Source organism: Serinus canaria, chromosome 2 (genome assembly GCF_022539315.1).
Source record: "Serinus canaria isolate serCan28SL12 chromosome 2, serCan2020, whole genome shotgun sequence".
Classification (NCBI taxonomy): Eukaryota; Metazoa; Chordata; class Aves; order Passeriformes; family Fringillidae; genus Serinus; species Serinus canaria.
The window spans coordinates 84,102,396-84,174,484 of NC_066315.1; the positions used below are offsets into that span (position 1 = coordinate 84,102,396).

Genomic DNA, 72,089 nt, shown 5'->3' on the forward strand with positions numbered 1-72,089 from the left:
CATGCCAGCTTTCCACTTATCTGTCCTCTACTTTATGCTCTGTTTTAAAAATATATCAGTTGAAGATGCTCAAAGGTATGGTTTTCCAGTCCAGTACTGCAGAGCAAAAGGGGATATCACAGTTTAAATACACACAGAAATTTGAGAGAATTCTGATCCTTGTGGAGTTTTTGTGCCAATCCAGAAGGGCTTCAGGAGAAGAAAAAGAAGGTAAGTATATTAATTCTGGTTTATTTTTATTGAGTTTATATCCAGTAAATGATACCAGTATGCTTTTTCATTGGTTTCTATGAATTTGGTAGTAGAGAAGAGTTCATGCATTTGGGAGCATAAGATATGCATTGACAGAAGTACAGAAGAGTATGTGACAGCATGGTTACAATGTTAAACACCATGATTTACAGTATTGATTGACTGTGCCGTGACTCACCACGGCTGTGCTGGCTGCTCAGTGTGCTGCTGCCAACACCACACTATCCTACTGTACTGAGACATTAGGAAAAGAAAGGCAAGCACACATATATTAGGAATACGGATATGGATTTTACAGAAAGGGTGAGCTACTAGGTCAGATTTTGCCATTGGCTATTCACCTGTAACAACCACAGTGAGTGAAGAAACTGCACAGTTGAGGCTGTTGAATCTCATAAGAATCACAGTTTGGCCTGCTTATCTGAAAATAGCATTTTATATTGCTGCTACACTTTCAGCCTGCACATTTCCACCTATAAAAAAATATGCCTGAGTACCAAAAGTTGATTTCTTAAATCCTCATCTGAGCTGGTAAATGTGGATCCTGTTTTACATAACTGTGTGTAAAGGAAATGCAGTCCTTACTTATTTCAATAAGACATTAGGATACTTACTGAAAAAAAAAAAAAAAAAAGCTGTGACAAACAAGAGGAAGAATTATGGATATGTTCTTAGATGTAGTCATACAATCCTTCTACAAGGCTGAAGTTCCTCCTGGTTTGCCCAGGTTTGGTTGGATGACAACTTCATGTCCTCAAAATCATAAGACACAGCATATCCACACTGGTGGGCAGACTCTGCTATGCAGCATAAAAAAGAGTCAGGACAGACTGGGCATAACTCACAATGCAGGCTCCTTTGCAATGCTACAGATTCCCACTGGAGAAAACAAAATGAAGGAGTATGGCAGGTGTGTATAAGTTCCCTACATTTCAGACACTGATGGAGGAAAACTGAAGGAGCACCTAGGAGAGACTGGAATACTAAAATTCCTGTGCTTTAGTTAATAAACATATATTTACATTTGTTTATTCATTATTTAAATATATGTTTAATAACATATATTTACATTTGTTTGGTCTCCAAATTCTGTTTGAGTAAGATTAGTAAAAAAAGATTGCAATCAAAAATCTTAATGGTTGGTTGAACTTCAATTTCACCTAGTGAGAGTCAAGATAAGTTGTAGCATGAAACTGGTTTATTGATTCTGTAATGGACAAAGATCATATTGTCCATGCTGTAAGAATCATTAAAAAAACATTTCTGATGGTGTGGCTCTCCAAAGTAATAAAGAATTGCCTCCAGACTTTCAAGAGAACAAATTGTCTCACAACTTGTCATGATTCCTGCCTTCCTGTTTTATCAAACAACTCAGGGTGGGGTGGAAAAGTGATACAGCTGTAAAACAAGTCACTTGTGCAGTTTTTTGCAGCTTTCTTTCAATAACAAACTTCAAACACCTTAATTACATTAAAAAGTTCATACTACTTCCATATATGTCCATATGTTGTGTGCATTTTTGCAGAACAATGAAAATAACCAAGTCTTATCCATGGTACATTCAGAGCAACCACAGTATTTATCACAGTGTCTTCTCTGAGCCTTCAACGGAACAATTCTTGCTGAAGAAGTTGCTTGGCTGATTTTGAATAACCAGCAAGAAGAAGCTGTTTAAGACTCAAGTAAAAGAAATAAGGACAGGTATGTACTCTAGTCTGGTGAAAAAATGAGAAGGAAAAACTGAAAATATTAAGTAACTTCTTGAGTTCTGAAATCTCAAGATTATTTTTGCTTTACTTTAATGGGAAAGAGTTCTGCTTGAGTGTGTGACTGCAAAATCAGGTTTTTTAGTCCTCCCGCCAGTGAAGGAATTTAGCATGACAATAAATATTCAGAAGTGTAGAGGCAAGATGTCAAAACTTAGCACACATTTCTGAGTAGAACTTTTGTGCATTTCTAAAGACACAAAAGTTCTACTCAGAACAAGCAGTCATGATTTTTGTACACAAAGGTGGCAGGTTGGAGTATATGATCTATATTGTAGAGACATCATAGTCACAGGGTTTTTAAAATAATAATTAAACTCTTAAAGTAAATTGAATAAATTAGATGACAGAATGAAAAGTATCAGCACTAGGTTATTTTGGAAGGGAACCAAACACTTGTTGGTATAAAATAAAATTAAAAAAAAAAATTTGAAAACGTATATATCTTTTGTTTGGACTTTGCGATGAAACCATCCCAAATGTTTTTGCTGGCCACTTAATGCCACTCTGAACCTAGACTTTCAGAAGTAAACAGAATTCTGATATCTGCCTCTTGCATAATCTCCTTCACAGTCCTTTGTGTCTGAGGTTGAACGTTTTCAGTCTTTGTCTTATTCTCACAATGGGAAGAGCTTTGTGGAACAGCTTTTCAAGTAACATTTCAAAGAACAGAGCTCTAATGATTTCATTAACATAATGTCTGTTTACAGATTTAACTGTAACTGAGCCAGGGCATTGTCACTGCAGTGAGATTTAACAAAATTCATTAAACCTGTTCATTTCCTTAAAGTTTAAAATTTAATGTATGAAATGTGCAGGACAATAATTTACTTGCAAATATTACCATTTTCATATGCAAACATTTTCAGAAGGACTGAATAAATTATTTTTTTTAGAAAAACTCTCTTTACAGATAATTGGTCAGTATTGCACATTCTTCATATTAACATATGAAAATCTAATGAAAATGGGGAAGATGATTGGCAAAATTACCTTTATTTTCTCTATCAAGTCTTTAGAGTAAATAGCTAAGAGTTATGCCATCTTCAGTTTTATTAACAAGTACATTTTAGTAATTTATTTATTTATTTTAAAAATATTAACTGGGATGATTAAATAAAAAAATTACTGAAGAAAAATCTATCACATTTTAAAAAGGGCATCACATCTTTCTGACTCAAATTGGATTTCATTCGGGGTAGAAATCATACCAAATCTGCCAAAGAAACCCATTTATATTACTGCATTTGTTCTAACTAGACAGTAGATAAGAAATTCAATTGAAGGATTTAAATTGCTTCAGATGCTCTTTGCATTATAATTACTTACATAGGTGACTGGTAGAAGCATCAATCTAATTCTATGCTTCATTTTTACCCCTATACATTTCTTAATTGTACTTGTTTCTAGTAATTATTCCTCCACAAATACATCAAGATTTTTAGAAAAGCACTAAAAACCAACTTGAAGACATGAGACGGTTGAGTAGCATGGTAGTTCAAGCTCCATGTTGCTTTCTTTCTGTAAAATCAGAATACACTACCTGGAATCTGAATTACCATGGCACAATTACCAGTCTTCTCAATTTCAATATTTTTAATGATTTTTAAAGCCTTCTTTTGAGTATCACAATGGTTGGTTTTTTTTTTTTTTGGTTGGTTATGAGTGAAATTTTGAGAAGTATTCTCTGAATTTTACATTGTTCCAATGGATCAGTGGACCCACCCACAGCTGCCAGCATCCTGCAGCAGCTGCTGTGTGTCAGCCTCCTTCAGCTGCTGGCTGTAATGCACTACCTCTTGCTGTGCAATATCCTTGCTGAGCAGGTCAGGAACATGCTAAAAGGGTCTTGTGTCCTTTTAATGATAGCCCACACTGCAGCAGTTCAATGGCTTTTGCTATCCTCTTACTACACCCTCTCCTCATCCATAAATGTCCTCTCTAACTCTTTCCCTTCTGCAGTCATTTGGGACTCCTTTTCCCACAAAATCCTGATCATGCAGATTTTGGGGAAAAAAAAAAAAAAAAAAAATAATCTCGACAGAAATTTCCTTTGAATCAATCTCATTGAATCAATCAAGTTTGAATAGGTTCCTGAAAAAAATCTCATTTTCCCCCTTTTTCATGAATTCTTTCTGAACTCACCTTACAATTACCTGTCACAATATAGTATTGCTTTTCTCTTTAGAGCTCAGAATCAATTTTTTCCCCCATTCATACATGGGGTAGATCTATGTTTAAACTAGCTAAAGAACTTTTCAAGATTTCAACTGGGCTTTTTTTGAAATGTATCAATTTGGCCCCCACGTTTCCTACATCTTTTCATCACACCTTTACAGGTTCGTTTTTTATGTCCCTTCATATTCAAGCTATTGGCAATAGTCATAGTGGTTTTTTGCAGGGTAGGATGGCTTTATGGGGCTAATACTGTTCAATCTGTGAAAAGAGAATCTCAGCAACTAAAGAAGAAAATAGAAAAAAAATCAGTTTCTCACAGTGTAACATCTCATTGCAAACTACTCCTACCATTTATACAGTAGGAAAATCCATTTCTGAAATCCCAGATAGAATCTTGACATCCTCTTTACTCTAAACGTCACAAATCCTAGTGGCTTACATAGATAAATGTCCTTCTTCTAAGGATTGTGGTCCTCCAACTATTGCCTCCATGAGTATTCGGGAAGTCTTGCATGCTATAGCCAAGGAAAGCAGTTCTGCCATGTCTTTGAGCTGGCCACTGATGCTCAAAGTCCTCAGGGCTGAAATCCCTCAGGCATGCTTTGTCCAAACTTGGGTTTTGTTTCCTGGAGCTTTGTCTTTGCATATTGAGCTGCAACAGAAATTTCTCCAATGACCAGGTGGATATGTCTAATTTTATTTTCTTACTTTTCTATTATATAACCATATTTTTTTAATATATACAGTAGTAACAAACTGGGTATTACTATTCTGGGTAAACTAGATTATTCAAAACTGCAGCATAATGATGCAATGTAGAGAAACACAGACCTAGTACCACAGCAGAGCTGTTGAAGTGGAGGACAAGGGATAGAGTGCAGGAAAGAACAGGAATGGGATGGTAAGAGAGAGGTTGGTATTGAAGACTCCAGAGTTAGAAACTGCTCACCCAAGGGCAGGCAAAGAAATGCATCCATGGGAGCTGGGTAAAACAAATCTAAAGGTAACAAAAAGAAAAGCAAACAAGTACTGAACATGTCTAACCCACACTGTACACAGGAAATTTCAGTGTGGCATAGACTTGCAGACCAAGGAAGGCAAGGGTGTAAAGCATGTTACCAATTAGCCCCATGTAGACCCTATAGTGAGGAAAAGGACACCATTGTCATTGATTTAACTTTTTCTCTGAGGAATAAAATATTGTACATTATCACTGTCTTCCTGGTAAACAGTTTGGGATGCTGTCAGATCCTTTTAAATAAATTCCCCTTCCACCTCCAGTCAGACTGAAGTTGCTTATCTCAGGATTCAGATGGTTTTAGATGGATAAGTATTAGAGCAGAGAAATGAAATAGGTACTAGAAAAAGTGCATATAAATTTTTGAATTGCGTCATACTTATTTATTTTTGTTAAACCTTTTTCTGTGATAATTTATTTTCTTTCTCTTTTGTTTTTCATAAACTAATTAAATTTGCACTAATATTTATTTCATTAGGTTTTTAAGATTTCATTGACACTAGAGAAAAATTCGTAGCTTTGCATGTAAGGTATGTTTCTGTTTTGCCAATGCAATACTTTGAGTGTAATGGGCTATCTGGTTAATGCAGAAATATTCAACCAGAAAACTATATCTGAAGTACCCCCCTTAAGCTTTCTTTGGAAGCAATAAAAAATCAATCCATGATCAATGGAGTCAAAGAGATAATTCATCTTAAAGCAAATATTTAAATTATATTTTGTTTCTAGTGACTATAAAGGGATTTTCAATTTGTAGCTTTGACAGAACATTTACACTGAGGTCTTCTGAGGTTAGAGATGAGTTTCATTGTGTTTAGTACATGAAAGTTAGCACAGTTTTTGTTTTTATATTGTGTCAGAAGCTTTTACTTTAGTGCACATTCAACATAACAAAAAGGGTAGAGCTTTGAAGGAACTAATACCGTGTTGCAGGGATTGAAGCAATCACACTGCTTCAGTATTTTGATCACTAGCAACAAAAAAAATAGCCACAGTGAGTCTTTATCTGCCATATACACCACCATAGTCTTTGGAGATCGTGTACCCACATAAGTAAACCTGGGAAGGTTGCTCTTTTCCATGTTCCTGATACCCTTTTCTCTCAAACTTTCCTGCAATTGTTTAATTTTTACAAGAGCATGTCTCAAAAAGTTAAATCATCAGATGTTGCAATCAGAGTATGATTGTTTGCTGTAATGCTATGGGAATATTTACTAGAAAAATGTCTGCTCTAATGTTAAATGCAAAAGAAGAGGAAAATAGTCACCCAATCTGACATTATTATTCCCCTCTTCCAGCCTCCTTAGCAGCAGAGCTAAGAAGCAGTCTTATAGTTTCCCCATTCATAAACCAGACAAAAATTATCATTCAATTGAGTGTGACACTGCTCATCTCTCACATTTTTACTTCAGTAAGGGAGGCTTCCACACCTCAAAGATAAATAACAAACAGCAATTTCGAAGTTAAAAGTAAAGGTGTACTATACCAAATATTTACAAAAAGATAATTGGTGATTCTACTCAGCTCTCCCTTCAAGAAATAAATTAATCTGGATCCTGTATGTGCTAAAGCAATCAGCATCCTTTCCAAACAGGACCAACAAGAGAACACTGCAATTAGTAAGTGTGGGCACAGCCTTGATTTATAATGAACCATGAAATAAAATACTTTATAAACATGAACAGAAAACACTTTGCATTCTTGCAGTGATTTGATCTTTAAATTTCAATTTTGTGCTTCTGAAAAAGTGGCTCAGATCTTTAACTGAAAAACTTTTCACAGGCAAAAGACTTTTTTGCTTACTTTCACTAGCTTGCTTTAAGTGACCAATAGTTTTCCTTGCTTTTCATTAACAAATGAAAGATTAATATAAAAATATTGGTGAGAAGTGTATTTGGAAACCACTTACAATTTGGAAATACCTAGCCTTATATGTATTTTATTATCAATTTATTGCACCAAGTTACAGAGGGTGTTTTATTTTTACTGGTTAATTAGATTCAAAACCATCTATGGGCAAAAGGAACACACCCAAGAATTATATGGTTAGTCTGATTAAATCTTGAAACAATAACCACAGGATTATTATTACTGTCCTACCCACCTACACTTTTCTGCCCTTCTTACCAAGTCACGTCCATACTTCCCTACACAGCATTTTTACTCAGGATCATAGGTAGCTCCTTTGCACAGAGTAAGTGTTTATTATTACAACCTCTATGTTATATGCCTGTAAATGTGTATTAAATATATGTATATTTTTGTATCTTAACATATATACATCATAGAGTTGTACAAGAGCTTAAGATTTAAGAATCCCCCAGTCACTAGAGAATTGTTTTTAGATATACAAACTAAAACATGGCTCCAGAAAGGTCCAGAGAAGTCCAAATATTGTCCAACAAACAGTGAAGCAAGTGCTGTGTGCTTAATGTGGTCTGGTATTTTCAATGCAACGTCATATTTACTGCCCTTCAAGGTTATGAAGTCCTCTAAACTAAAGATTACTCATGGGGATATAATTTCAAAGAATTTTCTTTCAAAAAATTTAAAAAAAATTAATTTTTCTTGACCTCATATTGAGGTTATATTAGAAAGGAACACCATTTATAGAATTATAAAACAGATTTCCAGTAACAAAAAGAAGACTTATTCATGAAAAAGTAAAGATCAATATTCTAAGCAAAGTCTCATTGATTACAGGCTTATTTGAGACAGGGTGGAAAAGCATGAAGTAGTAGACACAGAACACTGGTACTTTCTGTTGATGGAGAGGATGGGGCAAACTCCTTCTTCATGCCACTAGGCACAAAACAAAACAAAGCAGACTTCATTTAAAGGGAGAAAGTGAAATTTAAATGCAATTATGTTTATATTTATATTTATTATTATATTTATAAATATATTTATTATTATATTTATATTTATATTTATATTTATATTTTATATATATATACATATATATATATATGTAATCACATAAAATTTTCACAATAAAGAATGGAAAACAGAATAAACTGCCTGAGAATGTTGCACAATGCCATTTCTGAATAGAGGAGCAGTCCAGAATAAGCTGGAAAAATAATTAGATACAACACATCACTATACTCCTTGGACATAATTGCTGGAGCTGGCAGTCTTGAGGAATCCTTCTAGTTTTTGTCTCAGATTCAGTAAATAAAATAATTACATGGTTGGTGCCTACCAACATTCAATGCTTCACTGTAAGAAACTACTAAGACTTTGATTAGTACTGTTTCCCAGTCATATTTAATTAATCATATTTCCTATGATGTATTGACCTAAAGTTGTGATGGCTCTTGCTGTTTTTAGAGTCGTGAAGAGTGTAAGTAGTAACAGCACAAAAATGTTTTACTCATTGGGGTTTTTCACTACAGCTCTGCGTAGTCACCATGTGCCCAGGTCTTATTTCACCAGAAGTGCTTTAGTTCTACTAATAGCACTGATTCCAAAGTATATACTCTTGGCACCATGTAAGCAGATCCTGTGATTTTAAGCATATATGGAACTCCAGTGAAATAAAATTCACACTATTTTGCCAGGAATTTTTAAAATTTTATTATTATGAAAACACAGTTTTTCAAAGCTTATTAAGGTGAATTCTAGAGTCTCATCCACATACAAGTATGAAGCAGACATTTATTGGTCAGAAATTTAAATGTCTTGTGTCTTTAGATGAATTCTTGAAAATATGTTTAGTGGAACAATATTTTCCAGAGAACTATTACATTCAAAACATTATTAAGTCACAAATGCATACAAGACTCATTTTTTTCATAGCAAATTAAAATGTATGTACCATACATATGTACACACATGAACATCTGCTTATGCTAAGCAGCAGAAAATGTCAACTCTTCCCTCTGAAGAGTCAATCTAGAAAATCTAAGGCTAAAAATATTAGGCTAAAGCATGTCACATTACATATTAGAGTCATGACAAAATATGCTGAATCATAGTATGTTTCTGAACTGTGAGTAATTGGGGGGGGTATGTACGTTACATTATTAAAAAATCAAATTTGTACTCTAAATATAGTTTCAAGTATTAGTATATAAATCTCTCCTTCTTTCATAATCAATTGCTTTCTTAAGAAGAAGATAAGTGAAGTTCACTGGCAAGAAATGCTTACCCCAGGCAGAGGGTGGGTTGATGGTTAGCTGCTGACACTGTTTGTTGAAGCACTTACTATATTACTTCAGGGTCTGAATGTGATCCTCTCCTTTATGGCAAAGCTAGGTGTGTTAATATACCCTGCAGTGATGTTAAAAGGTTTAAAGTGGTGATGCTCTCAAACCAGCTGTGTCACCACTTTCAAGGCTTTAAAGAACAGTTGCAGCTTGAAAAATGTTTCTAAAACCCCCTGTATTCATACCCAGTAGATCTATTCCCCATATGTACATGATGTATATCTGCTTATTTTACTGAAAAAAACAACGATATTGTAATACTAGCACTGTGAAACCAAGACAGTTCTCAAAGACTGCATGGGATTTCACTCTGTCCATATATTGCCACCAATCCTGAAAGATGAATTCTGGCTGAAGAATATTTATTACTGATGATGATGTAGAAGAGAAGAAGAGCAGAATCCTAGCTTAATTAGGATTCTATAGGCAGTTATAAAAATCAATCTTTTGACTCTCTCTCTCTCACACATACACACACAAACCTTAAACAAATCAAAGTAAACAAAACCTCCCCAAACCAAAAAAAAAACAATCAGGGAATCATTGTGAGACAATGGAGAATATTTATCCCACTAATTTTGCTCTTGAATGTCAGATTTATTCAGAAGAATAAAAGTGGGGAGCTCAAGCTCTCTGTCAGTCAGTGACAGATTTACAGAATTCACAGAATAACTAGGCTGGAAGAGACCTTCAAGATCATCAAGTCCAGCCCATGCCCTAACACCTCATCTAAACCATGGCAGCAAGTGCCACCTCCAGTCCTTTTTTAAACACGCACAGGGATGGTGACTACACCACCTTCCTGGGCAGACCATTCCAGAACTTTATAATTCCTTCTGTACAAAACTTTTTTTCTAATATCCAACCTATATTTCCTTTGGCCCAGCTCAAGGCTGTGTCTCTCATTCTGTCAGTCGCTACCTGGAGAAAGAGACCAACCCTTACCTGACTACAATCACCTTCCAGGAAGTTGCAGAGAGTGATAAGGTCACCCCTGAGTCTCCTTTCCTCCACGCTAAACCCCCCCAGCTCCCTCAGTTGTTCCTCACAGGACTTGTGTTCCAACCCCTCACCAGCCTTGTTGCCCCCTGGACGCACTCAAGCATCTCAACGTCCTTCCTACCACCAAGAGGTAGTTTGTCCAGTCTGTGTCTGAGAAACAGGGAATGTGTGTGTATTGTAAATGTGAATTTCCAGTCAGATATTTATAAGAACCTTAATGGTGGGATGCAAATTCACACCAACATGACCCTCCATCACTTCAACAGTCTTTTTGTGAATACCAATACTGTTATAAATATACACAGGGGAAATTTTTAAAGCATAACCTTCCTTACCAAGAGAACTAACACTTTTTCTGTGTACTTGATGTTAGTTTCTGAAGCTTTTTCTTCAGGCAGTAGCACATATTATTTCAATAACTAATCATCTACTTACCTACCTACCTACCTACCTACCCGTAATTTGCAATTACCTTCTTAGAACTTGTATCAGGCAAATTCCTTCTTAGAACTTGTATCAGAACTCTGCCATAATAGTTTTACTGGAGTAAAGACTGTTTATTACTTTTGCCTGTGTGCTCCTGCATGTTTAACAGCATGGCCAGCTAAAGAGAGATAAAGGATATGGATGCTGTGCATGTCCTATGCAGCTATTTCTGAAAATCTGGGCAACACTGTGCAATGCAAGTCTCAATACATTTTGTGTTGGTTCCTCAAATTTGGGACCTCAGTGCACTGTACACTGGCTCTTTTTTCATTTTGAACTATACCTCTGTACCTTCAAAGAACCTTGATATATTTCATTGTCAGGAACCATGGCAAATCAGTAGCTCACTGTAGCAAAAAACCCCTAAGTTGTATGTATATAGTCTGCTTTGCAACCCTCCTTAATGTGATAAAGTGCATCAAGTTTTTCTTGGATTGATGCAATTCACAGCTGAGACCCAAGGACTTTGTTCCTCCAGCTACTTGACTTCTAACCACTAATTGGGATATGAATGAGATTAGATAAAAAAGCTACATAGGGCAATGACTCTTCTTTTTCTCTTTATAGTCAAAAAAGAGATGAAATTTCTCAGTATAAACTTCTCTCTTAAGAACTTACATGTCAAATTTCAAGCTCAGAAGGAATAAAGCACACAAAAAAGGCTGTATACAACAAACATTAGCAAGAATCCAAGGTGTATCCTTAATCAGCATCAGTTGCTTAATCTCATACTGCTTCCATGAAGATGTAATTCCAGCATCCAGAATTCAGTTTGTTCCCAGTTTAAAGCATATCTGCTGGTCTTTGGAGGGCTTCATGAGATCAGATCTATTTCCCAGACATCAGTTCTCACAGTGACTGCAAGATCCCGGCAATAATGTTTTCTCACTAGAACCAATAAATTTGCTGTGCTGCAGCAAGAGGTTTGTGAATATGGATCACAGAATTTGCACAGGTGCTTGGCTGAGAAATGACCTTTTATTGCTTTCAGCACTAAATACAAAATTCATTTCTTTCAGCTGACACTAAATACAAAATTCATTTCTTTCAGCTGAGCTTTCTTCCATCAATTCTTCACACATGTAAATCTAATAACCCCTACCCCTTAGCTCCAAAAAGAATCAATCTTTCTCTCCCAAAGGATATAAAATAAAAAGGACTGTTCATTTCTGTTTTAAAATATTAGGAAGGTTTTACAGGGATCAGGGCTCAAAAAGCATGAAGATTAAAAGAAAAAAAATACACTGAAGCAAAGGCTAGAATCATCCACAGAATTCAGATGGAACTTTATGTTTTCATAATGAAAACCAGAAAAAAACCATGGTTGACAACTATTCAGTGATTTTTATTTGTTCCTTTTCATTTTTTTCAGTAGTCATCTGACTTTTCTAGTCCCATTTTATAGATACACAATACAATGTGATACATGAGGGAAATTAAGTGGTTTAATATCTGGAAACCTGTTAGCTCACACTTGACCAAAAGTCCAGTAAAATTAAAACAAAACTTATTCCAAAATGCAAAGCCTATTTCTCACTCTCCTAATTGGTTATTTCAGGACAATACAGAATCTTGTGGGTCTGAATATGTGCTAGACACATGAAAAAAGTCAGAAAGAGTGTTCACAGAGTTCAATTTGAAAAAAAAATATTAAAAATGTTTCCATCAAGATGACATAACTGGGAAATTTATCCTAAATTCCGTGTACAAGCTACATCACACTTTTCTCTCTGAGGTCTTTTTCCCTCTTTTGGATTCACTTGCCCAAAGCACCCATTTTTGTATGGCAGCTTTCCTTGGATGAAAAGGCATGATTGTTTTCCTATGGGTGTCCTAATTTCTCTTTCAAAGTACATTCTGAGGCTACAAAACTGCATATCTAGTAAACATAAGGCAATCTATAGAAAGTATAAGGAGAGGGTCTTCCTTTGTTAGTGTATCTGAAACTAATGGAGAGAAACCATCAAAAATTTTTGACAGATGGCTGGTGATACCAGGTGACTCTGGGATTTTACTAACTCCTGCAGCCACTATATAATTTGTCATTGCTAAAATTGACTGTTAGGAGATTGACCCTTAATTTAAAAAAATTATCTTGTCTTTGGATAGAATTTACAGTAAAAAAAAACTGTAAGGTCACATTTTTTCTTAAGTTTTTGAGGATAATAATAATTCAGAGACCAGTTAACTTCATTTTCATGTTAGCTTATTTGCATATTCCCCACCCATTCCATGTTAAAAATACCCCCAGTGCCAGAAAAGAAAAGCAAATGACAGACATGCAGAAAAAGTCACCTCTGCAGTGTTAATTCAGTGTTGTGTTTTATTACTTGGCCAATCCTTGCACATGACCCCAGTTTTCCTCTGTAAAAGAATGGATTACATTCAGGAAAATAATGAGGTGCTCAAATTTTTTCTCTTCTTTTTCTGTAAACTATGGCTTTAGGTCTTGTTTGCACTGCATTATTCAAACTCTCCTTTGAAGCCATTTGTTTAGACTTCTCTGTGGTGCCTATGACTATATTTCATGAATGGCAATGCCTTTAGTTTTACAACTGCCTATGAAGTATGACTGCAATACTATCCTCATTTTACACTGGGTAGCTAAAGCACCAAGATTGAGAACCACTGATTTGGGGAACTCACTGTCTGGGATGACTCTGACTTGATTGTTCTGCCTGCTTACCCTTCTTGGATCTCACCTCCCAAAGGCTGCAGCCTCCACATCAGTCCATCAACACCAGCTGCTTTGCCATTTGGGGAGCTCCTACCACCAAGTATCAAAAGCAGGTCTTACAGAAATGGGAAAGGTCATTAGTCAGCGCTGTAAAAAATGTATTTTAAGCAGCTTGCCTAGCATCAGGCAAAAATTCTGCAGCACTATCAGGGACAGAAATAGAAATCAGCTTTTCAATGACCTCATCAGGAGGTAACCTTTGTAGCCTTTCTTCATGCATGGTACAAGTTCCAGCTTCTGTAAGACAGAGGCAGGGGGCCCTGAGGAAGTAGCCTCCCTCATGCTCCAAGGCATTTCATTCCCAATTTCCAGACTGCCCTCTCTGAGATTGAAGTTGGGTCCTGTGGTATCAAAGAGTGCAGAGATGTGTCATTAGGTGCATAATGGGACCTATGCTGGAACAGACCAAAGGTCACTCAGTTTCATGTCTAACATTGGTTAATAGAGGTTACTTAAAGGAAAACTGTAACAAAACGTTGAAATAAGGACTGACATAACTTTCTACCTTGCAAAAATAAGAAGCTTAAGGTTTCTCTCGCTCATACTCTTTTTTTCCCTTTTATTCAACGCAGAAGTTGCATCCATGCTAGTGTATTTAAGAGCCACCAATGAACATTCATAAAATAGAGCTGCCTAATTAATTTATAAACAGTTTTGTTTCCTGAACAATATATCTTACAACAAAAACATTCATAACTATAAAATGTATTCATCCAAAATAGCCTACAGACCTGTTTAGCACATTGTCCTTGTGGAGCAGAACTGAACATTTGAAACCCTTGGGTTCAGAAGAGAAATTATCCTGAGTCCTGCACATTAAAGGATGAGTGCATTAACCCAAATGTGCAAATCAAGATAGTGATTGCCATGTGTAACCTAAGACAGTGAATGTGTCAGGTAAGATGCTTGAATGTATAGACTGTTCTGGCACTGCGACTGCTGTTACAAGGGGGAGTTTCTCTGATATACACTGTCTACAGGAATAACTCTTGATTGTCTTTTACAGTTCCCAGATAATACAAACACAAGGTCCCAGATAATACAAACACAAAGTGTTCACAAATATTTCAGGGGCATTATAGACTTGAAAGCAGATGATACCAAGAAAGCTTTACTGATATTGTTTAATACACCTGAATGCCCAGTACGAATAGTCCTGCCTACTTCCTCCCCTTGTACAGAAATTTCATGGCCATTTTAATACTAAAGAATGGCTGATATTGTCTCTGAAACAAAACTGGAAGATGTTAAAAATGATTTTATAGTAATATGTATTTTTTCAATCTCCTCTGCAGATACACTAGATACCATTTCACCATATGATGAAATGTAGAGAGCTTTGCCTAAATTTCTTTTATGGAGTCCATGGAGGTTGCTAAAACACCAAACTCCAAATAAATTAGGCATATTCAACTCATATGATTAGAAAGGTTCTGCTACATAACCTTGAAACAATTATATCTTGCCAGTAGATCACAGTAGTAGCCGTACACCAAAACCATACAGGTATCAATTAAATGAATGACAAATCAAGGAAATTATAAATGCCTGACCTTTGTCAGGTAGCCATAAAATGGAAGAGCAATTATACATTACCCCCAAAAGCTTTGTTTTAAAATTTCAGACACGGTTCAGTCCACTGTAATTATCCTGACTTATAAGCAGTAAAATGATTAGTGGGACAACTTAGGGAATCAGAATCTATGAGAGAAATTATGCAGTTTAGGGAGAATTTCTCAAGTTATAATTTACTAAATATTGTTGTAGATTCCTCGTGTCAAGCTGCAATAAAAGGAAGATGTTACTAAATTAATTTATACTGGTTTATTAACTCATAGAGAATAACTAATTGTACTTTTATGCAACGCAAATCCAATATTTTAAGCCAGATACCTGAGGTTAGACATTCAAAGTCTCACAGTAGCAGCTCTTGTGCAGATCTTTAGCCTATGCATGGATTTAAATGGCTGAAAGCAGACAGCAACATTTGAATATTGCTTTGTCACAACACTGCTGTACTGATTCAACAATTAATACAGTCTGTTACTTCATTCTAATTGGCCCCTGTCTATCTGACATACTTGCTAAAAGATTTGTTCTCTGAAAAATGAAAGAATGGATGAAAAATGAAAACTGGGCTGTATGTGGGTTATTATAAACACTGCCCAAGAGTAGACAAGCATAGTGAGTAGTTATTTATTTGAGTGGCACATATTTACTTGAGAGTGCTGGACATTCTTCAATAATGCATATCACCTCAAGCTAGGAAAATGTGCCTAGCTAAAGGCAGGGAGGCAAATGATGCTGTGTAAGCTTTTTCTTCCTTTCTTCAGTCCTTTATTTGCAGTGGGGAGGGGGGCAGAGAGAGGTGGGTAGAAAGAATTTATAAGAAAAGGCTTGGTATGCTACATTTGCTGTCTGGACTTGCTCCTACTGTTTGCCTTTAAAGCGGTCTTACATGGCTGTTGCTCTAAGAATAAATAAATAAAAATAAGTTTTAAAAGGCCACATTTTCAAAGAACTTGTTTTGTGAAAGGCCTTGACAGATTTTTAGAGCTACTATGGAAAAGCAGCAGGAAAAAAAATCACACCTGCACCCCAGATTTAAAGAGAATCCAACCCAAATTATAGTTAATAGCTGAAAAGGTCAGTTTTGTTCTTTTTTCTTTTTTTTTTTTTTTTTGGCATCCATTTTCCTGTTCATTATCCTTCCAAAGTTTTGAAGGAAAAAGTTCCTGGTAAAAATATTTTTTAAATCCTGCAGATAATTGTGTGTCCCAGTGCATTTTTAATAGTAAGACTCTACAAGATACAAACTGAAGCAACTCACTGAAGCTTACAGGCCTGAGGCTATCACTTAAGGTTTTTCATGTTGTTCCTCTGACATATGGCATTCCCAGAAAGGGCAGTACCATGCCAGAAAACCTCAGTTAGACCCTGACATTACAACATCACTCTCAGAGGAACTGGGCACAAAAACTAATGACACAGTGCTACAGCAAGCAGGCCATTTTAGTGAGGGACCACTGACAAGTTAACATCTTCAACTCAAATCTGGTTAAAGGACTTGTAATTCTATTCAGGAGTCCCAATGCAGGGAGGTCAATGCCAGAACAAGGATCAGGGCTGAGCTCCTCTGAATTTATGCCTGACAGGATTTAACCAGCTGGCTAGACTGTAGGGTTTTGTCAAAACATTATAAAACTTAATTTTGACATGTAGATAGTTCACTGGGGGGAAGAAATTCCCATTCTTGGTTGGTTGGTGTTTCCTCATACTTGCTGGGCATTTCAGATCAATTTAGGAAAGAATAACTCTGGGGTGGAGGCTGGCCCTTTATTTTCTTTGTTGTTCAGTGATAGATCAAAAAATCTGTATGATTTCACAAAAGCCTTCACTAGTCCCAGTGTTAAAGTCACCCTGCTCTCTGCTCTCCATCCTTCCTGTGAGCTGCTGGTGGAAGGCATTTCTCTGCAAGCACCATTCTGTGGTTTTCCAGGACAAGGATGGAGCCATCTTTTTTCCTAAAGCAAAGGTAGCTGTTGCTGCTGGGCAACTTTTAACTTCCTTATTGCTCTTCACAGTACCTGCAGAAGTGAGACCGGTGTGTTCCGAAGAAAAGTACATATTTCTTTTTTTTGTGCTTTCACCGTCCTTTACAATTTACTAAATGCTCCCCGGGGGTCAACTTGTGTAGCAGTGCTGTGCATTATGAGGTAACTGCTGTGGCAGTACTTACACCAGCCCTGGAGAGAATTGCACCTGAAACGCTCCCTTTGGTTTTATAGTACAGAGCTGTGCCCTCTGCAATGCCTCCAACTTTACAGTACAAAGAGCTAGAATGACTCACTGTCCTACTTCAGATTCAAGAGAAAGCAGACTTTTGCCTTGCTATTAAGGAAAGAGAAAAAAAAATAAAAAGCTTTTAGGCATCTCCTGTTTCAGCTGTAAAGATGTGGCAGGCAATGTAAATTGAGCATTCTTGGCAGGTAGCTTCTTCCTAATGTTTATGGGTCAGGTTGTCAGACATGAACAGCAGGGTCAGCCAACTTCTTTCCTACAATAAGTGACACACATTTTTTCTTGTAGAGATCTAAGGGATTTTGTGCTCTGGCCACCTTTTCCCTGTTTTGTTTACCAAGCAAAATACTAAATGAACTTTTAAATTATATTTTAAATTAACTTTGACCAGGTGGGTGTGCAAATGCAAAAGACATTTTATTTTTTTCTTCTTTAGGTACTGTGACAATAATTCATATTTTCTTAGCATTACTTTGTAATAGCACAAACCAGACACCACCAAATTTATTTACTGCTTGTGTATGTGATTGAAAACAATTAATTAAAAGTATTCGGTGGGTGGGAGTTTCTGAGGAGCCTGTATAACTGTGTGAAATCAAAGTTCATTTCTTTCCTCCAGCTAGAAACTTTTTCTTCAGCTTCTTCTGAAATTGTAGAATCAGGCTATTAGGAGTGCAAGTCATGCCTAGAATTCATGGTGAAACACCAATGATATGACATCTCTCCTGGCACCAGGAGGCAAAGCTTTTTAAAGTTTAAAGAGGTAACTTTTTCATCCAAAACTCTACCAAAATCTTCCTCAGGAAAAGAATTATTATTTTTTAGTCTAAGAGAGATGTCAGGTAGTATCACTTGATTTCAGCAACAGAAGAATAATTTTCCCAAAGCTTTCCTCTGTTACGAAATCTTAATATCATGAATTTGTGGAAAGATCCAACATTATTCTCAGAAAATATTTTTTCCATAAGGACTTTTTTTTCTTTTTTAAAGATTTCTGTATCTGTCTTCCATCTAATGTTTTTTCATGCCTTTAAGTGAATATATTAGCATAGATAAATGTTAATGCCTTTCTCTTGGACATTTATTTTATGGAAGAATGGACAGGACCATGGAACTCTTATGAGTGCATTGGTTACCGAAGCATATGCGCCTAGTGCCGAAATGGCACCTTGGAATATCCTAACTCGTGTCCAGCTGCACTCTCAAACAGATTTAGAATCACCTGCTCTGTCGTGAAACTGCCAACCTTATGCCAACACCTGGAATACTCGAGGAAACCTGGTAACACCAGTAGACACCTTTGGGATATGCAGCTGCATTGCTCTCCTGTTTCAAAGAAGTGTTAAAGACCCAAGAACTGCCAGAAAAAATGACTGAAGAGTTGTTACTTTCATAACCCTTGTACCTGGAGTGCAATGGCAGAAACAAGGATGAAGCTCAAAACACCTTCTCGTTGTCCTTTTAAAATCCGTCTCACGTAGTCGGAGGAAAGCCCACTGCAACACAAGCTAGCTCCCAGAATTAGAGAATTATCTTGGACAGACATCTTTTCACTCTTCCAAATGCTGTATTAATTAAATTCTCTTGTAATCTTCTGGAGTGGCAGCAAAAAGCTGCTGTTGTGGCAACCCTAGAGCTGTCCCTCATGAACAGGCTGATGCTGAAAAATTCAGTTTAGAATAGCTTCTTCTAATAGCTCAGATACTTGGCTTTAACTGGTATTGCAGTTTTCAGAGTAATTGTAACATTTTATTTGTATGACTACAGAGAAAAATATAAATATTTCAACAGAGGGAAGGAGCCAGTTTCCATTTAGATCAATTAATGTTCTCAGGTTATTTTTCTGAAATTTTAACAAGCCCTTAATAAATACAGTTTTATTTTACTTAAATGGAATATGGAATGGTAGTTTTCTATAGAGGGTAAAAGTGGTCTTTTTTTGTTAAAATGCCTGTATCTGCAGTTTTTTTTAAATTTCAACAGATGCATTAGCTTCAGATTTCTATTTTGTACTTAATGTCTTAATATGATATTAAAATCCCAACTCTGGTTTCTCATTTTGCTGAACTTTACTAGCATAATTATTCTTCAGTCTTCCTTTAATTATATGCCCCACCATGTGTTACTTTTCAACGTCCTAAGTGGTACAACCTTACCTCTAGAAATATTAAACAATGAAAGGCAAGACTCTTTTGTTTGGTTACACAGCATGCTGTGTCTGAATTCAGTCTCCTCTCATAAATCTGCCCTCCCATCTCCTGAATTATATCCTTTACAAGGTTTCAAAGAAGAGCACTTACAGTCATACTTGCTCTAAAATGTTAGGGTTTGTGTGTGTTTTTTTGTATTTCCTGTGTCCTAGACATGCCCCAGTTTTTCAGAAACGTACTTAGAAATTAAAAAAAAAAAAAAAAAAAAGAAATAGAAGAATGAAAGAAAAAAGCCTAAAGAAAGACTCTACTTTTCAGAAGTTTTATTACAGGTAATTTTTTCTTACCCTCTCAAAATGACAAGCTAGGAATCAAGGTGAAAAATAAAGCATTCAAAAAACTACTTATCTGCAAATGGTATTTCTTAGATAGCTAATATTGTGTTTACCTGCAAGAATGGAAATACTTAAGAATAAAACAAACAAACAAAAAAAAATCCAAAAACAAAACCAAAAAAACAGTGATTAAAAAGATAACAAAGGTCTTGATCCAGTTAAATTGAATCATAGAATCACAGAATCAATTAGGTTGGAAAAGAACTCTATGATCATTGAGTTTAACTTAAGGGCTGACACGTTCAACTAAACAATGGTAGTAAGTGACATGTCCAGTCTTTCCTTAAACACCTCCAGTCTACCCAAAGTAGAATGAGAGTTCTACACAAGACTTTTACATCCCCAAAGTTTATTCATTATAATCCAAAACCACAGTACCTTCTGACCACACAAGTGTTACACTTACTGACAGTTTGACTAACCAACCCAGTAATGCTATTTTTAAATAAGAGTGGTTTTTCCTGAGAATAATTTTAAAGAGTTTTATTTTAGAAAACATATTGACAATGTCCAAGTAAGTGAGACAAATGGAATTTTTATATAGTCAACACTCTTCTATATCATCCAGAGAAGTTCTGAACCCTAGGCTACTGAAGTCAAAAAATGTCTCCCATTAGTTAAATCGGCTTTTTTGTCAAACTGAAAATGAGGAGATATTAGGAATGTCACAAAGACAGAAAGCTATTTTAATAGATTAGCCCAAATAAAAGTTTATTTTGCTTTAGTTTGTGGCTTATTTTCTTTCACAATATTCCAAGTCATAATTCTAAAACATAACCTCCCAAAAAACAAACAAAAAAAGAAAACCAACCAACCAAAAAATAAAAGCTCAAATTAAATCTTATTGATAAATCATCCTGGAAAACAAAGTAACCTGTCAATCATTTCCAATCAACAAATCCTAACATTTAATCACAAGCATATTCACACTTCAACATGGATCCACTTCTGTCTTTAAGCTTCTAATTAATAATTGTGTTGTCAAAATGCAGAATCATGAATAGTCCTTAAGGCTTTTCCTGTACAGAAGATGATGAATACTTGTACTTAGCCAATCAAAAGTTCATGCAGTTGTTAAAGAATATTTGTCTTTAAAGTAGATTCATTTAATTATAAAATTATTGTGGTTGGAAAAAGCCTTTAAGAACATCGAGTCCAACCATTAATCCAGTCCAGCCTAGTCTACTAAACCATGCCCCCAAGTAGGTTCAAACATTCAAAACATTCATGGCTTTTTTTCCATTTTAACTATGATTTTGAATGGTAAAGAAGGTGAATATCTAATTAATGGTTATTGGAAAAGGCACTTCTCTCTAGGCTGTTCCATGGGTCTTACTCAGTACAATGGATTTATTGTACCAGGGTGGAGACCATGGGGCAAATCACATCACCCATACAGATACTACATATCAAGGATGTATTTTTCTTTACAGAGTGTAGATGCATGAAAAAACAGTGGAACAAATTCTTCCGATAATGTAGAGAGAGAGAGAGATAGAGAGAGAGAGAGAGAGAGAGAGAGAGAGAGAGAGAGAGAGAGAGAGGAAAAAGAGATTGTTTCTACAGTGGGTATGTCTGGACAGTTTCTTTCTGCTAAAGCTCAGATGAAAATTAGTCTTGGATGGGTTTCTGCTTACCAGCTACCTTTGAAAGAAAAGCTTTCCCATTTTTCAATGATCTCTGGAACTTCCAGTTCCCTTTTGGCTTCTCTGCCCTGCATTGTGAAGGACCTCCCAGTTATCAAATTTACTTGAAAACTATTGTCTCATAGGCAGACAAATGCAGTAAAATAATGCCTGAAGACAAATGCTGACACTTGCTTTTTGCCTCTCCAAAAATGCCTGTCACAGGCTGAAACTGCTATGGTAGCTGTTTCGTGGATCTATATAAAAATTAAAGCAAAGGAAATACCTGCAGTTAAAATGATGAAAGTGAATTTATTTACTGATAAAAATTGAATAATTTGGTATGCAAATTTATGAAACTTTGCCAGTGTTTTTCATTCTTTCCTCTCTGAAGGTTTCCAATGTGTTGAAAAGGCATTATAGTAGGCATTTTGCATTGTCATTGGCCTACCTCAAAGGGATATGCAATATCCATTGTTGACAAAGCAGCCTATTTTATTTTGAAATTCTTATATTTGTTCTCATCACCAGCATAATGAAAGATTACAGTTTTATTAAATCAGAGCTCTCTCCCTTTTCAAGCTAAAGGTACTTCACTACATTAGTTTATGAAGAATGCTATTTTTTGTTTGCTGTTTTCAGAATTTAAAAAAAATGCATAAAGGTATTAGGGAAATAGCTAAAAGGAATGTAATTCCTTAGCTGAAAAGATTTGTACATGCCTCATGTTTTCCTGGACAAATAATCAGGAATAGCAATCTTGTCCTAGCTGATCACAGACAGATAATGATTAAATGGTACTCTTCACAGACCGCCTTGTTATGGAGTTGCACTGACTATCTCAGTTTCCAGTTTCCCAGTTTGTTGGGAAAAGCTGCAGTAATCTCTTCCTATCCTACTTTCTCCTTCCTTAAAGAACGGTCCACAAGGGGGCTAGGCATAGCATAGACTAAAAACACAAAAAAAAATTCCTTAAAAATTTAATGAAGACAGCAATGTCATAATTTAATCTCGATATGGACTGGGATTTTTCTGAAATGCAACATTTATAGTAGATAGAAATTCGTTAGACTGTAATATGGTTACATTTGTATAACTTGGGGATGATAGTAAAGCTTAACTAACACTTGAAAATAACAACGTAGCAAAAATGAACACAGAGCAGCAATGTTCATAAAGACTTATTTGACTAAGATTTTGTTCCAAAACCAAGCAATCAGATAACAGATACTATGAAACAATAGAAGTATTTTCAAGTCCTAAATAAGGAGCCTGTCTTACAAGAAAACAGTTTTTCCCTAAGGCTACTCTCTACCTTCATGATTTATTGTAAACCTTCAAAATTGGAAGAAAACAATAATAACAAACAAACAAAAACAACAAAAAAACAAATCAAAACAAAACCACCAAAAAAAAAACCAAAAGAAAACCAAATAACCCACCCAAAACAACAAAGCCACCAAAAAACCAATAACCCAAATACAACATCTACTCTGCTTTCTTTGCTGCTTTTTCAGTGTGCACCTGTACCCAACATGCCCGTGCTAGTGAAGACAGAAAAAAGGGAAACTGACAACGTGAAAAATATAAATCCCCAAGGATTTATCCATTTGCTACTCCTTTAAGGAAGCTAAATATGCAATTTGAGCCCTAAGACAACACTTTTTCCTTCATCAAACTGACAGGTTGTCCTAGGGTGACTTTATGATGGTTGTAAGTTTGCAATTTTCCAACAAATTAAAAAAATTGTAAATCTGTAAATTTCCTCCCAAATTTGCTCTAAACCAGGACACAGGTCTTAAGGAATCAAGCAAAATTTGTAGCCAACTCTATACACAAAAGAAAATAGACAGAATGTTGTTTGCTTTAGCAATGTTCTAAGAAGGAAATGAATTTTTCTATCTGGCCAGCACGATAGTTCTCTCCAGCTCTTCCCATTGTTTTGGACATGGTGACCACATCCCTCACCAACAGCTCTCTAAATAGAATGGACAAAACAGCCCAGTTACTGTCCTGCTCTTCAATGTGCCTTCCTTTCAAGAAACACCCCCAACTTCTGTCTTGTTTGGGATACACCCTCAGGGATACGAAGAGCTAAAAAAGGAGGAAATCAAACTGAAACATCAGTGAAGGTTGAATTCAGAAAAAATGCAGTTAATACACATAATTCAGGGACTATAAAACCCTACCCTAACATTTCTACATCTATTTTTTTTTTTTGTTTGGTTTGCCAAAAAAGTTCTAATCATATGATTCTAAACAACTTAGGAACTCCAGGTATCATTCTTAAGTCAAAATGCATGCATCAAATCACAAAGATACTTTTTACATTATTTTGGGTAATATACTGCCAGGATCCAACCTGGCAAAAAAAAAAAAAAGTTGTAAAAAAATAGGAGGTTCATAAGAAGAGTAATACAGCATCAAGGTTTTATGTATAAATGCTTAGTTTCACATGTTTTCTGAAAACTCAGGGTACAGACTATGCTTAAAACAGCTTTTTTTGGTTTGGTTTTTTTTTGTTTGTTTGTTTTTTTTTTGTTTGTTTTTTTTTTTTTTTTTTTTTTTTTTTTTTTGTTTTTGTTTTTTTGGTTTTTTTTTTCTTTTTTGCTTTTCTCTTATAAAAGCTAAGAAAAACCAGAAAAAAACATTTGGATTGATGCCTGAAGTCTCATTTTAAGGTTCTGTGAGCTTTTCTCCCAGCTGCCTAATGGTAGAGAGACAATGGTAGAGAGAGAGCTATAAAATGTTCTACTATACGTAAAAAGCTGTACTGAAAGATCATTTTTAAAGTTTCAAATCAAGTACTCAAGAGACAGCAAAGCAAGAATTAACTCCCTCCATTCATATCCAAAAGCAATGTAGTCTTTAAATATACCATGACACAGGGATTTTTTTCTAGATCCTCCCCCCACCTCATTATGGGCATGTGAAAAATGGAATTAAATTAATCAGCAGGTCTTCAACATTTGACTTATTTTTATTTTTCAGTGTGTGTCCCTAGGCCTCAGCCAAGCACACCACTCAAACACTGAGCTGAAGACAGAATTATTCATTCCCTTCTGGGCCTCCCTATGGTGCTCATCATGCAGAGCTCTGAGAGCTTCCTGAAGGTTAATTTATCTTAACAAAACCTCTCTGAAGTGACAAGGTAATATATTCCACTTTACACACAGGCAGGAGAGACACACAGACAACAGCTAGTGCTGAACTACCCAGGGCCCAAGTTGTGGGATTTTGTCACATTTTATAATAATATGCATCTTCAATCATGACATCCTTTCACTTTAATTGCAACTGTGACTGCTCAGTGCTTCTTCATGTGAGCCATCAGGGTCCTGAGTCCTGAGGTGGGCATTCAGAAAGGAGAAGCACACTGTTATTGACTCCATGTGAAACATCTGATATAAGGGACTGTGGAGAATCCCCCAGGAATTCTGATGGTCAGAGACAGACTCTGCTTCTAGGCAGAACTTAACTGACCTGAGAGGAAGGCATTCATTCTCTTCCAACACATGTAAAGTTTAAGTACCACATATGACAGCATCCTTTACTTTCCAGGCCTTAGCAAGAATCCATTCTTAGACTAGCAGAAATTTGTCTAATGAGTGAAACAGGAATCCAGGTTAAAAATAGGAGGGATTCACCTGAAGTAGATCATAATTGTCTGGAATGAAAGGAATGGATTAAGATAACCGACAAACTTCATTATATTTTCGAACTTTCAACCCTTTCACTGATGCCTCATTTTGTTGTAGAATCTTTCTTTTCTCTCACCTTTCTCCTGTTTCTCCAGATACTAATTGCAGGAGGGGGGGTAGGTTGTGCAGCTAGTTCCTTTGCACGTCTGTTCACTCTGTGAAAATGTCATTTATGGGCTAAGTCAGCATTCAAGGCTCTGAGGAATTTAGGCACCATGAATGAATGCAGATTCTAAGGGATGTGAGCTGCTATAAAGCATATGCAATCCATTTTTTATTTACATTTTTGATAATGGCCAAATGTGCAGGAATTTTCACAAGAGTGAAATGTCCAAATATGAATGATAACTCTGTAAAATATCATGTTTCTGATTTGAGGAGGAAGAGTGTGAGAGTATTTAAAATAAAAGATCTTTAAAGTAAAATAGAACTAATTTCTAACATTTTTATAATCTTCTCTTCCACTGCTGGTTTCACAGATAGTTGATATACATTTGAATAAGAGGAGAAAACACAGGGGAACAATCACCACTTGAAACCCTGAAAGGCAAAGCCAGCATAGAAACATTTCAACCCAAATGTATAGCTTCACAAAGAACAGAACTCCAAACTATGAGTATGGCTTGTGTTTATATAGAACAGTAATCAGAACAAGCAGTCTCATGAAAGTAACAAAAAGCATCACTTGGCAAGTGTTCTTCAAACAGGCAATTGTCTCAAATGCTACTAGTTTTGAAGGATTCTACACTTATTCTCAGTCATGAGTAAGGTTATGATGTTGCTTACATCATGAAATAGCAGTCAATAGCAATAAATTTCAGGGACCCCACAGTGACATCATATACAAATGTGAAAAATTCTTGTACCCAAAGAACTGACACAAAAATTTGTTTAGATTTTCTCTCTTTAAAGATCACAAATTCTCTGAGAATAGACAAGGTTCTCATTGGATTGGGTACTAATAATTATATGTGTGTGTTATCTCCTTTAACTGCATAAATATGCAATTGTGTAAGTCCTGATGCTCTCAGGTTTGATAGTCAACCCTGCACAAGATGTTTTCCAAATTATTACCAAAATATTTACTACTGCGTTAGGGTGCTACTTCTGATATATAGTTACATACTGTTGAAAAGAAACAAGAGTGACATGCTGGGAGACCCTCATATGAGCACTTGGGTTTACAAAACCAAAGAGCAATCCCCAGTGAGGAGGACCAGCCTCCATCTCAACTTCTATAAGTCCCAAATTTCATCAGACAATAAAATATTTGCCTGGAAACTGTAAAGAAATCATTGAAGTAATGATGGAAGAGCTGAAAATATCAGTCAACACAAAAATAATTAAAAAGACTCCTTTTTTTTTTTTTTTTCTTTTTTAATTTAGCTTGTTGGAGAGCAACACAGTCATGGTCTGAAACATCAGCTGATCAGTTTCCTGCAGGGCAAAGCAGCCCATATCATTCCATGTCTTTATGGGACCAAAGCACTTCAACCTTGCTGCTGATTAGACAAACACTAACTTTCATTTCTAAGCTTTATTGATCTTGGAATCTCCACCTCCATAATCACTTTTTCCTTAAGAGTTAGAACAGATGCATAGACCTGGGATCTGTAATCTGGGCAGAGTGACCAACATGCCGAGCCATTAATGATTTTGATCTGGAACATGTGTTCCAGTAGTAATAAGATACAGAAGAGATCTACATAATTCATCTCCAAGGCATCATAAATGGGTCTTCCATTTTTACATTTCATTCTCATGTTTGAAAAGTAATTCCACTGTGCATGGACATTTTATTTCTGACCTGGGGGGATGTCCTGTGATGTCTCATTTGTTTCCCCCCATCATTGAGAGGGAGGAAAAAGGCATCAGGAAGCTCACACAAACCATACCATCCATGTTATAGAGCACAACTGGTACTTCTCACTTAAGTTAGACTACATTAAAAGTCTTTCTACAGCACAAAAGGCAGATATTTCACACAAGGTAGCTAGACAAATTCACTGCCCAGATTCATACAGCATGGTTGAATGTGGAGAAGTCACACCCATCAGGATGAATTTTAACACTGATAATGCAGGGCGGATTATTTCTGCTTTCTGTTTAAAGTATTTCATAGAATCATATGGCTTGTTGCAGCACATGAATAAAATAAAAATAACAAACATGGAACCAAGTTGAAGGATTCTTTCCATTAAATCCATTTCCTAATGCATCCTATGTTCTGATATTTTAATAACCATATATAATATTTTGTATGTCCTTGGGACATTAATTAAGGATTTCATTAGTTCCATTGACTACAAGTTATTTTGGAGAATTATTCTTCCTTTTAAATTAAAAATTGATAAAATTAAATTTACCTATCAAATGTCTTGGATTGGAAGAAGCAAATAAAAGAGAAAAAAATGACCTTTTTTTGTTTTTTGCTCTCCTTCTAAACCAGGTGATACTGCTTAGATTCTTTTTCCTCCTGTCTAATTTACATTTAACTTGGCTGCTGATAATATGTCTCTAATTTGTAATTTCAACTGATTACTGATGACGTACATGGGTTTGAAGTGAATCCTATAATCAGCCTTCATTTTCAGGAGTGACTTAGGATTTTGGCTACCCATCTGAAAAGGAACTGAGTTCTTTTATAGAAATTATTGAAACATTCACCATCTGAACCTGTAAAGATCTCTACAGTGTTTATTTAATCATTGAATAACTGACAAACCTTGATTATTTCAGATAATTTAGGTCTACCACCTTTAAAGAGTGGTGCTTCTCTTTTGTTTAACAGACTTTTGTTTTTAATATAACCATCATGACCTCCTTTAAAGTAACTGAATCTCTGTGCTAATAGGAAATAGTTCAAGTAACACATTTGTTTTCCCATTTGGGAAATCATTTTAATAATTTAAATTATATTTGATTTATTGTATTAATTTTTTACTCAGAATTATTGCTAAGCTTAAGTTATGACATGAGTGGAAGAGGCTATTGCCATGGAGAAATGGCTTCCTTATTTTCATAAATAAAAATGGGAACTCATGCAATTATGAAAAAGAAAAAGCTAAAATTTAGACAAAAAGATTGTTCTCCAATCAGATATCATTAGTCCTGTGAAAGAGATCTCTGCAGCTATGTCAGATGTTTTGTATGCATGCAATAATTTGGCTAGTGCAGTGAGTAAGGTGAAAGTTGCATTTTGTGCCATTGTGCAACTGCTGCACTCCCATTGCCAGGAATGACAGAACCTGTCCTGTTCCAGAAAAACATACTGCCCGTGCAGATAAAATTCTCTTAATTTGGTACCTTCTTGTAGCTTTTTTTAGTTTGTGATTAGCAGTTAAGTTCAGCTATTTGGCTGTCTGAGTGATTATCAGGTGCTCTTTTCAGTTTCTATTTAATCTTTGTCTCAGCCTTCAGAAGGTATTTGGTGATTGCTTAGTGCAACAAGCACTTTCTAGATGGCTTCTTACTGCAAGCAGCAGGGCAATTTTAGCCAGAGAACTTCTCTCAGTGCAGATGTGTTTCAGGGTGTTTTGAATACTTAATACAGTCAAGGTTAGTCTCTTATCTGAATATTATTAATATACATAGGCAGAAAACAGGAACAAGGAAGAAAAGATTCACTGCAGGAGGAAGCATTCTTTAATATACTGTAAGCACCTTCTCTGGTGTACATAAATATATACATTAATGTGAGTAATCTGTAAGATATGAAAATCCATTTTTATTTAGTTAAATGTTTTCTGTAGAAACGTGTATAAAGCAACCTAAGCCCACTCTAAGTATCATGCTCTTTATCTGCCTTTGAAGACAAAATGAAGTCATTTTAATGTAAGATGCTAGAAGCATAGTTATTTGGAGCAGGCATTAGCAAGTGCGACAGGGTTACTGAGTAACTATTTTCCCCTCAGATCCTGTAAGAGGGAAAGAAAAAGAAGAAAACAGAAACAGCTTAACTCACCAAAAATCAAACCACTGCATTGCCCTCTTAGCCACTGAGTGTTTTGGGGTGAAAGACTGAAGATTACATCAGTACAATGAAAGCTCCCTCTGTCATAAACAGTACACTATTCAAAAAAAAAAAAAAAAAAAAAAAAAAAAAAAACCCAAACCCCAAAACCCCAAAGAAACAAAAAAAAAAAAGACAAACCCACCAAAAACCCCACAGATTTAGCCCAGCATCAGAGGCAGTAAAAGTTAGAACAGGTAGAGATGTAGAGTATGAGGAGGGAGAGGGAAGGGTTAAAAGCATTATCGCAGCCATTAGAAGGAAAAGTTGTAGCAATACAAGCACAGTAGACTTCTCTTTCCCCCCCTGCCCCCCTCCTTTTCTTTCCCCTACTCCTCTCTTCCCAAGCTGGATCAGTGTGTAGGGAGGGCAGTCATCACGCCATCCTGAGCAGCAAGAGCTGACGTTGGACGAAGCTGCCAGGTAGCTGAAAAAAGGCACAGAAGGCAGCTGATACTCACTTTTCAACGGTTTGTGTTTTTTTTAGTCTGTATCTGGACTTCAAGCAACACAGCGCCTGAGACAGCTCATCTGAACCACGCTGTATTGCAATACTCGCTCCTCTCAAAGAAAAAGACTCCACTGAGCAGCAGAATGCTGCCAGTGTCGCAGCCAGGTCTACAACACAGAGCCTTTTTGTAACATTGCACATTTCTTTCGGTTCAGATATTTGAAATACATACATACACTTATATATCACTTCTTTCATTTCTGAGGACACATTTGGCTTTTTTTTTTCCCTGATGTGACTTCTTCATCTTGGAATGATGGGGATCTTTCTAGCTTATATTGGATTCATTTTCTTTTCAGTTATGTATATTCAACAAGGACTCTCTACCCAAGGTAAGATCACTTATTGTCAAATATGTGTGTGTGTGTCTGGTTTTCTATGCTAAAATAGACTGAGAACAGGATGGGGGGGGGGGGGAGGAAGAAAGGGGAAAAGAAAGAAAACAATATAAATGTGTAAGATATGAGGACACCAAGCATCAGATTTACATTTAGTTTAGTACGGAGAAGATTGCCTGTAAATAGGAAAAGAAGTGAGAAGTTTCCCCAAAGTAGAAATAAAAAAGGGTTCCTTTACCCAAATGCTAAGAGGGAAATAGCAGGCACCTTGCAGAAGAGTGAAGGAGTGCTGGGGAATGGGCATGCATGTGTTTGAGTTGTGCATGTTGTTATAGAGGCATGTTTGCATACAATAAACACCTATCCGTGCATGCATAATTATTGCATTCAGACCAAGTACCGGCTGGCTGAACCTACTGCTTCTCTTAAAATATTGCAGTCTCCTTCCGTGCTGCTTTCCCTTTTCTCTCTTATTTTCCCGCAATCCTCAGAGTCAGACCTTCATTCCTATTCCGTGACTATGTGCATTTCTACCACTCTACCCCCACCAAAAAAAAAGAAAAAAAAAAAAAAAAGGGAGAGAAAGACAAAATCGACTTCTTTGAATACCTCCCCCACCCCGTCGCCTCCCTCCCTCCCTCTCCGCCGAAAGGCGCGCCTTGCATTCCAAGCAGCTCCGGCGTTGCAGGAGCCGCTTCTTCGGGACCCCGAGGCTGCGGCGCCGCCGTCAGCACCACGGACAGATCGCGCCCGCCGCTCGGAGCCCCCGCGGGGTCCTGGGCTTGCTGCCCCCTCCCACCGCCCCTGCCCGCTGCCCCCGCCTGGTCCTGGGCTTGCTGCCCCCTCCCACCGCCCCTGCCCGCTGCCCCCGCCTGGTCCTGGGCTTGCTGCCCCCTCCCACCGCCCCTGCCCCCTGCCCCCGCCTGGTCCTGCGCCTGCTGCCCCCTCCCACTGCCCCTGCTGGCTGCCCGCTGCCCCTGCTGCCCTCCCCTGCCCGCAGCTCCCCGCGGCTTCGTGCTTTGCGGTGCCACCGGGGGGATGCCGGCAGTATTCCCCTTCGTGTCCCCAAGCCGCTCACGCGTACTGACCATGAGGGGAGAGAAGGAGCAAACCTAAAAGAAACGCCAAAACAAACTTACTAGCACCGAACACACAAAATGCACGGTCCTTTTGGCAGTTTAACTCGGTGACTAGCAACGGCTGGCTGATGGGGGTGGGGGTCTGAAAAAGGGGCACCGTGCTAGATTTGAAAACTAGCAGCTTTGAAAGTATTTGTTGCCAGGCACAGATGTAAGGGTAAAGAGAAGTAACACTGGTTAACAAATACCCCACCAATTCCAGGTTGGCTAGGAAGACTGTATATAGAGAGGGGAAGAGGGGAGGAGACAATGAGCAATATTTCTTTTGCATCACATTTCCTTCAGATCATAATGTGCTCTAGTCAATCTGTAGCAATTCATAACGGAAAGTGACATTGCAAAGTCTTTCCAATTTTTCCTCTTCTTGAAACACACTGCATTTATTTATTAGATTGTTTGTCTGCAGTCCCCCTCACTTGACTATCATGATTCATTATGCTGCACAATTTTCAAGTGAGTGATAGGAAGGATGAGAGTGGAGTAAAGACTGAGACATAAGGAATTACCAATGTCTTGGACAATGTCTATCAGCTTTAGCTTTTATACCTAGCAGTGGTAAACTGAAATGGGCAGATCCTGTTGAAGGACTGAGATACAAATATGAAGGTTAGTTCTAGAAAGTGTCTGCTGGGACTGAGAAACAAAAGGTGAATTGACTTTTGGTCTGATTATGCAAGCAGAGGTTCTCAGAATCTGAGTAACTAAGTCAGGTAAGGCCTTTAAAAAGGACATTTGATGAGTGATTGTAACACTTACTCAGAAGAGTACCCAGAGGTGCCCGTGCCAACAGCTGCTTCAGCTGGCTGTGGAACATTTAACAATTTACAGGTCTACAGCTCAGCCCTAGAAAATACAATAAATCAGTCTGATTTTTTTCCTCTCCTAAAGTGGTCTTGTACAAAATCCCTCAGTGAGTCTGGTGAAATACTGCATTCTGCCCAAGGGTATTTGGACCTAATTATGTGAAACTTCACCAGCTCATGGGAGCAAGCAGGGGGATCTATAGCATTTCCCATGAGCAGAATTGAGAGTGTAAAGAGGGTGGATTTGTGCATAAGGGAGGAAAAACATACCTGGGTGTGAGAAAACTGGGGGAGATAATGTGTGGGACACTCGAGAAATAAAAAAATGAAAAGAGTGGGAATAAGAAAAGAAAACAGAGAATTAAAAAAGGGGGAGTGGAAGCAAACAATAAACAAACAAACAAACAAACAAAAAAACAAAAAAACCAAGAAGCAGAGCATAAATGATTAGAAGGTAGCAATATGTTATGTATTTGTTTTACAGCAAAATTCACAGAGTTTCCCCGAAATGTCACGGCCACTGAAGGGCAGAACGTGGAGATGTCTTGTGCTTTCCAAAGTGGCTCTACTTCGGTGTACCTTGAAATCCAGTGGTGGTTTCTGCGGGCAGCTGAGGACCAAGAAGCTGGAGCTGAAGTGACAGGCACTCAGGTACTGATCCTCTGCCATGGGGTCTTAAAACCATCTGGAGAATGATACAGAAAGGATGGGGAGGAAAGGGGAGAAGGAAAGAAGGGAAGAGCAGAGGGAAGGAGCAGAGAGAGGTACTGCATCTCCCTAGGGACTTAATTTTGACTATGAAATGACAGAGCAGGAACCTGCAGAGAAAAATGCCCACCTGAGGGGTTGGTGCCTTTGGTGTCTGTCACTTCCACGATGCAGCTAGGGCTGTTCACAAAACCATACAGATTTTCCAAAGTCGATTTTCTCACACCCCCTCAACCCCTTATTATTATTATTAATATTATTGTTATTAGTATTGCTTTTCCCTATTTTCCCTTGGAAAGCAGCTGTTCAAAGATTGCTCCTCGTGAGAATTTTATATTTCCCATGTGGCAAGAGCCTACACGTGCCTTCCAATTTCCAGCTAGAGCAGCCGAGTTGGCAGCCCTTACTCCGTAAGCAGTTGCCACAGGAGGGCACACGGAGGAGGGGGAGGCAGGGGGGAACCAATGCCCCTAAAAGTAAAAACCCAAAATCAGTAAACAGGGAGATTTCATCCTTCTGAGTGGTACAGGATGGGCCATGTCCATTCACACTGCCATTCGGGGACGCTCCTCCCTAAGGCCGCTGCTGTCTCCTAACCGGGGGCGGCAAAAGACGCCCATGCGAGGCGGGAGGGCGGAGGGTCCGCGGGTCCGCGTCCCTCGGGCACCCGTGCCGACTGTCCCCGGCTGTTCCCGGCTGTTCCTGGCTGTTCCCGGGTGTTCCTGGCTGTCCCCGGCTGTTCCCGGCTGTTCCCTGGCTGTCCCTGGTGCGGCCCGCAGGTGGCAGGCGCGACGCGCCTCTCCACGGGCTCCGCGGCGGGGCGGGAGCGGGAGCGGGAGCGGAGCAGGGCGAGGGCCGGAGACCCACGGCGGCGCTCCTTTCCCTGCAGGTGGAACTCCTGCCCGAGCGGGACCTGGACAGTGACGGCACGAAGATCAGTGTAAGTGTCGCCGCAGGGCGCTGCAGTTCCCCCCCCGGCCGGGGGTCCCCTCCCCAGTCAGAGCCCACCCCGCCTCCGAGCGCCGAGTCTGCTCCTGCCCCGCACCCATCTGCTACCGCGGACTGCGGGTCTCTGGCAGCCCGCAGCTCAGCGGTTGGAATCAATGATTTTAGAGGTCTTTTCCAACCTAAATCGTTGATTCTGTCATTCTGTGACTACTTCCTTGACGGTCCTGGCAGAGGGTGTCAGGAGAGCCTTTCCCCATGCCCCCACACCCTTGGACATGGAGGCATCGACCAGCATGGTCGAGGTAAATTCCATTGGCAGACCCTGTTTGTACCGTGTGAAAAATTCAGCCTGCACCTATCCTTGCATTTCTTGTTCTCATTTGCCCTGGGCAACTGCTGAGTCTTCCTTAGCAGAGCTCCAAAGTTGGTTTTAAGGCTGAAATTTGTCCATGAAGCTGCACTTTCCTTTAGTGGGGTGTGCAACTGCTTAAATGGGTGTTTTCTCAGGTCCATACCCGCTGGCAAAAGGACAGCTCAGAAAGGCTTTGGACAAAACCTCCCCGTTGAGGCCAATCTCAACTCTTCGCCACAGAGACTCAGTTTTACAAAAGTGAGAATCTGACACCAGTTACCAATCTGCTGCTTGGAGATTAAGCCAGAATCTTATCTCAACAGAGTTATAAAGCAGCATTGCTCTATCCCCCCTGCTGCTGTTCCCTGCAGGGAGAGGATGCCTTCCACAGCCGACTCATGTCCTGAGTCAGGCACAGCCAGAAGGCTGCTTCTGACCTCAGAATAGGTCAGATCCTCCCTCAGCATCCCAAGAAATGTACGGTGGTGAGATGATGGTGTGGTGCTCACTGCAGTGGAAAGACACAGATACTTAGCAGATACTGCAGCATGAATATTCCCATTGAGCCCAGAGGGGTTTTCCCTTTCTCTGGCATAATCGCTTCAGAAGTGATTTTTAGCTGCAGACAAGGCTTTAGTACCAGCAAAGCTTAAAACAGCAACAAATAAAGGGAAAGAGTTTCTGACAAATCCTTTACTCAGCTGTTTTTGACGCCAACAAATAACAAACCAGATAATTACATCAGGTCAAGGTACACCTAAGAATAGCAGAAGGGCATTTATAAATGAGGACTCAGGCTTCCTGTGTTCAATACAATACATATTCCAGCCATGCTTACATTTTCTGTGATACTTCTCACCATCGACTGGAAACGATTTGTGTCATGGACCGTATCTTCAGTTGCATTTGTAGACTGTCTTACAAATAAGGCTCATATGTGGTCCTTGGATACTATTCTACTAGACATAGGGCTAGCAGATAATTCATTCCTTATCAATACTGGCTCGTTTGAAATCCCTGAAGTAATCCATAAGAGCTGAGACACAATATAGACAGTAAAGCTTGTCTCATCTTTGAAGTTACAAATCTCTTCCATTATGTATAATAATAATTCATGAGAAGGTATTTACAGTGCTCCTATAAGCTTGCATAAAACATTTATGTTATATTTGTAATAAAACCAGTCAACATTATGTAGACGTCTAAATCTACTTTTTATCTACTTTTTACAAATGTAGCCTTTTTTAAAGGCATACACAGCTCCATTAGTACTAATATAAATTATCATAATGAAGAAAAAACTACAGTACATTTAATAAATATTTTTTAAAATTATAGATGTGCGCTGAAATACACTATTTCTACCTGTTCTAAATGAGAAAGCAGCAGAAGCTGAAAACATGCATATGTGTTGCCTGCAAAAATTTCCAAACCTTAAATGCAAAACAATTCTGTTTTTTACCAGGGCTATGCAGCACTTTTAATTTTGTGGTCTTGCACAGGAGAAAATGAAGTCACATTGTGTACCAATCCTCTTTCCATTCATATAAGTGTGCTTTAATCCTTTTGCTGAACATGAATTGTTCAGTAGAGATATATATTGTTATTGAACATGATTTAAATAACTATCTAGCACTTTCTGTCCAATTAATATTGCATACATTATGCCTGTAAGTACGTAATCTATACTTTCAACTCAGTTTGCCAAGTATAAATTCAGAGCTGGGTGCAACACAACAGGCTATAAAGTCCTTCCAGTACTTTAAAGGAATGACATATTCACGAGTATTGCTCTTCAATTTATCAAGAAGACATAACAGGTTCCTTGCCAACACTGGTTACTACAGTAGGCCAAGCTGTCAGAATATACTGTACAACCCCCAAGAACGTGTCTAGCTTCGATCTAGTGGTTCTCTATTTTTGTGATCCACCATGTATTCATCATCTTGATGTCTCCTTATTGGCTGCCACTGATAGGACACACAGCAACCTTTGCATCCATGTTTATGTAACGGTGGAAGTAAACCAGGTTCAGAAGTTCTTTAAAGCTGAAGATTTATGTCCTATGGAATACCTTTTAACTGGCTTCCTGTGGGGCAACAGATATTAATTCAGATAGAGAGTAATAGAAAATTAATTAAATATAAATTCTCTGAAGTGATGAACATACAGAAAGGAATCTGTGTTAACTTTTCCCAATGCATCTTAATACCTGTCACACATTTCTGGATGTATAGTTTACTCAGGGGTGTTTTAATTATCAGAAATAAAAATACTTTAAGTTGCCCTCAGATATTAGAACTAAATAAAAATAAATCAGGAGTCTTTTCTTAGCTGACAACTTTTAAAACAATTCTGAACGTGTGCTTCTAATAAGTACACAGATAAACAAGACAAAGAAAACCACAACCTGACACAATATGTCTTGTTATCATTAACAGAAAAAAATTCAAAAATTTAGACACACTTGAAAGAGATAAACTGAATGTAAAATATAGCTTCAATAAAGTGAAGAGTACAAGCTAATCTAATAAATAGTTATTCACAGTTTAAATCTTCATCTCCAACAACATTGCTAATGCACTAGTTTAGAAACTGAATTATTCAACAAAGCCAACTAACTTGGAAAGGTTTAACCAATAAAGTTCATGGATACTAGGTTTACATAAGAAAGCTCATTAAGAATGTTCATGATCTTTAGCAATTAATTGGAATGAACATGGTAGTTTGGGGTTTTTTCTGAGGCTAATTAAATTTCAGAGCACACTATCTAAGCAGATTTGGAAAGAAGATGTCAGGCAACCTCACAGATACAATTAGCCATACTCACCCTTGATGGAACTTCCCTGCAGTAAGCACAATCACACCATTGAGTAAATTGGCCTGTAAAGTTTTTCCTAAGAAAGAATTCATGGCATTGTATTTTCTCTGGTTCTTTTTCCCCTGGAAAATTTGCAGACAGTGAAAGTCCAAGGGAATGACATCTCCCACAAGCTGCAGATTTCAAAAGTGAGGAAAAAGGATGAAGGCTTGTATGAGTGCAGGGTGACCGATGCCAACTATGGAGACCTTCAGGAATACAAGGCCCAGGCGTTTCTCAAAGTCAACGCTAACAGCCACTCTCGGCGAATGCAAGCCTTTGAGGCATCCCCAATGTGGTTGCAAGACATGAAACCTCGTAAAAACATCTCAGCAGCTGTCCCAAGTAGCATCCACAATTCTGCCAATCAGCATGTACGTGCCACCTCCAGCCCCGAAGCAGCAGCCAAAATCCCCAAACAAAGTCCACAATCAGGTATGGTAAAGCATTTTGAGCTTTCGTTTGATTGCTTACCAGCATGTGAAAGGAGGCTAAATCAACAAGGTAACCAGGAATTGTGACTAGGAAGAGTGTGCTGCTCATTTGTTCCTCCTTCTCTCTGGTTCTATTCTTCCTGCTATCTCTTTACTTCTTAAAATCTGAAGAATAAGTTTCTGGGCAGAAGAAGCAAAAAACCTTTAACTTCTCTATGTGGATTTTTATCTCTACCAGTTTTACCCACCTAAGGCTAGCTTTCAAATCAAAGCTTAGTTTTCCCTGTAGTGTGTGTGGAGAGGGAGGGGTATGTCAGTGAATCACTCATCTCATTTTAAGATGTCTGTGCATGATAAATTAAATAAAACACTCATTCAGATTTGTTTATTCTTAATTTATTTTACACCAGTCACCTAACTTATATCTTCAACATTTGTTAAACTTAATCTGCTTTCACTGACAATACTATTTTCCTAAGGAACTTGACTTCTAAATCTAAGCAGACCTTAGAGATGCCAGATAGTTTCTCTGTTGTGTAGGCTTTAGAAAGACCATGGGTGTATCAGAGAGTGCGTGTCTGTCATCTTCAAGTGCTTGGTCATTGGCTTTGAATCAAGGATTAAAAAGGCAGTCCCTCCATTGTCAATCACGTAGAAATTAATATTTTATACATTTTGTTGGGGGGATTTTGTTCACCACTGCATACATCACCTATTATCAATATCAGTCTTTATTTTCTACATTGATACCATAAAATTCACAGTGATGCAAAAGTACATGAATATACATGAGGTGCAGCTCTATATGATGGCAGTAGAGAAATGGACAAAATAAAAAGCTGAGGTGTTGTAAATTATTAAATATCCTCTGGAAAACAAACTGTGCAAGTTTAAAGGTTTCTGAGTAACTTCTATTTAAACTGAGGGCCAATGTAAGGCACAAAATCACAGCATACCTTAAAATATGTAATGGAATCTAATTAACTCTGATGCATCATTTTTCTGCTAGTATGTTGTTAAATCAAAAACTGGGAATACAACAAATTTCACAGCACAGCTATTGTAAAATCATTTCAAAGTTACAGGCAAGAAAAGTTAGACTTTTTTATGAGGAAAATACATTTCCTTACAGATTGAAACAATGTGATTATTCATATTAAAAATTCTTATTGCTATTAAAAAAGGTGATGCATATACTATCAATATTTACCTCTGTATACACTTTTTAAAATTTATGTAAGTTGCATTCAGTTTTCTTTCCCTGAAATAGAGCCACTTTCATTTTCAAGATCTTCCGAAAATATCTAAGCTCTTAGAAGAAAATAAATATTTCACTTGATTTAAAACCACCATTCCACCATGGCTTTCCTTTCAGATAAACTTATTTTCTATTGGACTCATACACTTCAAAGCAGGAGACTTTTCCATAAAGGGAAAACTCTGTTTTCTATTCCATCTTATGTGAAATTAATTAAAATAGTCAGAGGTTTATGAAATATGGAGCAACAGACTATACTGCATTGCAGCCCAAGTGTGCACAAAGCAACTAATCCACTCAATCATTTTGGATATATAATCTACTCTATAGCATTATGTCCTTAGTCCAAGCAATGTCTTGACTGATTACTGGACATTTCTTATTTGAGATCTTATAGGTTATTACATGGAAAGATCCCTGTTAAGGAAAAAAAAAATAATTTTTTACTTGAGAAAAGATTAATGCAGATTAAGTACAGACAATACTAATCAAAAATAATTAAAAATTGAACAGATAAAATATAATTTAATTTATTAATTCATTTTTATGACAAAGCACAGACAAATGCTACATTCATCAGAGGTGTAGCTTATCTACTGAAGAAATAAAAGGAATTCTATCAGGAATCACTCATATGCCTAATTTCAATTTAATGGTCACTTGCTACCCAAATGATTTGTGATATTTTTGACATCAGATTTTAAACATCAATTAGACTGTTGAGAACCAAGATTCGCTTTCCTTTACTTGAGAATATCTTGGCCTGCCTCTTCCATCTGTGGAGAGATTTGGATTTTCATTCCATTTTACAGTTGTTCTACAGTAATAGAAATGCCCACAGGAGCACAAGGAAGTGGGGAGTTTTAGCTTTATCTAACTTAGAGGAGCAACTTCAGCTGAGGGAGGGGATACTTCAGTTGTGAGACCTCAAATAAAGCAGAAATGAGGTTTCATAGATGTTAATAGTCTTTATGATACAGAATCAACACAACCTCCTCACTTTATCAGTCTCCTTCTCTTTACCATCATGCTAACCATATTTATGCATGCACAAGACTGCTGTGTGATTACATTATATGTAAGCAATTTATTCATCCAGCCTAGAACTTTGAAACATGCTTGAATACAAATGTATCGTAATTAAGTACATGTTTGTACTTGAAAGATGTACAGGTTGTGATGTTTGTTCATGTTGAGTAAAACATTGACTTCAGCACTACTGCTTGTAGAGAAAAGCACTACTAACCCTAGGTAGCTGTATCAAATATTCTCCAGTATAAAGAGCTGGTATGTAGCTATTGGCAAGCCATAAATTTTACTGCCACGCTCACAGATTATTGTGAAATACATTTAGAACAACAGGAAACACGACACTATGGAATTATTGATAATTCTGTATTCAGCTACTGCTGAAGAACTTGGCTACTAATATATGAAAAATTGACTGATTATATGACTATTTTGTCCCGAAAAAATATTTTTAAAAGGTAGATAACACTCTACTTGGTTTATTCTATCCTGAAGTCCACTGCAGAATTTTGTTTATTTCTTAACAATAGATATTTATTGTGGATCTCTGTAAAAACATTTTACAGTCACTATCATTTTAAAACATCAGCACTTCCCAACTGAACAGTTATTTCTGCTATTCCCTTACTCTGTTCAAAAGTAAGAATATCAGTGATAACTGTCAGGGAGCTATATAGCCACAGCTGACAAATTAAAGTGCTACGAGGCCCATTCAGTATTTTGCCCTGCTCTGAAAAATATTATGTGAGTGTAAAAAAAAATATATATTTATTACTGTAAGCATAATGGAGATTCAATACAGGAAGAAAAAGTAATGAGAACATCTCCCACAGAGTGTTCATATATTATACTAATAAGCACCAAATAACTATCTCAGAGTCAAAAAAGTCATGAAAGCAGAAGTCAAAGCCAACACATCTTGACCCTTCATTTCATAATTATGGGCTGCAGCAAATGAAGTAACCCATCACAGCTTAATAGGAATCTGAGCAATTTGACAGATTAATCTGCATACATCCAAAAAATCTCCTATGCAGGTGGAGTGACAAACATATTTTTTCCTGAATTATACATAACAACCTATCTTAGTCCAAAGGTAAAAGTACAGAGTTATGACAAAGCTTTGCAATTCTAAGGAATTAAATGGGGTCCAAGAGCTAAAAAGAATTCACGTGAAAGGAAGCTAAATAATCTCCAAGCTGCAGGAAATGTCATTGTTTCATGGATGCAAATCTAAACTAACTCTTCTGTCTGCATTCAAATCACTTAACATTTATAGCAACAAAACCAGCTGAAGGATTTTTGTGCTGAGAATGAGTATATCCCCCAAGCTCTTCCTGTTCTGCCAATGCTCTGTTAAAGCACTCAAAGCCATTAGTTGCTTTTCAGACTCAAGAAGATCAGTCTCAGAGCATTACAAATGAAGAAGTGACAATTAGGTCAATTTTCTGCTTGCTTATATGCAGACTCTGCACATTTCTAGCAGCTTCTTGTTCTTTCATGAAGTAACAAATTCATCTATTGAGCTATCTACATGCCAGAACTTCCTGTGATGATGGCAGAGTTCCAACGAATGACTTGAAAAGTAACTCAGAGGAGAAGGTGGTACTTACCTAGGCATGACCTGGATTCTTGGCGTCTTAAATCACACTGAGAAGCTCATCATCAGGCATTAATGCAAAAAAAGGGGATATTTTTTTTTTCTTCAGTCTGTTTATACTGATAAACTGAGGACATTGCTTCCTGTCTCCATTTTTATCTAGAGAATCTAGGAAACATTTGTCATCAACCTGTTATAAGCACTAACTTTATCTCCAGTTTTAGGATATAAGCCAGTTTCTATGTTGGGGTTTTTCTATTCTTTTTAATTTATGTTCCATCTCCTCTCAAAGCAAAGGAACAAAATGTCTGCTCCAGCCTTTACCAATGTGACAGCCGCCATTACTTCTTTCTTCCTTAAAAGAATCTTTGGCTTTCATAGTTACTGCTTTAGAAACTGAGTACCCATAAGTTTGGGAGGCACCAACCGTTACTGTGACTGTGACATAGCAAAAAGTCATGTCTCTCTTTCCTTGGGACTTCATGAAAGCAAAAACCCAATACAGTTTTGTTCTTCTTGTTCTGAACCTTATTCAGCTGTTCTCAGAAATGCTTGAAAAACATCATTCCAATTTACACCTGTATACACTGCAACCTCTGTTTTTACTTGAAATATACACTTTGATTCCCTCTTCATGAAAAGATGCTGCTCTACTTCTTTTAGCTTCTCAAAATAATGGAATCAATTCAAACCATGTTAGTTGATGTCGCCCTAATAAGTAGTTAGCTCTTGACCTTGAAACTGTAAACATCTTTTGAGAAGTGCTAATGATCTCTGAATAAATTAATTGACAAAGCAATATCTTTACAGCATCTAACCCTCCACCTTTTGTTTTTTTTAAGGCTAGAATTTCCAATGCAAAATCAACTCAATGCCTTATGTTTGTTTTAAAATCCCACATCTTAATTTCTCATATGTGTACTTATTGATAGAACAAAATGCATACAAGGACTTAAAATCCTGTTCCTAGTGCTTAGCACATCTAGACCCAGAAGCAAACTCTTCTTGGTGTATCTGCAGTTCTACCTGCTGTCACAAGCCTATGATTATCAGCTTTTTGTAACCATTGCCTTTGCCAATCACTGATACTCTACCACTGTCAATTTCTATTCATTTCTGTCCCTCCTATAAAAACACAGATTTGGGAATGAAGAAGAGAGAGCAATCACCAGCCACTACTTGGAACAAGGAAAGTTCCTTTTCCTACAAGTGTGAGCAGTTGTGCAATCCTGCATGCCCATACCAGACTGAATACTTGGGTATGCTTCATTACAAACAAATTCTTTTTGAAATCAGGGATTTTATTTTCAACTTTATTTATGCCCATGTTTAAACACTAGAAATTATTCACAAGAGAAAATAATGATTTCTGGAATTTCTTGAGACAATATTTGGGATTTGTTGTTAAATATATGACAGCATCACTGTAACTCATATTTCTGTAAAAGTGATGGTATTTGGATGCTGAATTAGCTATTTTTTTCTTATGAAGCTGTTCATAAAGTGAGAACAGAAACAGTTGAAACTAAATGTACAAAGTCTAAGAAAATAATTTTGCCCTTAACCCATCTACATTGTAGTTTATATAATGCACATATACTGAGATCTTTCCTATACTTTTAGTAACATTACCAGTGTGTTTCACTGTCTGTCATTGCTACATATGCACTAAAACATATCTCTTCCTTTCTTTTTGCTGCTTAAAAATAAACCTTTCAGACTAACATCACGTTTAAAACAAAATTCACATACAAAGATTTGATAAGAGACCACTCAAGAGCTCCCAGAGCAGCAGAATTACAGTAGTTCTGTTCTACATGCCTGATACAACTTTCTTTGGTAAATACTACTGGAAGGATTGCAGGTGGGCACACATTCAGTAAACAAAGAGAAGAAAATAAAGGAAGAGGAGAAAAAAAAGAGGGTGGGGGGCAGCTGTGTATGATTTGTTTGTCAGCTCACTCAAATTGCTTTTCATTGCTTCACAATCAGATAGATTGCACTGGGTCATCAGAGATTGCAGCATATGTGACAGGGCCTGCTCTAGAAATAACTGATGGGATTTCCTTGCTTCAGAACACAACCCATTTCTTACATGACAGATATACAGCAAAGCAGAGGATATTTTTGCTTTTTTCAGAGGAGAAGCAGGAAGTTTCCCTTCTATGGTGTCCTACTTCATTATGAAATTCCTTTGCATCACATAAAATGGAAAAGAATGGGTGCAATTATCTGCTGGCTGGAACGGATGCAACTCTGCTGAAGTCTAAAGGATGTCATTCATCTAAAATAGCAAAAAAATTGGCTAAAGGATGAGGATGAAGATGAATTCTCCTCTACTCATAATGTGGGAGTGAATTGCAAGAAGAATTGAAGCTTTGCTCTGCTTGTACCACCTGATAAAGTTTAGGACAGTGAAGGTTTCTGGGAACTGAATGAAGGGAAGGAAAACACCTGGAAACTGCTCTTTTCAGCTCGCTGATTCAGGGGGAGAGGGCATTTTTGGTGGTGAGGTTTGTTGTTTTACTTTTTTCTGTGTGCTTTTCCTTCACCTCTGATCAACTTTTTTATAGTGTTTCTCTTTAAAACCTTAGCCTAGACTAGCCAGAAAGCTCAACAATATCAGTACCTTCTTATTCCCTAGAGAGGGATTTTATATTTTATTAAATCATTTCAAAGCTTCAAAGATAGCCCAGAGATTGTTACTCTACTTATGCTAGAGTAAGAACCAATTCTTCTTTCTTGATGATAAAGCTGGATGTTATTTGAAGAGAAGCTAATGATCTTGCTGCCTTCCTTGAGAGGACTACTCCAAACTCAATTTTACTCTATCACAAGGAAATTGCCACTGTACTTTTTGGCAGTGCAAATTGTTATCTTGTCTGTGTGTGGGTGTTCTAGTCAGATCCATCTCACTGAAGTTTTATCCCCCACCTACTCACGAATGCTACTGTCTTGGAAAAAAGCTGCCTAATTTTCTGTGAATAAAAATGTGAAAATTATTTGCACAGCCCCATTTACAGTGCTTCAAACGTTCAATCTGTGTGTTCATCAACCAACAAAAATACAAAGAAAAAATCTGGATGCTACTTCTGCTGACACTCCTATTTTTACTGCTGTTATTACCTCAGCTGCTGTTGTTTCCTGTGACACTGACTGAGGATTTTGGCCACCAAATCACAGCCACGGGGCAATAAGGATTATAAAAATGACCTCAACAAGGCTACAGAAGACACCATATCCATCTCCAGTTCATTCTGTGCCACTGAAAGGAAAACTTAAGGACAAGATACTTAGTCAAGGAGCAACAATAAATCAACTTTGAAGCCAAGAACTAGTAGTAGGTCTCACAGGGAGCTATACATTCAGAGGGTGCATGGCCCTTTAATAGAATTATAATGTTAGATAATATGACTACATAGGTTTGTGCCTGTCTGAAATGCTGACAAAATAACAGATCAATTACTTATTTTGTACTTTTCTGAATTACTACCACACATTCAATATTTACTATTCAGTGACCATCTTTTACCTGGAGGATCTTTGAATATTGATTTATGATATTTCATGGTTATGATATTGATCCCATGTCTCCGATGTATTTGGCCAAAAACTTTGAGCTTTATTCTCACAGTCCACAATTTTCAAACTAGTGTACTGTGGTTGTAATTAAATTTTTTAAATTATTTTTATTTGCATAATTTTTTTTTATTTGCAAAACAGAAATATGGAGGGTGAAGACTTTGGATTGTGAACACTGATTTAGCTCTAGCAGTTTAAAATGTTGCCAGACAAAGTATTTGTCTTGCTCCAATCAGAAGTTATTGCCCTGAATCTGGTTGGTAGGAGGAAATAGGTGTCCACTGCTCAGCTTTCCTTGTTCACAGTGTCATACACTGTCATAAAAGTATCAATAGCAGCTGATAAACTAAAACAGGGCTCTTAAATTGAGATAGGTGAAGATATGGCATGGGGTTTGCTTGTATCACTTTTACTGTTGAGGATTTAATTTCCATAAGAGGGGGAGGCAGAGAGATGGAGGCACTATCATCTTAAACTGCTCCAGCTAAACCCATTAAAAACTTGTGAGTCATCCTCTTAGACAGAGGCACCTTCTGTTAGTCAGAGACATTGTTCTAATCTCTGTAAGAGCTGCTTTGTTCACCAGGCAAACACAGGATCAGAGGTATGGGCCGTGCCTCAAAACGCTTGCTATCTAGGAATCAGACAGAGGAAAACACACTCATCCAGTGGAAACATAGCTGAATTTTATGAAGATAGTTCTTATGTAAATGATATAAACAGAAGGAGACCGGGTTGACTGTATGTCAAACATAAGCCTAAGCATTAGGTATGAAAAATGAGAAAAGGGGAACTGCATGTCATATATTGAAATATTGACAAAATTCAGAATTTTTATTCTGTCTCTGTTATAATTCCTTCTTTGCATATGTTTTTCATGACAGTGCTGTTGAAGATGATAGTGTAATATTAAGTATCACCCACTTAAATTTTCTTTCTAAGAGAGGAAAAAATTCACGAGATACAAGAAGCAAAGGGGCAAAAGGACAAGTACAATTTTCTTTTTCTTCAAATAAAAGTCCTGTTGTAACTTAATGGTATCTTTCAAGAATGGCTCCATTTACTGTTTAATTAAACGTGCTGTGTATCAAATATACACAAATTTATATACACATTACAAAAATGCTGAGCAGATTGTGTTGGAGGCATGTTTATTTGCAACAGGACAAGCTGGCTACTAAAAAAATGAGTCAATTCAAGCATTTATGTTAACAGCCTAAATTCTACCTTCATTCAGTAGAGGGTATAGATATGAAAGTATAGTAACAATATAAAAGTATGAGGATGACTACCACAGAGCCGTCAGAAAAAACTGCATTTGCTTTAGAATCAGCCATTTCATACAGATAAATACAAATGCAGCAGTTTATATGTTTTCTGTCACACTTAAAAAAAGGTCTAAGATATTTTTATCCATGGCTTTGAGAGATAGGATGAAAGAGAAGGATGAGAGGGAAAAGTGCTGATAAGAGCAGTCAAAAAACTTCTGCCAGTTGTTCTGAAACAATAGAAATTATCAATTGCATTTGGTTAAGCTTGCAACTCTCCCCCTCAGCTTTGAACTAGTGCAATAGGCATTGTTTCCTGGACTGCATCTCACACAAGTTTGATTTAAATAGCTAACACTGATACTTCACAGACTATATGCGAACACTTCTTTCACAGCCATTTTCCCCAAAAGTACTCTCTCACTGAAATAGAAACAGCTGAAGTCAATGCTTTACTTACACATGTGAAAAGATTTTAAAACTTTTCAAGCCCAAACACCAGCTAAAGGAAGGAAGGAAGGAAAAGAAATAGGATGTCTGCTACAAATGGCTGATGTTTGGACATTTGTGACTGTAGGCAGAATGTAATTTTCCTGAGAAAGTCGGGGAAGGTGGAGAAATTGGCTAAATTGGCTAAGTACACTATCCATTTAATCCCTCTGAAAAGCTGTGTTCAAACTCGACAGTCACTTTTGGCTGTTTTCATCAGAAAAGTAAAAACATCTATAAATGTTGATGAACTGCCCATTTTAATTATATGTTTAAGGATCTTGCACCTCCCTCCTGTCTGTTCAAGGCAAAAGGATGACAGGGTTGAATCATCTTGGTGATCTCATTTTCATCCTTGAGAAAGACATTAGAGATTCTCTTAGTGCATGATGGCCCAATTAGGAGGCCTGGGTCTACTCATGAGGCTTAAAAATGAGATATGAACAAGAGCACTTTTTTAAGAATTAAACAGGTAATGATGACTCTCATGTTCTAGTAGAAAGACAAAAATGACAAGAATTAAATATTCCTGTAGTTAGGAGTTAATGTCAGGAATTATGTAGAAAGTAATCTGAATGCAAAATTCCAGTTTATTTCCCACCAGTATACCCTTAATTCTACTTCTGTCCATCTTGGCACAGTGAAAATGAAGAAGTCATTCAAAGTCCCACTCCTCTTTCCTTCTCCTTTCATACTGCTATCTGTTGTCCTTTCATAGTTTTGCTATGGCTTGTTTTGGACCACTGCCTGAAGCCAAGTATAGTTTTTTCTAAATGCTACCAATATTTCAAGTCTCCTCTCGTTTTTTCTCTTCCAAGTATTTTCATCTCAAGTTTGCATTAGAACATGACCTGAGGTGTAGCTGGCAGCAAGGTAAAGGCTGTGACCTGCCTTAGCCCACAAAGGGCTCCAGAAGTTATTGTGGCTCAGATTTCTGGAAGAACTCTCTCCTTTGTTTAGGGTAGGAAAGTTGTAACTTTATTTTTTGCCCCATTACAAGACTGAACACCTCTGGGTGCCTTATCTAGTAAAAGATAAGGATTAAGTATCCATCTAGAATCCCATTTTTCTTTCTCCTCTTCTGTGCATTACTCACAGAAAAGGAATAGACATCAAATAAACAGAGCTACATGCCGAATGCAAAGTCCAAGTAGACTTCAGGGAAATTCAATATGCAACGTGTTCTAAATTTCTTCAGGTGTGTGAGGCAAATTCATTTGCCCTCTGCAGTATGTGATGAACAAATCACATTATTTTAAGTTTATTACTGTACAGCCAATGTAGAAAGATGGAATAAAAGCCTAAAAAAAGGGATCTCCATTGAATATGAATGATACTTACTGCTCATCTTCATTCAGTCATTCAGTTCCCCAAAATTAAGCATAGATGACTGAGCCCTAAAATACAGTTGAGAAGTCATTCCCCAAAGAGGGAAAGAGGATTTTACATTTGTGGATAAGAAAATTTCTTCCTGAGTGTAGGTATATTTATGCCATCACTATAGAAGAGATACACACAATTGCGATTTATGCAATTCAGAGGAATAAGAAGGATAGCAATTGCTAGGCCAGAGGGGAAAAATCTATTTATTGAAAACCCATGTGAGACATATTCAAATAAAACTTCAAATAAAATCAGTCATACTTGGTTTTACCTGTCTTTATGTAAATAAAACTGCACATATCCTCCAAGTAATCTTATGGTTCATATATGTCCCCAGTAAAATTAAGGCAGGTATCACATGAACTTTTACTTACTCTTCCTGGAAATAATACAAAATTATGATTTTGTCTGGGTTCAACGGGGTTCAATTTTAAATCTAACAGTATAAAGCAAAGCTAAATGTTACAAAACCATTTAAAGATGGAAAACCTCAGCACAAATTCCTGATAAATGAAGATTCCAAGGTTTCAATAGCTCTGTGATTTCAGAAATCAGTAGAACAACATAATTAACTCATTCTCAGCACAACCCAACTAGATGTCTCTGAAATATATGTGTTGATATTTTGGCCTAATGTAATCTGTACAGAGAATCTGGGATGAACTTTAGTGTGGCTGGCTGTCTCCTTTACTGGTCAGCACAAAGCCAGGACTCTAATAAGGCATTATTCTCAGCAATGTAGTGGTCAGGGGGTTACTACTTAAAGGAAACTCAGGGGTACCTTAACTAAACTTATCTGTTTAGTAAAGTACTAAAGAAATGCTGTTGAATTTTCAGATTCCTCCTGTTATTTGTATGAGAATACACTGTGCATTGGATACACAACTGTAATGAGGCAATTTTCAGAGGCTCTGACAGCTATTGAGGCTCAGAATGCTGGATGCTATTACATCCCAGAGAAATCCTAAACTTTATGAAGCACAAGGAAAGCCAAACTTGCTAAACTTCAATTCTGGCAGATGCAAACTGTTTGAGACCCAGGGTGGTTTGCCATGTAAGGTATTCTTACAAATAGAAGATGCTAAAATTTTAGTTCCTGGGGCAGCTGCTTTGTTCACCATTCAGTGTTTCACCCAGTTGTGAAAATAAATGGGCAAAATTATTCAACCATACCTGCTTTCATCCCCAGATCCCATGTATCATACACAAATTTTGTCTGATCAATGTCTTAGTGAAGGCAAGGGATCATGCCGGTTTGAATTCAGGCATGGAACTTTTTTATCAGTGGCATTTTACTAAGAATTCATAACTTCTGGTGACTTTATTTTATAATTAGATGCTCTAAAATTCATTTCATCAATAGAGCAAAATTGATGTTTAGCTGTGGGGTTCTTACACCATGAGCCTTGAAAGTCTCAAATACAAGCATTTGTGACAGAGACTTTTTTTTTAATTTTAAACACCAGGGTCATAATTATTTATCACTATTTTTTTTCCTTTGTGTTCTTAACATTTAAGTAAATCGTAAATTCAAATAAAACACAGTTTCAAACACTTTAATGTCATGAACTAATCTTTCATGCTGTTGCACAAAAACTCATCATCACATGCCTTTGGCAATATAACATTTGTTTACAGGAGATAGCTAAGTATTTTGGGGACATCTGCCCTTTTGGATATATGTTAGGAGCAGGAAATAAAAGAGAACTAACGGGGATTTACATATCACAGGAAGAATTTAACTGGATCCCCATGGCTGACAGGTGAAACTGTGAGAGTGGTGAGAAAGTCTGACCCACACATCAAGTGGAGTTTAACTAATAATGTAGAAATAATGCACACATACATTACATGACAGTTCTTCTGAGTGAATGTCTTTGAGGATTACATAATTGCAGTTCAGCTTTACCCGCTGCTGTTGACCTGCAATAAAATTTCTTTTAGCTCTCATTATGTTAATTAGAAAATAATGCTTGAAATGGTGGGAAAATAAGTAATCAGTTTATCAAATCCACAGTCATATAGACAAGTTTTAACTTACATTAACATGCTCACAGTTCAGGTGTTACTATTCAAGTGCTAGTCAGAATGGTTGACTAGAAACACACCTGCATGGAAGCCTGAATTTGGTTACAGTGGAATTGAGCCTCTGATTTAAGCATGCCATGACTTCTAGTTTCTAAGACAAAATGGAAATTTGTGAATAATTTTTGTCACTTTTTCTTTTAAGATGAAAAATAAAATTACAAAATATGAGCAAAAATTACAGAACAGGAAAAGGGAAAAAAAATAGGAAAAAGCTGCTTTCAGTTTTGCTATGATCTTGTTCTACCTTTGCAACTTTGACTCTTGAAAAATCAAAACAAATACTTAGGTTCATGAAAGAAAAAATACAATTCTTCTTCTCTGGAAAAGAAAAATGAAATCTGAGTATATTTAAACTTCAATTTTATTTCATAAAGCATCACTGAAAAGGTGAGAGCACACCTTATAACCATATATGTCACTGTATCTTTCAAGTCAATTTTGTGTGGGCTGATATATGACCAACAATTTCTCTGTTCAGATTAAACAGCATCTTAGAAACTATTAAATCAGATTAAGATCTAATAACCAGTTCCCAAAACCTTGCAGAAGATGCTGTCTATTACAGTTTTTTTTCCAATAATCCTAATAGCCCCTTTTCCACATGGAAACTGAAATTGTTTCAGTTGTTATTTCCCCTGTTTTTTCCAATATGTTTAGAACTGTTTTAGCTTGCATCTACTGCATGTACTCTAGTCTAAATCCCCTGCAAAATAAACAAACTTCCTGCTTAGAGAAGAAAATGGATGTAGAACATGTGAAATTAATTGGAGTGATGTCATGATTTATTCAGAAACTGAACATTTTAAATAAAAAGATTATGTGTATTCATTATATATTACCTCCTAATTTGGGGATCTACGCATTGTCTTATTGGAAAAAGCAAAATGAAAACAGAAATCAGAGAATATTTGGTCTGCAAATATGGTGCTGCCTTTCTCACTGTGACATATTTTAAGTTAAACTTACTTTATATTATACTTTTTGTCTTTTGCACAGCTTTAAAATTCTCAAGTCGTAACATCATTAATTGTTATAAAAACTATTTAAAAATACATTCATGAGATTCTTCCAAGTTCCATTATATGTATTTTGTGCAGACAAAATGTATCTCTAAAGACCTCATTAGAGTATTGAGACATATTTCCTTAGTTCAATCAAAAGAAAAAATGGTAAATGGAATAAACCAAGTAAGAATAATTCAATGCCAGATTTTGCAGAAAGAGAGAACAAAGTCATGCTGCAGTAAAACCAAAACCAGAAATTGAACTCTTGGGTTCAAGATCATTGAACTCTTGGGTTCATATTTGTGTGAGAACAGCACACAGCAGAAAGTTGCAGCAAATTTGCTTGTGTGTCTGCTAATTTGTAATACAGAACAAGTGTCCTGAGAAGCACAGCAAACTATGGCAGTGTATTGCAAGTAATGTTATCGGACAGGCAAGAGACCAGTAGGGTTTCCCACTCATGTCTTCTTTCAGTAGATACTAAGCTCCAAGTTCCCTTGAACTTCTCTTTTATTAAAAAAAAAAAAGAAATATTAATGTCTTTGAGACAAGTTTTCGTTTAAAAGTTAATATTTATTTAGCAATTCAGTTAACACGTAAAATTGAAATATCACTGTTGCTTAGAAGTTCTTGTGTACGTGACACAGGACTAGGGGTGTTTTATGGAAACTGCTATATATGTAACATCTCACACTATATATTAGCAAAGCAAGCAGTGTTTATCTAAAATCTGTGATTTACTTTAATCCCCATTTTAGAAAGGAAGAAAGTACTAAAGACAGGAACAGAAATACTTTTTGCTTCACTTATAGTCAGATACATAGAACAATGTTACATCTGAAAGCTTTAAAAAAACCGAGCACTTGCCTGGATTTCTTTTTGCTTTCATTGTGTGTATTCTTTATGATAAGATATATGTGCTTTTGGGGGCTGCAGTGAAATCCATAATTTAGTTTAGTATTAAGTTCTTTACAAAAATATCTTATACATGATTAATGTATAAGATATTTTTGTAAATTTTTATATTTACAAATATTTTGTATATTTTGTATATTTTTATACATGATTAAAGATTAAAAAAACCCCAGCAATGTATTACAAGTCCGTCATTATGGATTGCTTATAACAGCATTGTTACCCTGTTATAGGACTGATGCCTCTTACCATCAATAATATTTATCTTTTTCAAATACACGACACAGATATAAAATCTGTTAATCATGCATCAACCTGTTATAATCTGAACCTTTACTTGCAGTGCTACCAAATCACATTTATAGTTTTGACCTCAAGTAATTAGTTTCAGATTCTGAATGTAATTCCAAATGATACAGGGAGTTATCAAGCACTGAGACTTGGCATGTAAGACAACTAAATGCTCATGCCCTTGGTGTGTGAACATTTCAGTTTAATCCAGTTTTATTCTGCTAGCATACTAAAGTCGTGGATTTAGAAATAATTATACAGACCATTGTTTTCATAGCTTTTTAAAAAGAAAACAAAATCTGGGATAATATAATTTCTCAAAAAAAAAATAGTTCAAACCTTTTGGCAGTCTGTTTCCCCCTTGTAAGCAGCACAGTCATTTGCCTGTATCTCCTCCGGTTTAGAAAACACTATTTAGCCACTAGATGACTTTTTTGTTAGCAGTCAATGATGTGATGCTGGAAATGATTTTGTAAAGAACACTCTGAGGTGGAAGGTGTTTGGTTTTGTTCCTCTTGGTTTATGGTTTCATTGGGCGTTGTTGTTTAAAAAGACAAACAAGTAAAAAAAAGAAGCAAATCAAAACAAACCAAAAAAAAACCTCCCTGGGACTGAAATACTTTGTATGTGTTGTTGTTTGCAGTGCATGCCAAGACATTCATGGGCACCAGAGCCAACCTGGCGAGCTAATTAAATAAATAAATGTATATGTTTAAAACAGCCTTATAAGGAGCATTGGAAATCTGCAAGATGAGCGAATATCTTATAACTTCTTCCGCAGGTGCGAGGATAGCTACAAGCCATGGACTTTCTGTCCTGCTTCTTGTTTGTGGCTTTGTGAAGGGTGCTTTGCTTTAATCTAAAAGTGCTGACTTTTTCCAATATCACTTTCTCTTCTTAAAGCAAAGAGCAAATCGCCTGTAAAATCCACGGAGCGGACAGCAAAGTTGACCCTAACCTCCAACCACCACTCTGCACCCAATGTACTCTAAATCTCTACACAAGGAGCACCTTCTTCAGGAAGTACAAACAAAATTACTAAATAAATAAAATAAAATAAAATAAATATTATAAAAAAGAAGAGGATACCACATGTTTTCTTGATATATCTTATTTTCTTTGGCGTATCACTGATATTTTATTTGAAGAGAACTGGTGTGATGTAATCAAACGTTTTGTAACAGCAAGACCTAATTTCCTTTTCTTTCGGCAAGGAGAAGCCTCATCCTTGACTTCTCAGGGGTTGGCCTGCGAGTCCTCAGTATTACAGAATTAACCATGGATGACATTTGGTTTCCTACGCTGAAAGAACAGTTCCAGCCTGGAAGCAAAAAAAAAGGCCAAATAATGAAACAAACTATAGAGATTTAACATAAATAGAATACACACAAACTTTACCAAAAAGTCTTTTTTTTCTTTTTCTTCTTTTTTTTTTTCCCATGAGGAATAGGAATATTCTACTAAGCAGCTCAGCAGACTAGGGTATGTTTCTGAAAAACATATGAGGATATTTTTCTTTTGAGATTTTTTTTCTTTTTGCTATCAATATATTATTCTTTTCCCCCTTTGGTATTTTATTCCTGTCCTTCTGTTTGTTTCTTGTTCAATGATGGCAAGTACCAACTTAGGCCAACCCCTGATGACTATGTGGAGGTTTATATATATACATCTCTTTTTTTGTGTGTGTGCGTTCTATATTTCAGTGTGTTTTCTCTAATTTTGCAACTCCTGTATATGCAAAACCAACATAAATTCTGTAAATTGCTTACAGTCTGTGTGATATACCTTCAGAGTAGACATACTTTGGTCCTCATGCAAGCCAGTTTTTAATATTATCGATATGTCGTGCCACCAAGAAACATCTTTATTTCCCTTTTTGACAAAACGTCACTTTTTAGTTTTTAATTCAGTAATGTGTGGATTTTGTAATGCATATCTTCACTTTGACTGGTTTGACTCCCTTCAGCCCTCTGTTTACTCTGTAAATGCACATTAAAATTTGTTATGGTCTCTAGACAATGAATTATTTTAGTTTGTATGTTGTGTTGGAGTGCAGATGCTGAAAGCTCTTTGAACTTTTGATGTTTATAGAAGATGAAGTGATTCAATCACTAGAGACTGTAAAATGCAGGTTTGCAGTCTAGTACTGCACATAAAGGAAGGTTAGAAACAGAAAACAGACAAATAAACCAGAACATGTCTTTAAGGATGTTCTTTTGGTAAAGAGTTTTAGGAAAGTGAATTTCTTACACTGATAAAATATATTTGCATCACAGCTACTTCTACATGGCCAAAGAAGTGTCTTTCTTTGCTTTTTCTGAAAGTGGATTGTCATTACTCATTGATATTCTTAATTAAAATACTTTTTGTCTGTGAACTGAATGTGAGAATTTTGCTGTTGAATGATGTAATATGTGTTACATGAATTACATTCATTAATGCAGGAAGCAAAAATTGCTACCATTTGCAGCTGCAATCAGGAAGGTTTTTTGCTTTTTCCCGTCTTTCCACTGATGCGGAAAAATTCACACCCTTTCATTTATCAGCACAGACAATCACATACACCACATGCTTATTATGATTTATTTATAGCAGCATTAAGTAGCTGCAGTGTGGTCAGCTGTGTGATTTCTCCTCACTTTGTAAGTACTGCAGAAGAAATTTTAAAAGTGTGTTTATTATCTCACGAGTCTGTGGTCTGCAGGCCTAACATTTTATTTCAATGCTTATAAGTCTGATGTCTTCCCCCATTACGTTCAAAGTATAAATAACAAATAAAGGCATAGAATCAACATTTTGTTATCCTAATGCTTTGGAACGGGATAATATATTTGTGCAGATCCAATTTTCCATAAATTCTGTAGTATAAGCTTGACTGTGAATAGTCAGTGTTTCTTCAGGTTTAGACAAGTCTTAGCAGTAATAAAGAGATCAGAAGTTTGGCATAATACAAACAAATCTGGTGTAACCATCAGGAAAAGTAAAATTTCTTTTATTTCAACATAAAATTTATGACCCACTTAGAATGTTGTATATTGAGAAAGCTTTTTCCATAGTTATAACAGTTTATCAGGCTACTGACAAAGAAATTAAATATTGTCCCCATTAAAATGTTCTGAATCAAAGCCAATAGTGGGGATCAGAGAGAACACAAAGAGGAAGGAAAAAGTCAAGGGTCAGAGCTTTTTTGAAGTCTCACTTTCTGTACATATCTGTGGAACGAAACTTTGAGAGCTCTTTCTGAAACAGATATCTATGACTCGATGATGTGAGAATCTCCTGCTTGGAGCTTGGAAACTTCAGTTTCCATTGGTCTTAACTGGAACCAAATGTTTAATGTCACATGTGTTTCACTTGTTTACTGTATCCATATATCTTGTTGAATATTCCATGTATGCAAATAGAGACTACCCATCATGGCATATGGAATTTGACAGCACAGTTTAGCCTCACATTGATTAAGTTGTCACAATGTTAAACTGATACTGTGATTTGCTTTATGCTGTTAGCTGCTTGCATATAAATTGCCATGTACTAGGAATTCAGATTAAAGGACAAGCTGAAATTAAAAGCAGAATTCTAGACCACTTGGATTAGTGTGATGCAAGCCCGAAGACATTCCCATGTTGTGATCTGCTATGGTACAACTGTGTCAGAAAAAAAAGGAAAAAGGACAAAAGAAATCTATAGAACTTTTGAAAAGCCTTTGTTTTCCATGAGATGCTAAGAAGACACAGAAATTGTCCTCCTTTTCCTCTTGAAACAACATACCCAAAGTCTTAAGATGAGGCTGTTTGAGCCCTTCTGGTTGCAGATCTAGGGCACAGCTTTAGTTTCTGCCAATCTGTGTGGATGCAGCAGCAACAGGAGCAGGTATTACATTTCTGAATTTTAACTGTGTCTTAACAGCTATTCTTCAAATTGAGAATCCACCTAGAGCTCTTAGAATTTCTGAAAATGGAAGCTAAGATACAGTAGACACCCTTATTTCTAAAAATTCTATTATAAATAATATTTGGCATAGGAATGAAACTACTACCATTTTCTGCCAGGTGCAGTTCTTGTTTGGCTTTAACACAAATAGATTTTTAAAAAGTGGCTTAATTAAATCCTGAAAAGCTCCCTATTGAGAAGGGTATCTAGAAGGGCAATTTGCATCTAGCAGTTGTAGCATCTCTCAACTCAATGTCCTTATCCCTTTTACAAAATGAGCCCAGTTTTAAGGTGATCTTTTACATGACTCATGCTTCTCAGTTTGTGTCCCCATAGCCTCATTGCATATGGTGACGTTCTTCAGGTCTTTCCAACAGGTTTTGCTTTTCATGGAAGAATAAACAAGGGTGAGTATGAAACACTTTTTTATTTCAAGGTATATGCCACCTACACTCACACACTTTGAGATCTGATATATCATCAGGCTAAAAGAAACATGCTCCAGCCCCATGAGGTGTCAATGGCACCCTTTGTATTACATGGAAAAATGATCCATGGCATTGTCGTTCTGCTACCAGGGATTAGTACTGCAACAGAGCCTGTCTAAAAAGTTCTCCCTTTCAATGGTTATTAAATATTCTTTTAAGCTCTGGAACCTTGTGCATAGAAGTTGCTGCATAAAATAATTGAATGTCTCTTACTTAATTATATTTGGAAAACTTTTACAAAATTTTTTGGGTCATGAGGAGGGCTCAGACCATAGATTTAAAAAAACCTTGGCAGACTAATTTAAGATTGACAGTTCCTCAGAGCTCCTGTTACAAAAGGTACTAGAAAATTTGAATGGTAAACACTTAATCTATCAGAAGTAATTGTTATTTCTTTTTCATTCTCAATATTGAATATTTACATTACATCACTACCTGAAGGCCAAGATGAGAAGTATAAACGTGAGACACCTCAGCAAAAATGATAGGACTCTTTGGAAGTTCAAACTTTTTCATCTAATTCAGTGCTACTGTGATTCAAGACCAGAACATATGCCAAAACCAGAGTTTTTCACATTCATTCTTTAAAGTACTTTCTCTTTGTTCATATAAAGTGAGAAAACAGTGACCAGTGCAAAAAATCTGAATGCTTGCCTGATATTTTTTCAACTTCTAATGATATTTAATTTCTAATGATTTTAACTTCTAATGATCTTAAGTGATGACATCATTTAGGTCATCATAAAAAACCAACAAAATCCCCCTCCCCACAAAAAACCAAAACCGGCAGAGCTGAGAATCTTAAATTCCTTTCTTGAAAAAAAAAAAAATTAAATCAAACCTTTGTCATTTGCAGGGTATGGGAATATTTTTCCATGACATTACTAATGGTAAATGTCAAACGTTGTTTATAGAGCTAATAGCATTAGGAACCAAGATTGGCATCATCATACTTTGTAATATAAATTTTTAAAGGTTAATCTTCCATGATTAGCTCAGCTAAACAATGCTAAGCACACAGTAAATTGATTAATGCAACTCACTATAAATGCCTTTAGTCTTTTGTTCTGAGCTTCCAAAATATTGATTTATTTCATTTCACAGTCATAAAGTTTGCACATACATTGACATAGCTGAAAGATTATACATAGTTTTTCTACTGTTATTAATCCAAAGAAATTAAAGAAGAAAAATGTTTCTGTAACAATGAATTACAATCAATTGGTGAAGATACTTGCAGAGAAACAAATGTGTGCTTTCTTGAGAGTCAAGTTTAATTGCACTTCATTATTTAAATTCTCTTTTTTGTACTATTTTTTTTTTTGCCAAGATTTCGATCAGCTTCTAAAACAATACTATATATCTTATTACTCCTTACAAGGTGACAGGACAAAATAATGCCTCCTTTTTAATGAAAAATCTAGCAGGAAAAAACAAATGTTTTCATTCAACAACATTTTAAACTCTTGTGGTTTACAGTGTCCTATCACCTCAAAATATCTTGAGATATATTAATATATATATATGTAGAGAGAGAGAAAGAGATAGATATATATAGATATAGATATAGATAATTTGATTTCCAACTCTGTCATTCTGATAATAGAGATGGCCTTCAGATGCGAGCAAATTAATTTTTCAATTATTGAAATGCTCCTTTACATTGACATTACAGCACAGAAAGAGGTCTTACATGTATATGAGGCTATTTTCTCAGTGACAGCTCATAAGGAAGCCAAAACATACATAATAGACTATTAATTACTTTCTTGTTTTTATATGCCATGAACTTGAAAAACAAGAGAGAAGATTGCATCTGACAACTAGCTGCTTAAAATAAACCATTTCAGTCACATCTTTGAAGAAATAGATTCCGTATTAAAATGACTTGTATAACTTTAAACTATATGGGACTTGGATTTTTAAGAAAAGTTATATATATTATATATAGTATCTTTGTACATAAAATTGGGAAGGAAGGAAAAATAACTTCTTTTGCCACTTCTGATAGAAGGTTACGTTCATTGCTGCTGATTGTCTTCAATACCAAATAATTTAAAAGACCCTTTAAATTACTGGCAACCATACTTTGAAAAAAAAAATTCAATTTTTCTGATCATCTGCAATATACTTTAGTTTCTGCGTATTGAACAGCACTGGTTTAGGTTTTAAAAATGTTGTTTTTTCATCCTACTAGAAAAGAGTTATTCCATACTTTATTAAAAATAAATGTCAACATGTTTACGAAACCACCTTAATGTCTTTTTCTTTGGTGATTAATACACAAGATATGTTTTGTTCATATATTTAATCTGCTCCATGGGGCTAAGCTCTGAAAAAAAACCACAGAAGAAAGTGGTTCCTAGTTGTTCCACCTACTAATTGAAATTCTGTATAAGAGGGAAAACAGAGGTGTGACTCTTTCTGTTTCCCTACAACAGCCAACAACAAAGAACCTTCACAGGGTCTAACAAAACAAATCACTGCTATAAAAAATAACAGTTGTAGTTCAACTTTGCAACAAGGTGAAAAACAATGAAATTGAGTGCAATTTGTTTAGCAAAATGCAAAGCTTTTTCTTCCAAAACTATTACTCTCCCTACAGATATGAAAGAAGGTCTTGCAATTAGGGCTTTGGACAGGCAAAGTATTTGTCCACCTCTTGCAGCTGCACAATGGCAACCCCAAAGAGACTCATCTGCCTCCCTTTCACCATCTCTGTCCTACCTATGATTATTAGTTATGAGGGCACTCAGAAGGAGAATATATATTACAGAATAACAACTTTCTATACTTACACTGGTTTTTTTACTATTTTTAACAGAAAAATCTTTTTGTCTCAGTTAACTTTATTTTAAAAAGTAAGGCAATGTTTATATAGTTCATAAGCATTGTAGATAGTTTGTTGGAGTTTTATTTCTAAATAGTTCCCAGCATTCAAGATAACAGAACAGGTTTTAAAAGCCTCCCAGTAGTATTCTAAAGCTGTTGATTTTTTTTCCATTACTTGCATTAATGGAAAAAAAAAACAAAACAAAAAAAAATCACAAACAAAACCTTCCTCATTTGGAGTTCCTTCTAATTAGGAATGAAAATGCTGAGGAAAGGAGGTCACCAGAAAAGCTCTTGGAGTGATTCCGTAGATAGTGATCTGAACTTTCCCTTTAACCTTTCCAGTAAACTTACTGGACTTAGCAAGGGAGTAAATTTTGAAAGAACCTATGATTCCTGTGCAGCAGCAGCAGCAGAAATAATGAATGCAATGCTGCTGTCATTCTTGTGTGAACCACAGGACCTATTGAGATTACACTTGAGCACTGGGCACAAGGGCAGAATACCTGGCCTTGCCTGGATTCTAATAATCTTAATGCCTGGAGCTGCTAGATACAGGCTACTGCCTCCTCTGGACAGGATTTGTGTAACTGGAAAATCTATTTCCTTTTTAAAGCTCCCTACCCATCGGACAAATAAAATATAGAATATTGAAAAATAATGAATTTTGAACAGAATTCCTCAGGAGTCTCCCTTACTCTCTGTGTTTGTGATTGACACTTCTAATGTAGAAGTCCAACAAAACTGATCTCCTCAAAAATAACCTCCACAGATGGACTTGGAGAATATCATTTGACCTGAAGTTTACATTCCAACTTTATTTCTTTTAGTTTTGAAAAGGATGCCAACATTGAATTAGAATATAGGCAAATAGAAACTAGCCAAATGACATACTGTGCCAAAATCCTCAGTCAAAAAATATTGAACGTGATTTATCAAGTATATGTAACATTGAACTAGACTCCTGTTATACACTTTAAAGAATCACTGATTTGTAGTTAGGAAATTTAAGGAGAAATCTGGGAGTTATGCTCTATTATGCATTTTGTTTCAAAAAATAGCAAACAGAGCTGTTTGCAAATTAAATGCTATTTAGTACAGTTATCTATAGAGGTAAACAATATAGATGTTTAAGACATTTGTCATGAAAATGTATATAGAAGACACAGAATTGTAGAGACAGACCAGCTAATGGTAACACAGTTCCTTTTCTCAGCAGATGGATGAAGCAGATGGAAGACCTGTGTTTTCTTCACACTTTTCCTACTGATCTGTAGTTGTCAGCAATAATGGAAATTCTATTCTGGAAATATGTATGCAGTGATTTTTTTTTTATATTAGCCTCATTTTTTTCATCAGACTAGGCTTTTGGTAGTTTTTGAAAATACGTAACATTGATTAAAACTGCATCAGTTGTATAGAGGTATGTGGGCCTTCAAATACATTCACCAGACAAATACAATCAGGTTTTCCTTAAGAAAAGACATAAATTTTGTACTGTAAGATTAATTTTTTACATAAAATTAATATTTGAAACAATATTCATAAAGATTTTCCGTTACATATGTCAAAAAACGAGGATCTATTGAAAAATTCATGTTGCAAAATTCTAAAATATTTTATTTGTCCCCATTTTCTTGTGGATAACTCTATTGTAGTCTGTATTGTGTTTCAACAGTGTAGGATATTAAGTTGTACAGCCTTGCCGAAATGTATGAGAAACATTTGTACAATCTGTTCCACCAGGTCATCTTTGAAGGCTCTGACTGCCCAGCTATAAAATGGTGACAAGTAAGTGGCAGAAAAGTTTTAAAACAAATATAGCTGTTGGGGGAAATTTCAAAAGAACACCATTCAGGAAGGTGACACAAGATCCACTAATGAACCAGCATACAAAGTTCCTAACATTAGAGTAATTTGTTTCTGTACTAACTGTAGATATTCCAAAGAAAGACGAATGTGCTCAATGTGTCAGAATCAATGAAAACACCACTGTAGTGGTTAATGGGCAAACAAGCAGAAAATATATTATGACATATATGAAACAAGCTACGTAATAAACTCTGAAAGTAATAAAATGACATATTACATATGTTTGTATTTTAGGCTGCTGAAGAAAACTACCTGCAGGTTTAAACTCATTATTTCTGACAACACTGATACCAGAATGTGGCAGTGAGATAAAGATCTAACTCAAAATGAAGCTGTGATGGCTGAAAGCAGTGTATCCCAAGAACTAACTTTATGAGTACTAAAGAGAAATAGTAAAATTCTAAGTGAAACTGAACACTTTAGAGAATAATAAAACCCAGAGGTCTGGTTGAACAGTTTATTAAAAGGCTGGTGGTTGTGTGGCAAGCAGGACTGAGGAACATTTCATCCCCCTGTACTTGGCACTGGTGAAGCCATACCTCAAATCTCTCTGTTTGGTCTTGGGCCCCTCGCTACAAGAAAGATACTGAGGTGCTGGAACATGTCCAGGGAAGGGCAAGGAAACTGGTCAAGGGTCTGGAGCACAAGTCTGATGAGGAGCAGCTGAAGGAGTGGTGGTTGTTTAGCTTGGAGAAAAGGAGGCTTAGGAAGAACCTGTTTGCTCTCCACAAGAGCCTGAAAGGAGGCTGCGGTAAGGGGGAGGGCAGTCTCTTCTACTAAGTAACAAGCAACAAGATAAAAGGAAATTACCTTAATTTGTGCTTGAGGAGGTTTAGTTTGGTTAATAGGAAAACTTATCTCACCAAAAGGGTTGTCAAACACTGGAAGAGAGAAGAGATTGAGTCACCATCCTTAGAGGTATTTAAAAGGCATTTAGATTTCTCTTTTAAGGATATGATTTAGTAGGAGATTTGACTTGTTAGGTTAATGGCTGGACTCGAGGGTCTTACAGATACTTTCTAAACTAAATTATTCTATGACTCCGTGTATATAAATCTTCATGTTTAAAAACTAAATATTACAAACACCTACTGTTGGTGGGGAATGAAATAACCCTTCGACATATAATTCCATGTACAAATTATTCCAGGAGAATAGTTCTGCTTTTCTCTGTGAAACATATAGATGCCCCTGAACACTAGACACTGAATAAGGTGGACTTCATTGCATTCTGCAAAAAATGGACAGTGCAGAGATTTCAGAGATTTTTCTGGGTTCGGAACACAGAAAGGACCATGGCAATTACTAAGACTGTAATAATGCCTTTTTAAACTACTCTTCCAACAAGTCTTGTTTCAAAATTTTCAGTTGTTTTTTGCACTTTAGTTCCTATTTCCTTTGAATAGAATGGTGAATACAATATGCAGTTTCGTAGTCTTCTCTGCAGAAGTTTTTAATTTTCAAAAGGAAGATGCTGGTGGTTTATGATCAGTTTACTGCCAGCAATTCGTAGTGGGAAGAAAGGTAGATATGGTAGTTACTTCAATGTATTACAAGTAGAGCATTAGTGCTATCTCTTTAAGGCAGAGTAACTGAAACTCTTATTTTAAAATTCCTAAGATTTTGTAGTGAATTGATTGACAATATTATTTTGTTATGGTTGGAAGTACATGCAGAAAATTTTCACATGCCAAGAGAAAGTATAAACTTATCCTAAGACATTAGGTCATTCTGCTGACTACCTGGAATCCCATTTAGGAGAAACATACTTGTATCGATTTTTAAACTGGCTTCTAACCCCATTAACCAGCATGTGTTTTGGGAGAGTCTAGCCCTTAATCCTAATGCAGTTACAACAATCTTTCTGCTGATTCATTTGAGCAAGAGTGAATGAGACATGTATGAAAATGAAGGAGTGTAAAAAGTACTACATAAAAGTTAAACACATGTCGACTGGCATAAAATTTACCATCACTACTGGCTCATGTCTTTCTGGCAGGATCTTCCATAGAAACATATTTTTGCCTTTTCCTCCCCTACCCCCTTAATCTTCTGGTTTCCTCTCATGCATCTATTGTAAAGGAATGTATAAATAAGATGGGCTCAATTATTAATCATGTATCATTCAAGCCTGAAGCAAGCAGCTTCAGAAATAAAAATGCAGAGAAGATTTAAAATTATATCCCACTTCAGGAATTTTACCTAAAAATAGCTGGTTCCTATTATATGAGCCACGTCCTGTTGATTTTTATCACAGAAGTACCAGGCTGGAATTCTAAGTATTCACATACTGTAAGACATATTTGCTTAAAGAAAAAAAAAATTGAGTAAGTAAAGCTACCTCAATCCAAACTCAGGTGCTGTTCTCTGCTGCAGTGGTGCAAAGAACCTAAGAGGAGCAGAGAAAATGAAAAGTAAGGAGTGGTCAGAGGAAACCGCAATGTACTGACCGTATCTCTCACATGCACACACACACACTCCCCCAGCCTTGCATGGTGCATTGCCTCACTGTAGGGAATGAGTGTAATCTATGGCAATAATAGGGAGGAAACAGGAATTTGGAGTGAAGCTGAGTGTGGAAAAACAGGGAGGAAAGGTGTTTTCTCTAAGTATGTAAATATTTATGGTCCTTTTCCTTCCAATACCCAAATAAGTAATTCCATATTTATTTTCATTGACAATAAATTTATTCATCTCAAATAAAGTCTGTTTTGATGACAATGATGATTAGTAACTGATCTTCCTGACTCCATTTTGATCCAAAATGTTTCTCATTCCTGTTTTTTCTCGTCTTCCCCTGTTCTACTGAGGAGGGGGAGTGAGGGAGTAGCTGAGTGTGAGATTGCCTGACAGCTGGGACCAACATATCATACATTTCCATCTTCTGGAAAAGAAGAGTGGAAAAAGAGAAGAAAAAATTAAAGTCTTCTCATATATTCTTAGTTGCAGACTGCGTGGGATGATGTGTCTGATTTTTCTTTAATTTCAACAAATCCCTACTGGTTGTTTCTAATCTTATGGAGTGGATTGTTGGATCTCAGAGGCTAGTGACTCAAAGGCATGTATAAGACACTTCATAAGCTATGTCTCCCTGCCTGATTCATTCCAGGAAGATGTAGGAATTGTTTAAGTAGTTCTGGATTTTCATTCAAATGCAAACTCAGACTGAGCTAATTCTCATTCTGTCAGCAACAAAATGGGCAACCCGCTCCTTCATCAGTGTCAGAGGTTTAGAGCACTCAGCTCTAGACCACACAAAGTGAAGATGTCTCATGTTCTAGGTTCTTGTTCCTTTACATTCAGTTACAACAGCTTGGGGAGGGGAAAGATAGTTCTTTTCATCCTGCTACAAAATCTCTATAATTTCTCAGGAGAATTGCTGCTGTCAAAACATCATGCTGGTTAAATATCAAAAGGTGTAGAATGAAGGTTAGTTAACAAACTGGTCATCTGTAAAACTCAGCCTTTATAAGGAATCATCACAGAAGCAAACCAACAATGTTTCTCCAGATGCCATTGCCATGTAATTGCCATAGGTGACTACCTCAAACTAGTAATTTTTTTTCCATGAGCATTGCCTGCTGGTAAACATGATGGCTCTTTCAGCTTCCTTCTCTGCATTGCTTTCCTTCTGGGTGATTTTTTGCAGGATCCTCTGAATGCCTATTCATTCATGTATTTATTTTTCATTGCAGTTCTTTATGTCTCTTGAAGGAAGGAAGACAAGGAAAAGGGAAGAAAAAGATTTGATGTGTCTCTTGACTAGAAATAGTTGTCCTCTGATGGAAATGAGTAAGGTTCTTTGCATGGGTAGCTGGAGTTAGAAAACAGTCAATGCCAGGGCAGAGAGACAAATGAAGACTATTTTTCTTTAGAACACTGTCTTTTAAAAATGAGGGAGTAACAGTATCAAAGAAACCTCTCAAGGACTAAGATTTGGTGAGCAGGAAGCTCCAAAGCCAGATGGAGGCTGGACCTTTTTATCAATGAGGGCACCTTGTCAATAAAAATCAATACCTGAATTAGATTTCAGGAGAGGAGGAAAGATATGAGGAAGAAGAATTATGTTTCTTGTCTTAAAAATAATAGTTACTAAAGCCCAAAAATATCACTAGTCAAGAGAGGGCATTCAGAAGAAATAGGAAACTGAATATATTTAGGATTTGGTCTTGAGACACATATTCTCATGTCTTCGAATGACTTTGAATGACTACTTGTGGTACAGTTGTGGTACAGTTTTCCCTTAGCTAGCTAAGGGATTTCAGTAGTGATGAGAGAAAAGGTTTTAGCTGGTAGGAGGTTTCTCAGTGTCAAATTCTCTTAGAATTTGTCTAAAGCTGATTTTGTAGGGACAAATGAGAGGCTTTGTAAATTGCCTTCCATAATGCTTTAACAGGAGGTTCAACTTTTCTTCAGAGTCATTCTGAGCAGTGATAATGATGGTCTAAAATAGCATAGAGGGAAATCACTAAGACAGCCTTAGACCAACAAGGGTGAAAATGTATAAAAAGAAGGAGTTGAGACTATGTAAAATAGGGAAAAAAAAAGACTGGTATGCAGTGAAGAGACAAAAAGAAGAAAATAGAGAAAGTTCTGATAACAACAAACCTATTACAAAAGGTTTAGAAGAGCACAAATAATAAACACAAAATATTCCAGTTTATCTGATGAGAAATTTGAATAGCTCAATAATCAACTGCTTCTGTTCTGTGGGACTGGTTAAGCTATGTAACACCAAAGAAAAAGAGAGATAAAGACAAAGCACTCTTCATCACTTGCTCAATTCTGCATGGTAAAGGAACACAAATTATCACATTAAACTCTGCATACAACCAATAAAATCAACAGAAGTATATTGATCTGGCTAAATCTCTGTGAATATATCACATCTCTATTATTCTATTTGGTGAGTGCTAAATTGGTAATCACACCATACAATTAATTATATTTTAACTTTTCCCACACATTAGAAAACTTCAGCACTTTATAGATGTGTTTTTATTTCATTAGAAAATATCGCAGTGATTTCTGCATACTGACCTGTGAAGTGACTTGTCCCTTTTCCTTGTGGAAAAGAAAAAAATGAAAGGAGGAATTGTACAAGTAGCATAAAGTAAGATGGACAGAAATTGTTCATTTTCTTTTTCAGTGCAGGAAAGAGGAGGTGTCAAATTGAGCCAGTAAGAATACATTTCAGGACAGAAAAAAGTAGGTGCAAAAGACCTTGTAAGAAATAATGTGGATCCAAGAAGTTCATGTAGGTTGTTTGATTGGGAGACTGAAAAGGTTTATGGAAGAGAAATTCATGGTGGGCTGCAAATTAATAGGACCACATAGACTCAGGAGATTTTCAATGTGAAAATAGCTGAAGCATGAAATTAGCATTACACAGAAGTGTCATTTTATAACCTTGTCTTGCTGTTCCTTTTCCAAGCCATTCACTTGTGGATGTTGAGGGATACAGAACACAACTCAGCCTTTGGCTTGAGCCACTGCAGCTGTTAAAAGTGTGTTAGGTTCTAGAGCTGCTGTCACTCATTGATGTCTCCAAGTGAAACCATAAATGTGTCTTCAAATTCATTTGACTCCATGGATATAGTCTAAATAACTAATCTATGAGTTCTTAAAACCCTTTTAATAACCTGCAAGCTTTACTTATATTCCTACTGGATATTTATTTTTTTATTTATTTGTATATCACATTTTGTGTGTATTATCCACAGCCTCTATTGTGACCATATTTCCTCTCTCTGTTTCTTCTGACAAAGTTTTCCCTTTCTTTTATTCCTACCACTCCCAGTTTTTTAGAGTGCCTGATGTACATGCATTGAGTTTTACAATTGAGCTGAAATAACACTCTGCTCCGCTTTTTTTTTCTACCTATAAGCTGAAAATTGGCAGCGCTTTTCCTGTCAAGTATCAGCTTTAATTTGTCAACAGTTATTCTTGGATTTTAATCCTGTTCCCTTCATTATGCACAATAAATTTTAAATAGGTAACTAAAAGGAAAATCTTGTCAATCTCTACAAATATTAGAAAAATATTTTAAAGATTTTATGGCCCCTGAAAATATCTGCCAGTAAAACTTTTAAAATAAAGTTCTCACTTGTAAAACAAAAGTTTTATTTCAATAGTTTTATCTCCCAACAGGAAGCAGTCTGCTATACCTGGCTTGTTTAGACAATATATCCTTGGTTAAGAATTTATCTCTTGCTGGGCATACGCATCAAGCTATCTGTCCTGCCAGTTCTTTCTCCTATGCAGTTCTAATGTATTTTATAAATTCTACATCAGAAGCACTTTATCTGACACTGGATTTTATTCGCATCTCAGCTGAAGCATAACTGTCCAGAAACATTCTGTAACACCTTCATAGCAGAAGAGATCAACAAATAAAGGTGAAAATCCAAGGATAAGCTTTCAAATATATACAAACTAAGTAACTAAGTTAGTATAATGATCAGTATACTATCTTTACACTTAAGGAGAGCACCAAGAAAAAAAGAATAATCTATAATAAGCCGAAGTCTTAATATTATTTGGCATTTTACTTTTATCACTTAACATTCAGTAAACAAGTCATTTTTTAAGAGCAAACATTTACCACTCATTTTTAAGATGTCATACTTATTTTCTTCTTCCATGTTAGAGAATTATGATGGTATTAAGATGCTGCCTTATGGTAACTGAAAATACTTACTCATTCTGGTAACAGTGCTGCTGCACCGGTTTCAAAACAAACCCAGCTTTCAACATTATGCATTGAAGTGGCAGGCAAGACTTGTTTCCATTTGTGTCTCCTGAATTCTAAGATCAAAATGTGTGGATATTTCTTTAATAATAAATTAGTAAATAACCTATAGCCTTGCTTTATACAGTGCTTGCTTTATACATTATGAAAAAATATCCTTTTCACTGACAGCAGCCAACGGTATATTATGGAAACCCAGAGTTGCCTCCTTCCTTGCTTGCTTCTAAATGCTGAAGAATCCAAATTAAGTTGTTATACCAGCATACAGTTAATAAAAATCGATGAAGTTCATCACATGGAAAAATAGTTATAACAATTTGCTCTTCCATCTTAAAAAACAGACAAGCTCTTAAATAAAATAGGCCTAAAACACTGGAGTATTTATTAAAATTATTCAGTATGTCAGACTCTAAGAGAAAAAAAAACTTATTTCAAAAACCATAATCCAGAAATATTATAATCACAGTTTATTTCTACTTCCTAATTTGTGCAATACTATGGCTTAATAGCATGCATACATTGACTGCTCTAAATGTATTTTTCCATACTGTATCTATGTACACATATAGCAAGACTAGATATGGTTCAATGAAAAGAGTGTGCACTGCACAGTGAATTCTTCTCTAAGTAATTATCTACCTGCAGAACTTGGATAGTTCAAAGCCATTTTCCACAGTGTTCTTTTGTTTATCACTGATTTATTGAATGTGTCCAGAGAATTTATTGAATGTGACCTCTTTCATTAGAGGCTTTAAGAAAAAGATTAGACAAACAGTGATCAGAAATTTTATTGTACAATTTGTCCTGTATGGGAGCAGCAAAATGAAATTGGTGGCTCTCAAGGTCCCTACATCTTAAGTGCTTTTACAAAATAAAGAAACAAACTCAAAAGTGAAAGAAGACTTGACATTTTGAGCGTGAGCAATCACCTTGTCATATCACCAATAGCTTTTTCAAAAGGTTCCAAACAATACAGGATTAAGCAACACAACATTGATCATTCTAATCCATGTTTTTATAGTCTGTAATATCTTTTATTATTAGACCATAAGATGACAAAAGTATGAATTTAATAGATATTGCAAAGACATTTGAAAGTATTTGGACACACACGTACATTATGAGACAGCAATGAGTAAACTAAGTTGTGAAATATGTTTTAAACACTATGTTTATAGCCCAGAGAGATGCTCAATGATTTGTAGAAGAGCAGACATCTGGATCATTATAGTATCTGTATGAACAAAAAATAGAGAAATGATTTCACAGCCATTTTTGACCTCTCTGAATAATTTCAATCTGACTATGCAAAAACTCTTCCCCAAGCAGACAACAGCATTGTACCCATGTCAATTATTGTAGGCAGTCAATGTATGGCTGCTGAATAAGTGATTCAGTCCTTACAGAATTGGTATTTAGATCTGGCATCTGTTTTTCTTGGCTTCTTTCACTGCTGATTCTGCCAGCTTCTTAATCTGAGTCCCTTGCTTTCCCTTACATACATAGACATTTTTCCATTGCCTCTAAATTTTCTGCAGCAAGCAACAAGTTGACCTTTCTTCTTTTCTGTGATCGTGTTTTGTTCAGACACAGTGTGCAACACATTCTATAATCCTATCAAGGATATTTCAACCTTTAGCACACTGTTTGATTTTAGTTCCCCTCTCTATTGCTCCATACACAAAGGACAGTGAGACAAAATGAAGAAAGATCTGAATCCACTGTAAAAGGTAAAATACTTGAGGTAACAATAGGAATTTTTCCTCCCAAGTACCTATTCCTTAAACAGAACAGAAAAAAAAATAATAGGATAACACAAAAGACACTCAAAACCTGAAAAGCTGCAGAGGAATCAAAAGTCTTGCTTATAACAGATTTCTAACAGTGTTTTCACAGCCATGTCATCACTTCCTTCTCTTTAATTTAGAGGCAGTAAAGTCCATTTCAACTCTTTCTATCCTGAGAACCTTAACAGCTATCAAACTTAGACCCACCAGCTTCCTAAACATTTAGAGGCAATGTCAAAGCTAGCCATGGTACAGAGCAATATGAGGCAAAGCAGTGTATAGTGTGATATAGTGTAATGCTGTATTACACACTGTACATATTATATGGGGTAACTCAGTTTAGTGCTATACTGCTTAAAGCTGCTCAGGATCTTCTGTTAACCCACCCAAATTCAGTCGTGGTAGTTTAAAATGCAAACACACCGAGAGTGGCCAAGGTCAGAAACAAAATGCAGTACTAAAAATCCCTCAGCTATCACCCTGAAGGACATTTCTAATGTTAATCCAGAAATCTAATTAGGCAGCTTGACTCAAAAAAAAAAAAAAAATCCCACTTGAAAAACCAGTTAAGGTCATTCAATTGAATGGATTCCAGCTACCATGTGGAACAACACTAATCATATGGAATGGTTTTCACTGCTCACTTAGCATTACCAAGCACAATATTTGCATGCAATGTAAACGGAAAAAGAAATGGTGCAATATTAGGTCCTTGGAAATGGAAAACAGAAAAACAATTGGTAATGATGGCCAAATATGACCAGCATTTCCTGTACAGATGTATATGCAGGTGGCTCATAGGCATGAGGAGCTGAGCTTAGAGCACTTTTTTGGGAGGCATTTCAAAGATGGTTGAAAGACTGCTTTCCATGATAATGAGAGGATGGAAAAGAATTTCTAGAGGCATCTGTTTTGCAAGGATCTTATGTAATATTCATTCCAATGCTATGGATCTCTTGCTGCACCACCAGTGGCAACAAAAAGGGACTTGGAGAAAAATAGAATCTTAAAATAGTAAGGGAGGTGGTTCTACAGAAATATTTTATTACTACTTATTTGGCATTGTTTCAAGAAAGGTCACAAAGCCCTTGAAAATACGCCTCATTTTCTATGAACCTTTCAATAATTCCAGCGCAAAAAAAAAACAAACCATGACCTTTCTGATTCTTACAGAGACTTCAGAAAATTACCTCCCCATTTCGGTGTATGCTTACCTCCTGGACTTTTATTTTAAAAAAAAGCAAAAAAAAAAAGCAAAGAAAAAGCAACAAAAACAAACTTATAATCACCAGAGGTATATAGAGTATATTTTATCTTTCCTGTAGTATTCATAAAATTCCACCTCATCAGTCACTTACTCATTAGTCCTTTTTAAAATCCCTTCTAATTTATTTCATATTGTTGAATGCTGAAGTACAAAGGCTTGTTGAAGTACAAAGGCCAATTGTAATTTCTTCTACTAGACTGCTCAATTAAACACCACTACTTTTCCATATGAAAATAAAGGGATTATTGTTTCATTCTTTCTAATTTTGTGGAGCTTTTTTCTCATGTTTAAAAACTTGATGACATTTGAAGTGCCCCATCATTCACCTTAAGATCTGAAAGTAAAGTAGCAAGGCTGACTTTGGGAATTCCATCCAAATTTAACAATTGAACTCTTGAAGTCTGTGTGAGCTCTGCTACTTGACACACAAATGAGGAGAGCTTCTGCAGATGTCTGCTTCACACAACCTCATGAAGAAAAGGTGTGGTTTTCCCCAGGCAAAATGAACTTTCATTATTTGCCCAGGATCAATTTTCTCGGTATGACTGGTACTCCTTGCTCCTTTCCCCTAGTAACATCCTGCCAAGGAGCCCCAGAAAATCCTGTCTGTCCACAGAGTGTATCTGTCTGCTGCATCTCAACTTTGAATACTGCTGGCCATAAATTCCAACACTTAATAGAACAATTTATAATAATTAGTGCATGCTTTTAGAGAAAAGTGGAACAGCTTCAGAGAGGTTGGGAAGAGAGGAGCATCAAGTAGGCACATAGGTCATTTGGCTCAACAGACTTAAAAATTTTCTTCCTTCTGCCAAGATAGCTGTT

The 72,089-nt window shown here is 36.4% G+C and overlaps 1 protein-coding gene across 2 annotated transcripts; it reads left to right on the top strand.

Moving 5' to 3' along the window:
* Positions 1–30,098: 30,098 nt before the first annotated feature.
* VSTM2A (V-set and transmembrane domain containing 2A) lies at positions 30,099–53,330 on the top strand. 2 transcript variants are annotated; one of them, XM_009100026.4, is made up of 5 exons: positions 30,099–30,177; positions 32,610–32,776; positions 33,723–33,773; positions 37,092–37,428; positions 53,238–53,330. In XM_009100026.4, the coding sequence occupies exons 1-5, from the start codon at positions 30,099–30,101 to the stop codon at positions 53,324–53,326; spliced, it is 723 nt and encodes a 240-aa protein (XP_009098274.2). In that variant the 3' UTR covers positions 53,327–53,330. The 2 variants fall into 2 exon arrangements, with proteins under 2 accessions (XP_009098274.2, XP_009098346.2); XM_009100098.4 differs by lacking the exon at positions 53,238–53,330 and adding an exon at positions 53,116–53,192.
* The last annotated feature ends 18,759 nt before the right edge of the window (positions 53,331–72,089 follow it).

Coding starts and splice junctions, on each gene's coding strand:
- VSTM2A (XM_009100026.4), top strand. CDS start 30,099: ATGATGGGGATCTTTCTAGCTTATATTGGATTCATTTTCTTTTCAGTT. Junction 30,178..32,609: donor ACAAGGACTCTCTACCCAAG/GTAAGATCACTT, acceptor TTTGTTTTACAG/CAAAATTCACAGAGTTTCCC. Junction 33,774..37,091: donor GTGACGGCACGAAGATCAGT/GTAAGTGTCGCC, acceptor GAAAATTTGCAG/ACAGTGAAAGTCCAAGGGAA.